This window comes from Tyto alba, unplaced genomic scaffold (assembly GCF_018691265.1).
Source record: "Tyto alba isolate M040663 unplaced genomic scaffold, T.alba_DEE_v4.0 Super-Scaffold_38, whole genome shotgun sequence".
NCBI classification, from domain to species: Eukaryota; Metazoa; Chordata; class Aves; order Strigiformes; family Tytonidae; genus Tyto; species Tyto alba.
Genome location: NW_024881313.1, coordinates 5,599,833 through 5,671,921, shown reverse-complemented (window position 1 = coordinate 5,671,921; position 72,089 = coordinate 5,599,833). Strand labels below are relative to the sequence as shown.

At 42.3% G+C, this 72,089-nt stretch overlaps 1 long non-coding RNA gene across 1 annotated transcript; it reads left to right on the top strand.

Annotated features, from left to right (window-relative positions):
* Window positions 1-41,245: 41,245 nt before the first annotated feature.
* LOC116961224 lies at window positions 41,246-44,295 on the top strand. Its single transcript, XR_004406883.2, has 2 exons — window positions 41,246-41,355; window positions 44,086-44,295. It is a non-coding gene; the product is annotated as an uncharacterized LOC116961224 (long non-coding RNA).
* The last annotated feature ends 27,794 nt before the right edge of the window (window positions 44,296-72,089 follow it).

Here is a 72,089-nt window from a genome sequence, read left to right as displayed (position 1 = left end):
GAGCTTCAGCTTGCAGAAGAATGTGTACAAAACATGCCCTGAAACTAAAAGGTGAATCTTATATGAGAAGGGCCTACAGTCTTAGACCCAATACTACAGATCAGAAACAACGAAGAAAAGCGTGGATGTGATCATATGGTATCTTCATGATACTACTGCTTTTTTCCATTATTAAGACACTATTCTTACTGCAAGTTGGTACTACTCAGAATAACAATTTACAGTGGAACACCCCTAAACATATGCTAACATTGCCAAACACAGAAGAAAGTCACTTTCTGCTCCAAGGAACTTCCATTTATTAAGAGTTTTCATATGCAGCTGCAGAAACTGGGTCTGTGTACTTATAGGCATATATATGTTTGTGTGTATGTGCATGTAGGATCAAATGCTGGTCTTTGAGGCATGTGTGAAGACTCAGTTCACTTTGTCATAAACAGCTTAACCAGGAACAGACGACTAAATTCCCTGATATTTGATCGCTAGTGTAGGAAGCCTTCAAGAGCTCCTCTGACAGAAATTGCATAAATAATTCCTGGAATTTTAAATAAAATGCATATGTAAAAGTGCAAAGGACAAGGAGTTAAAAGAAAAATGGTAATAATAGCATAACCACTGAATTATGCATTAAATAAACCTCTCAGTCACTCATTCTCAACAAGCACTACACATAGAGGGTTTTGATTGTGTAACACTTTTAATGTTGCCCTTTTGCATAGAGAACAATCTGCAAATACCCTTCCTCTGTCCAACCACTTACTTTAAACAGTTGTGCCTCTTAACACCCTCACACTGACTTCCGTGAGCCTTCTCACTCAGCCAGGCTTTAATGCTTTGTAGCCATTTTCAATGGAGTGAAAGACAACTAATGCTGCAGCCCTCTTCTTTATTGTGCTGAGGAGGACCCACACATGACCAGCGTGTGGGTTGGGAAAGCAGCTGTGGCATTGTTAGCCAGCACTCGCTTCCCACATACAGTACTATCCCGGGATGAATGAACCCACCACAGAAAATTGTCACCCACGGCATTTCTAAGGAGTTCTTTGTCTGCTTCCATTGCTTAATCCAACAGACTTCCTAGGCTAAAGTTAGAACTGTGCACATTGCTGATTTTCACCTTCGGAGTGTTCATCTTGGAAACTGTGGTGTGGGACGGCTGTTTTGTTTGAGTAGAGATCGATCTGCAGCAAAGGAAAGGGACGGGAATTTTGCAGTGAAGAACACCTGGTTTTGGTAATTCTGTAAAATGCCATTTTTCTCCAGAACTGCTGAGAACGTTAAACATTTTGCAATCTCCAGGTCTTCATAAAGGGCTGGGGACTGTGAACCCCACACTAGTATTGGCAAGCCTTCAACTATAGCGGGTCTATGCATGTGAGTAACCGCACACAAATGCAAGTAAAGGAATTCACAGATTGTCTTCTAGTGTCTTAAAAGGAACCCGAAGCTCTTTACAGATCACAATATATCTCACACCCACAGAAGGATCTCTCTACAAAAGGACTTTACACATTGAAGACTGAATGGGGAGCATCTCAGAAGAATAGAGAGCTGAATGATCCATTGTGGCACTGAGCCCGCTGCTACTGCTGAAACTAGTAATTCAAACCCCATGCTTTGCTAAATTTTCATCCAACAGAGTATACATGCTGAACTTAAAGCATAGGAGCTTTGAAGGAAAGAAGGAAAACTCCTGTGCTTAGGTTTATGGGCTTTGATACTTTGGGCTTTGGCCAGCCAGTCTGCATTAGGGGTACGTGTGGCCTCAGGAGATGATGCGAGCTGACATAACTCACTTTGGCCAAAAGGGAATTGCACTTTTCTTCCTCACCGGTCCCACTCTTGGCCATGTGATCCTATCACTTGCCATGTGCTGCTGCTGATGCTCATCAGCCCAAAACCTGCATGACAGAGGGGTGGAATGGCATGGTCGGGGGAGGAGGGCAGGCAGGTAGAAATGGATAGAAAAGGAGAAAGGCCTCTTGTCTTCCATAGGTGTGAATCTTTCACTGGACTTGGCTGTCATTTGAACTGATGCCAACATGTGACTGTCATCAAAGAGACATGGAGACAACTAAACATCAGGATTAGCACTTTCAGCATTTTTTCAACTAAATATATGAATTCTGACTAAAATTCCACATCTTTACAGAAGAAAGTCTTGTGTTTCAGCCAAGACATATGAATGTGTAAAAAAGAAGGGATATATAGAGCTATATTATGTTTGCAGGAACATAAATCCTTTTGGGCAGCACAGCCTTCCTCCCTGTGCTTTGGCCAGGAACCTCAGCTGTCTCAAAGAAGGTGGACATGGTCCTTGCTTGTTGCCTGATGCATAAAGGATCAATCTGGCACTTAAAAACATGAGATGCTATTGCCTTAACTTGTAGCTCAAGGCTGTAACAATGTCTCTGCTGCAGACCAGTGGGCTGCTGAGTGGCATCCTGTTGGCCCTTGCTATGTGTCACCTTTCTGAGCCTCAACAGACAGTAGTGAAGGGCTATACTCATTACTCCTCACTCTGACTTTGGGCCATAAGTCCAAGTGTGTTGGCCATCTAGTTCTGTTATTTATTGCTTTCTTGGTTTGCTTTCCACCATTACTCTAAGACTGTGAACATCACCACTGATATTGTAGCATAGGCTGTGGCCATTGCTTTAGGTCCTTATTTGATTGTTGCATCTTGCCCTAATCACTTGTACATATAAGTCTAAATGTGTGGCTCTTGGGATCTCTGTGCAAGCATTTCCTAAGTGTGTCTGTGCACTGCCTATCATTATTCAGCTGGACCCCATGGACTTTATCTTCAGAGAAATATCTGGGGTTCTCTGACCCATCCATCTTTGTGCTCAGTTGCTATCTGATTTCTGGGAGCTCTAATGCATTGTTCCCATGCTGTCAGGCAGAGCTTCCTTCCAGCTTCTTTTGCACTCATTAACAGTGTCTTGCCTCTTCTGACTCCCAGCTTCTCATTGCTTTGCAGTTACTCTGTGCTCAAATTCCCATTCAAAGCTGAACCAGTTTTGAGCTCTGATGAGGAATTCTGTGGCCCATTGTCTGAGTGCAGAGTCATGACAGGCACACATTTCCAAGGGCACTTCTATGTTTAACAATTGTTTAATATCTTCATAAGTGATCAGTATGATACCAAACTGAGTGGGAAGTGGACACTTCAAAAGGGAGAGCCACCTTGCAGGAAGACCTGGATAGGCTGGAAGAGTGGGCTAACAAGAACCTTATGAAGTTTGACAAGGACAAGAGTGTGGCACAGGCTGGGATCTACCCAGCTGGGGAACAGCTCTGTGGAAAGGGACCTGGGGGTCCTGGTGGACAACCAGCTCAATATGAGTGAGCAGTGTGCTGCTGTGGCAAAGCAAGCCAACAGGATACTGGGTTGCATCAACAAGGGCATCACCAGCAGAGGTAAAGAAGTCATTATCCCACTCTCCTCAGCGCTTGTCAGGTCACACCTGGAATACTGTGTGCAGTTTTGGTCCCCACTATACAAAAAAGATGTGGACAGGCTAGAGAGGGTAGAGAGAAGGGCCACAAAGGTGATCAAAGGACTGGGAAGCCTGCCATATGAGGAAAGGCTGAGAGAACAGTGTTTGTTCAGCCTTGAGAAAAGAAGGCTTAGGGGAGACCTTATCACCATGTTGCAGTGTTTAAAGGGTGCCTACAAAGAAGATGGAGACTCCCTTTTTACAAGGAGTCACAATGATAAGACAAGGGGCAATAGGTACAAGTTACTCCTGGGGAGATTCTGATGGGACACAAAAGGAAGATTTTTCACAATGAGAACAATCAGACATTGGAATAATCTCGGAAGCAGTGGATTCCCCAACACTGGACACTTTTAAGATTCAGCTGGACAGAGTGCTGGGCCATCTTGTCTAGACCATGTTTTTGCCAAGACAGGTTGGACCAAATGATCCTTGAGATCCCTTCCAACATGATTCTATGTTCTATGATTCAATGTCTTATTCTCTGTCCTTGCCTGAGTCCTTCAGACAGCATCATTCTTGCTTGGGAATTGAGTTAAAAATTGGAATGGCTAATTGCATATTCAGGATCAGGTTCATATCTCATGATGCAGTCAAGTGGCTCCTTTTATGTTCTTCTGTTCACTCTGCACACACTGGACTGTCCCAGATCTGCCCTTCTTTGGGCAGTCATGCCATACCACTGGATCTTCTTTTCACCTGTCTGCCTTTTGCCCGCATGAGAACACACTACACAGGAGAAGACACTTCTCTTTGGCATTTAGACGAGTACAGTGCGGGTGGACGCAGATGAACTAGTCCCTTGCAGATTCTTGCATGGTCAATAAAAATAAATAATTTCAAAGCACATCAGCCTTGCTCAGAGTACTTTAAAATAGAGCAAATAATGACCTACAGTTCACTGACAATATTGACGCCTTCAGTGTCTAAAATGGGAGCCCAGTGTCCGGAAGCGGAATTCAATCAGATGATCTCTCCCAAGAAACAAACTCCGAAATTGCTTAGCACTTTTAAAAAAAAAACCCTCATCTTGTGTTCTCATTCCTCAGCAGATAGGACTGACTCATCTGATGATGATGATGATTGTCCCAGTCCAAAAGTACTTAGCATTTTTCTGCCTCCAGTACCCTGTTGTGTTTGATGCCTGATTTGACTGTTTAGTACTACCTTTGAGAAGGGCTTTTAGGCAGGTTGATAGATTGAGTCTTTTAGTGAGTAGAAGATTTGCAAAGCTTCAGTAGAGACAACCAGCAATGTCATTTTCTCTCATTCTAGTCTAATGTCAAGTGCAGACTACAATGGCTTATTCACCACACTGCTTGTTGTCAGAAGGCACATTTCACTGAGAGCCAAAGGCAAACTCACAAAAACATTCCCATCAGAGAAACACAGGGAATGGGTCATTCTCAGCCCAGACATTTCCCCCTTCTATATTCACATCATCTCTACTTACAAATGCTACAGGCTGATTGCTTCAGAACAGTGATGCTGCTAGATTTCCTTCCCCAGTATCACCTAACACTGCTCCACAGAGTAGCAATGTTTTATGGTATGTTCCTGGCTTAAGCAATCTTTATGCTTTCAGATTCCCACCTGGGGCCTCTGACTAACCCCACCATGTGGCAGCTGCCTTATGGCTTTGCAGAACTCTGCTGCATGTGCAGAGCATGTGGACATTTCCACCAACCGAGGCATTTCCTGAATGAGCTGGAGTTTATCTCTGAAGGAGAATGGAGCTTCAGCAGAGATTGCCAGATGCCCAGGCGAGCTGGCCTCAGTCTCCTGTGCTGCATGTAGTCTGTGGTCAGTCTCACACCCCTCAGCAGCTGCCACAGGTTGGTATCACAAGCCCAGTTTGCCTCTTTCTCATGTTTCTCTTTCTCTGGTGATATGGTTTTCATCCATGCAACATGTCTGATGCTGGTCCTACTAGGGTCCTGCTTGTGCCCACTCCCTGCTACGGGTACAGCAAGCTCAGTTGGTCTCCTGTGACCAGACAGGACTGGGCAGGGGATTTACTTCACTGCTGTGCTCAGTGTATTAGGATGAACACACCCAACATCTCACTTCCCATAACTGTGATCTTTAAACACCCCACATGAGTTGTTGGACTCTTCCCCTCCAGAGCTCAGCCAGTTCCAGCTCACTGGAGGTGCTGGTATGACACTGCAGCTGATCCCCATCCAGCTGGCACCCAAGGGCCCTCTGAGCCGGCGGGGGCTGGATGGTGGGCAGGCCTCTCCCCTGCCTGCGGTCCCGTGAAAGTCACAGCTCCTCCTCTGCAGTGTATGTCTGTTTGTCTGTCTTGCTGCTGACTGAGTCGCTGCTTTTTTATTTCCTGAAAGATCTATGCTGGGGTACCAAATGGTCCTGCTTCTCTCACCTCACATATGACAGTCCTTAGAGGAGGCTGCTTGTCTCCATCCTGACTGTGGTGAGGCTGTACATCCACCTGGTGTCCAAATGGCGAACTGAGGGTCTGGTTCCACTCCCCAGACCCTGGGCAGGGTCTCCCTTTCTCCATGGATGCAGCTCCTAGGTCTGCCTGTCAGGGAAGGTACCTCAGCAGAACTCTCACTGTGGTTTTGCTCCTTTCCCTGGGTAGCCCTGCTGCCCTCTATTTGTAGCAAATATTTTCTCAAAGATCTGATATTTTTACTGTAGCAATACCATGTAGAAAGACAGGTCTCCTAAACAGTGGTGCCTTTAAAGAGGGTCTTTCTGATTTCAATGTTGCAAGGCAGAGTTTTGGCCCTGCTCATACCCGTTCCCTCAGCTGTCCTGCCTTCAGGTGAAAGCAGGACCTCTCCAGGTACTCTGCCTGGGGTCATGGTGAGCATCAGCTCTTCCTCACCCAGGGATCGCTTCTGGATGACTTCTTGTCCTTGCCTTTTGCTTATACCTTTTAATCACTCATCACCCTCTGCAGCACGTTTGGTGTAATCTATTTGCTCTTCCATTGTTTCCATGCTTCTGAAACATTTCTTAATCTGGAAACGCAGCACCTTCACTGGCCAGAGGACAAAACCTGCCCTTTCCCTTTATGGAGAGGAGCTCCAGCAGGACTTCTACTAGCATTCAAGACAGGTGCCCCCACGCCTGTCACTCTGGCCCATGGATCTCCCAAAACATTTCCTCCTCCCGAGCGTGTTCCAGCATCTGTGCAGGTGTGACCCATGCAGCGTATGTCCTGATGTCTGGCCTGCACCCCTGATCTATGGAGGCTGTTCTAGCTTTACCTACAGTGATAATTCTTCCCCCATTTGCAAATGTATTTACTTCTCTCATTCCCCGTAATTAAAGTGACGGCAATCCTCTTTAATTCCTGCCGTGCAAACCCATGCTCCTCTGTCAGAGTGGCAGCACTTTTCAACTTCAGCTCAAATTAAAAACTGAAGCCTCGTTGCCGCCTCTTTCAGAAACCCAGAGCCATGACAGCTACAAAGATTAATCTAATTAATTTAATAATAATAATAAACAACAATTAATAAATAATAATAAATAATATAATAATAATATTAATAATAATAATATCTCTGGCTCTCACTGTGGTAATAAATCCCCGCCGCGCAGAGGGTGCACTGGGGGTTAGAGGCCGCCGCCGCCACCGCCGGAGACAGCGAGAGGCCGCCGAGGGAGCCCCGCGGCGGAGGGAGCCCCGGTGGCGGCGGGAGCCCCGCGGCTGAGGGAGACTTGGGGCAGAGCGAGCCTTGGGGCTGCGGGAGCGGCGGAGGGAGCCCCGGTGGCGGCGGAGGGAGCCCCGGTGGCGGCGGAGGGAGCCCCGGTGGCGGCGGAGGGAGCCCCACGACCCGGCGCGGCGGCGGCCTCGCGCTGCCACCTGGCGGCGGGCTGGCGCCAGGCGGCGGCCGCGGGGAGCCAGCGCCCCCTGGTGGCGGCCCGGCGGCGGCGGCGGCGGTGCGGCCTGTCCCGACCCGGCGCGGGGGGGCGCGGCGGAGCGCGGCGCTGGCTGCGGGGACAGCGTCCTCCTGCGTTTGCGGAAAGTGCGGGACCACCGGTGATAAACTAACCGACTTCGGGCCTTGGAACGATTTTTGTGTGTTTTGGGTTGGTTTGGTTTGGTTTTGTTTTTGTTTGTTCGTTTTTTGTTGTTTTTTTTTTTGTTGTTGGTGGTGGTGGTTTTGGTTTGGTTTGGTTTGTCTTTTTGTTTTGTTTTTTTTTTTTTTTTTTTTTTTTGTTGTTGTTTTGTTGTTGTTGTTGTTTTGGTTTTTTTTGTTTGGTTGGTTGGTTGGTTGGTTTTGTTTGTTTGGGTTTTTTTTTGTTTGGTTGGTTCTTTGCATTTTGTTCTGTTAGAAATCCGCGTGGGCGCGGTGCCTCTCGCTGCCCCCCAGTCACTTTCCCGCCGTCCCGTTCCCGGCGGTACCGAGGCCCCACGGCAGCCGTGTGCCTTTGCAGCAGGCGAGGTGTGCTCGCAGCGGGCCCAGGACGAGGGAATCCTGGCACACTTTTGCGTTTTTGGAGCACCGTCTCCCGGGAGCTGGAGGGGTGCCCGGGGACCTGCTGGGTGCCACACTCCCGGGCAGGGGTGGCCACCTGCAACTGCATGCAGGTAAAGCATCTGCTTAAAAAAGCAGGTATTATCTGTAGCCTAAGTTCTGTTGGGAAACAGCTTACCTCAAACGCTGACAAGCAATGACAACCCCTATTACATATGTATTACAACACCAGCGGTAAAACTGACCAGTAAATCAGCACAGGCAAGACAGTACCACTGAGGTACAGAGTAACTGATTAGGAGTTAGGCAGAAAAAAGCCCACACCTAAGCCTGGCTCAAGCCTCAGGCCAATTTGTGTTCCAAACCTTTTATTATTTTTGCAAATATAAACTCAATAATTGCATCAGCATGGGAAGGAAGCTCAGTTTGGTTTCCCTCCCCACCAGAAAGCTCCTTGCTTGGGCTGGAATTAATAAATACATCATAAACCCAGCCTTCCCCTTTCCCCCTCTGCCCCCCAAATCCCTTGGCCTTTTGAGATAACATTGATCAAGCAAGGCTCTCGGAATGCTTTGCGAAGGTGGGCAGGTGAATTATTAACCTCCTTTGCCCGCAGACAAAGCTACGGGTCTGACAGGGACCCCCTTCAGAGGTTGGGGCAAAGCTAGAAGTAGAGGAGATGAGAAAATTCAAGACAGTGAAAGCCCTTGGGGCTCATGGCTCATCGATGAGGAGGGGAGGAGGAGGAAGCAACATGTCAAGAGAGGGGGAGGATGGGTGTGAGAGGGTAGGGTGCAATCGAATGTTTATGGGTCCCCTCCCCGTGCCGCAGGAGCCGGCTGCCTCGCATCCCCGGGTGGCACTCGTCTTCCCGAACCTCCCGCGGGGAAGCGAGGTCTCTGTTTTGCTGACAGGGAAACAGAGGATGGCAAGTGACTGTCCAGGGTCATGAAGGCAGCCCGTGGCTGGGCTAGAAATTGAGCTCTGGCCACTGGCACAAGTCAGATCAGGAAAAAGGGAAAGGCAAGGGAAACCCAAGAAGCTGTGGCTTTTAATGGTGGAAAAGCACTGGGACCCTTGGGGCCTTCTTCAAACAGCATGGGAGTGTGCCTCTTGCCAAAAATACCAGTTGAGAATACTGGCATTCTTATTTCACTGCAAAGAGATTTGTGGACAGGACTTGGTCTCTAAACCACAGCAAAAAAACATGCAGGGAAAACAAAACCAACCCCAAGTTTACCTGGCAAGAAAAATATTTACCCAAACCTCAACCACACTGCACATGGGATGTTGTGTATACAGTGGTATCATCATGATTTCATAAGTGTTTGGGCCCATTCAGCATAATTGCAGATGACCTTACCCTACAAACCTGGGGCTGACCACCTTGGGGCAGGCTGAGCGAAAGAAACAGACGTAGGGTAACAGGGAGCAGTGCTGGATGCAGTCCTCGCCTCCTTAATACCGAGCCCCACACACTGTAAGGGGCTTCTGCACATGTGGCTGAAGGCAGAAAAGCCATTTCCCAGCCCACTGTAGCAGAGACAACTGGAACTTTGGCAGCTGTCTCACACTGCTCCAGTATTTTGTCCAAAGGTTATTGCCGCCTGGACATGCATGTGTGCAGCACCAGCACACTTCAGGGAGCAAGCTTCTGCCAGCCTTGGAAGAACAGACTGGGTGTAAAGTTAGGTAAATAGATGAGAAAGGTGTATTCCTTGGGGCCTGCCGGCAAGGTGAGGAGTTCTGCTGCAAACAGCATCATAGCACAAGGTGAGCGGCTGTCGTGGTGGCAACAGAGTCCATTTCCCATTTTCTCAGCAGCCCAGGTTTTTTCTCATTTTAAATTGTTTGGGTGCTATTAGTGTGTCTCTCTGTAGAGCTGCTTACTTCATCTCAGGAGACTTTGACAATGAGACATTTGCAGCCACAGCAGAACTAGAGGGCTGTTGTTTGTTAGGACAAGAGGCCAAACGCCAGACACTCCAGAGGAAAGCAAGGAACCAGGACAGCCACCAGATGAGATGACACATCACTGGGGACACTGTGAAGGGCAGTGAAGGATGTTTCTCTTATGAACTGCAGTTTATTTTTCAAAAGTTTAGGCTATTCCAGCAGCTGCAACTGGGAGGGACCTTGCCCTTCATCACACTCGTGTCATGCCATTCTCCGATCAGTTTGGTGGTGCCTCACAAATCCTCATTTGGCTCCCCCAGCCTCCAGTTTACTGATTTGGAAAGGCTTTAGCAAGCTTGCTTCATTTTTTTTTTTTTTTTTTCTGGAAAATAAAAAGCATCTGCCCACTCATCATAGATTGGATCTTCTTGTAAGTCAGAGACCCTGCAAGCTGCTCGTACAAACATTTGCAGTGACACTAAGATGAAAGGAGCCGCATCTGGCCCATTCTACAGCCTGTTGTTTAAACAGCAGCACACTGAAGTAATGTGCTTTTAATTTGTACAGAGTGAACTCAAGAAACTATAATTAGAAAGAGAGTTTCTGGAAAAGCAACAAGGAAATATTAATACAGCGCAAAAAGTGATCCAAAGCCTTCAGCCCCACAGAGATGTGTTGTCTAAAACACTGCGTTAGCCAGTTTTTCTCTCTTAATCCAATAGGACTGCATCTCTGGAGCAATTCTTTGTGAACATTTAGCCTCCTTGACCATAAATCTTAGCCATTTGACACCCAAGTTATTAAATTATATTTGTGTTGTTATATCATAACATGATGCTTAGCCATATATCATGCCCCCAAGGATAACATGGAACTGGCAAATGGTAAAAGAAGGCTCCTCCTTCCAGACCCTCTTTAAAGCTGAGAGAATCACTATAACCTGCTGGCAACACTGGCCTGCATTTGGATTTGTGTTTGATTTCACTTAGAAGTAGACTACGTTACATATGCGTATTGTTTAGGTCATTAAAATATAGCTCCCTTTACAAGGAAAGACAAATCACCAGCACTAACACATAGTCATTTCTTATTACAATTCTTAATTGGGATTTCAGAGAGGTCATAAATGTTGTGTCATGAGTAATAAAATGGGGGGGACTGAACAGAAGTGAGAAAAATAACCACAGCATTGAATTATTTAAGGTTTAAATTCCACTGCATGGTCCTAGGAGGGTCTTCAGGAGCAATCTCTCCTCCAGCGTGGATGGAGGGATGTCTCATTCAAACACCATATGGATGCTGTCTAACAGCTCCTATCAGTCGATTGTATGCTAAGGACCAGCAGCTGTGGTTGCCTAGCAGTTTCTGCCTGCTGATTGACCCCCGGGGTGTAGAGCACATGACAGTCAGAAATCAGAAAATTCACCCCAAGTAGGCCAGTGCTATTTATGGTGAATTACAAAGTCAGTGATTTGCCTCTTGACATTGGAGATTAATCAAATCATCACATCTTGCCTCAAATCACATTATGACTTCTTCTTGGGGTTGGTCCCGGTTGCTCTCACACCTTGTGCTTCATTTGTGGCTAAGGATGTTTTGGACCTCCAGGGGCTAAAAGTCTTCATGGTTAGCACTGACTCTTCCAGATTCACTTTTGGCTGTGGTGCCAGTATGTGTGTGGCCACAGATGTTTTACAGTTGCTTCAGGCACCTCCAGAGGAGCCTTCGCAAAAAAAGCTCCTGCCAGGTGTCCTTCTGCCCCTGTGAAAGAAGGAATATGGACAATTCTTGACACTCAACAGGGGAGTACCACACCCAACAGTTCTTACATCACTTTCTCACTGCTCGGGCTTTTTGCATGCAAATTTCTTGCAAAGTAATTTCTCTAACAACTTAAAAAAATGTATTAATTTTGTAACAGTGCCTTCCCCATTACTATAATGTCTTTCTAGTTATCAGTTCTTGGGGCTTATTATGTGAAAATTAGAAATACATTATTACCAGAAAAGCCATTCTTTCAACTGCGCAGACATTTACAACCTGACATAATCTCTTAAAATCTGAATTGTTTGCAATGAAACAGACCTTCTTTTCTTCATGAAGATGTCAGAGAATTTCAATTTCAGCTAATTCTTGCAAACCTAATGAGTTCCCTTCTCTAAGGAACTGGCAGTGGTCTTTATGCTATAATAGTTCCAGGAACAATTGGAAACTACTTGGATAATAACATAAGGGTTTTTAGATCAATATCACTTTTGTAATGTGAAACTTTTGCCAGATCTGAGTATCTAAGCCATTCTCCTTTTTTTTTTTTCTTTTTATGAGGAATTCCCTGAAAAGTTCTTGTGAACTGAAAAAGCGTGATACAATTATGTACACCAAGAGGCGACAAGCAAGAAGTTAATGGACAGAATCCATAATATGATTCCTTGAAAATTTTGGTGTTGCGGCATTGTAGGGATGATTTCCAATTAGGAGGCCACTTCTTTTATGCATTTTGTATGCTTTAGTTAGTATGCTGTAAGGACTGCGTGCTCTGTGAGTCAGATTGGAGGTAAACATATCTTTTAAGTCCATTAGAGACATCTCCTTCTGTTCATATTAATCAGTTCATATATTAAGAATTATTTTCTTTGTGCAGATTGAAGCTTTCATTGATAAAACGTGCCTTTTTTTGCTGGCAAGTTAGGTTGACTGAACTGTACTACCCCCCAAAAAATAAACTTCAACTCAGATGGTAAGCGCATGCCTGATCCAAAAGTTGCACCAGTCACTGGAAGCAGTTCATGGACTACAAGGGGCTTCGTATTTGGCCCAAGAAAGGAGGGTACACAACTGCTGTCATGAAGCTTATGCTACCTGTCTCCGGATAACTACTTCTGAACTGATTTCTTGTTCTCCACATCAGCTCTTGGCTTTTTTTCTTTCCTCTGCAGAAATGCCAAGCTCCTGTTCGTTTCAGTATTTCCAGGGCTCTGGAGTCAGTTCCCGGGTGATATTGCAACGTACCTCTTGGCATTTCAACCATACGCCATACTTCTCCAGAGCAAAACTGCTCAAGGTCTACATGCATTTGAAAGCTTCGGGATTTCCTTTGAACTGCTGTGAAACTAGAGGATACTCTGGGTGGTTTTCAGACATCTCTATTCTTACGTGAAGGAAAAACATGGGTACCTCCCATAGCCACCCTTCTGAATGGAAGAAGAGTAGTTCTGAGGGAAATGTCTGTAGTTTACCGCAAAGCTGCTTGGGATTTACCAGTCCTGCACTGGACAGGCTTCTATTCTTCTACATGTTGCCCTTTTTCTTCCTTTTTTCAGTAAGGCCTTTGGGCATGATGCTGCCTTTTTACCTGGTTCTAGTAGTCCCTCATATGTGAACTTTTGAGCACTATAAAGCAGCTGCTGAGTGACCTCAAAGATAGGTGTTATTACTTGCCCCACCACTAACACGTGCATTCAGACTAACAAATTCCCACTGTTCCTGTAGTCTGGGCTCTGCAAGCACCTTGGGCCAGCACGTTGTGCCTGGCAGGGCTGTTGCTTTAATGCTACTTCATTCTGTGCTATTTTACATCCACTTTTTTGTTAATCTTCTTCCTATTTACTCCTTGCATTCTTAAAGCTGATATAAGGTTGCTATTTCCTCACATCACTTTTAAACAGGAGAGTCAAAAAATGGCAATTTCCAGTTAGGCACCTGCTCAAACATTAAGCCTCCCCACCAAATTACACTTTAAACCAAAAAGCACTAGACAGAAGTAGCAAGAATGCTACTTCTGCATGAAGTTTCCAGACCAGGGTTCATTCCAGCGCAGTGGGTATCCAAGAGGGCTCATGTCTACCTCTGTATGAAGGAGCCTTGGGGCTGTTGGGTTTGTCTCTGTACCAAGAGTCACAAACAGAGAACTGGCTCCTGCTCCACTTCCAGTACAGCATGTTCCTTGTCTGTGAGGCTGAGGGGGTGGAGAGGCCTGTCCAGTTTGCTGCACCATCTGCTAGGTTCAGCCAAATCACTTAATCTTAACCAATTTCAAAGGGAATGAGGTCAAAACATCAGAGGTGACCTTAACTCTTCATAAAATATTTGCTGTCTCAGATGTTATAAAGAAAAGGTTGTTTCAGAGGAGCGGGGATGACTTGCCAGGATTTCTCCTGATGCTGAAATGCACTGAATATCAGAAAGCTTATCACTCTGCCCTGGCAGCAGCAGCAACCCACCCTTGTGACCTCCCCTAGCTTCCTCAGCACTGCAGCTTCCATGGCACCCCATGTCTCTGTGTTGCATGCCCATCTTCTGATCTGTATCTCAACTCTTGCATCTCCAGGATGCATCTCTGTGCACCTAGACAGCTTTACTTCCCCAGGCATTTCCCTGCTGTACATCCTCTAAGCAGCTGGGAACCCCTTTAGACATCCTACGTAGACGCCTCTGAGGTGGAACCCTTTTGGGACCTATTTGGGACTATCCCTCAGGTAGTCCCTCCCTGCTCAGGCCTTCTTCAGGCTTATATTGATTAGCTGGCCCCTAAACACTGCCTGGCACAAGGTTGTCTCCAGACAGGACTCTTCCTTCTCTGTAGGTCAGACGTGCACTCTTACAAAAGATTGCTCTGTAATTTACAGGTACAGAAATACTGCTTTTTCACACATAATACACACAGAAAATCCTTGACTTTAACATTTTTTCCAGACCTTTTCAGGTTTGTCATGCAGTGAAAATGAGAATCCAGAGCACTTCAGAGGACCTTTCTCTTTCTTGTGTCCAGTCACAAGGACAAAGCACAAAGATGTTCAGAGCAGACAATAGCCTTTGAGAACCAAGTATGTTGCTAGAAACACCTTTCTTTCAAGTATACTCACCTGGATCTTGCTTTTCAGCTGTGTCTTCTCCCAGGTGTGGATTTGCCCCAGCTGGGAGCTGGGAAAGAGTGATGTTTCCATCTGCTTCATGGCCCATAACAAGCAGGACTCAGCCAGCTGGGGTTTCATTTAGATGCTGAGACAGAAGACAGCAGCCCAGTGAAGGCCTTGAAGGAGAAGGAGCACTTGATCGTACAGACCTCTGACCTCCCCTCAGAAAGGGAAGATGTGACATATCTTTATGTTTGTATTTTTTTTGGAGGGAGAACGGGGCCTGAGAACCAGGTAGATCAAACAACAGCATAAGAACAGTTGTGCAACACTTGTGCGGGAACAAGGGAACAACACGTGCTATTTTAGCATCAAACCCTGGCTTGAAACACAGCTGAGGAGGACAAATGATATCATCATAAAACCTGGGGATGCAAAAGGCTCTTTTTCATTAGCCTCTTCACCATCCTACTTAACACAGGCTGGTTCAAACTTGGATGTTGATCTGCCAGGATTTTCTGACCTTAAAACATTTTTTTTAACGGTTTGCTCCTTCTTTGCCGGGAATGATGGAGGGAGAGCAGATGCCTGAAAGTTTTTTTCCGTGGTCTAATAAAAGGCACTGCCTTTTCCTATGAGCCTTGCTTCATTCTGAAAGTGAAGAAATGTTGCTTTTTAATTAATCTATTCTTAATGCCCTTAAATCACTGTTTCATGGTGGTAAGAGGGCTTTAAAAACTTCATCAAAGAAATTATCATCTTTGATGAAGCCCTAGATATGCAAGCAGTGTTCTCTTCAGGATTGTTAGTCCTTGGTGGCCTTTCTTGAGCTTGCTTAGGGTTTTTAACAGAGAATATGAATACCATGTAGTCTGTATGAAAGGAGAGTTGAGGGTGACTTGGCATTTCTATTTAGATGAGTGCGTGGGTTCAGATACTTGGAGACAGATCAGTTGCCACCAGAGAGGGGATGTTAGATCTGGAAAGAGTGGTGTCTTACAAAAAGGAACAAAGCTTGTTATAAGTGAAGAGACATGGTGGAGTCTAACAAAAAGGTCAAAGTTCACTATGTACTAGTCTTTGGCTGCTTTTTGGCCAAAGGCTGCTGCTGAACAAGACTTTTCCAGTTTACATGATTTTTACTTTCTACTGGGACATCTCAGATCCCACAGGAGTGGAGGAGTACAAAAGTGATTTGATTTGCATCAAGCCCTATAAGCCCAAGTCAAACGAGAGTCCAGAGTGCTGCCGCCACCAAGATCCTCTGATGTTCAGTGCAACAATAGAAAAGACAGAGGACCATTCCCACAGGGGGACTGGGCTCTTTGCCTGTGGCACATCCCATCTTTCCCAGACAAGCTCTCATGAATGCCATACAGCATGAACACGAACACAAAGCCCATTGACTCCATCCCCTCTGGCACAGAGCCTTGTGCCAGGCCCCCCGCAGTTGCTCTGATTGTGCAGAGTGCAAAGAAGTGAGATCACTATGCTGAATTTTGAGGAATGGCCAGCAGATGGGAACAATCAGATAAAGCCGGTAACCACCACAGGGGAGGAAAAAAATCTAATTATATTCTCCTGAGAAACGTGGGAGCTAAGCGATACCTTTCTTTCTGGTGCTGTCCAGCCACTGCTTCAAATCTTCACCTGAAGGAATGAAGCAACTGCACAGCCCACCTGTGTGAATGAACTATTGCAGTAGTCATGTGAAGGTGGGCTGGGAGAAGTACATCCTTCTCCCATTATAAATACAAGAGTGCCTGGAGGTGATCTATCAAACAGCTACCTCGGATCTCTTCTGGAAAGCCAGTCTGTGTGCCTGAAAGGTCAGTGAAGCACAACAAGCCTGCAGAGCAGGGCTGCTGGTTTTGGTCAGGCTGGCAAAGGAGAAACAGGGAGAGGTCGGGGAGAGCAAAACTTTGTCATGGTGTTTTGGAGGACAGGAGCAAGGTCAGTGCTGTCAAGGGACCCTCAGACCTGCCTCTTTCTCTCTGGGGAAGCATGTCATAGCACAACAGTGCTGGGGCAGAGGGAGGCAGAGGGGGTTATGAGACTTCTTCATGGACCCTGGGAAGTCCATGTCCATTGGTTGTCTGAGGTTGTAAATAGACCCTGGCGTAAATTAAGATGTTGGTACCAGTGCTGTAAGCTCTTTGAGACAGGGACCATCATTCTGCCTGGTGTTTATACAGACCCTATCACTGCAATGGCCTGGCCAATAATTGGATCTCTTCTACACTACTGCACTGTTAAAAGGCCTGGTTATTATTAGTAAGATAACAATAAACACTAACAGCAACAATTTCAATCCCACTCAAGATGAAACAAGACAGTGGGATTGGTGGTTCTGATTTGTTACTATGGACTAATGTTCATCTCTAGCTACCATTTCTTTTCTCAAATGCAACTTCATTTAAAAGAGGATGACTTGGATTACTCCTCAAGCCTTTATTCTGTCTGTGCCTGATGCCTGCAGAAGTCTCTTGTACTGCAGTAGTGTTGTTACTATTTAAGCGACTTTAGTGCTTTTCCAGTCTGTAGCTGCAGACTCAGCTTTCTCGCAGAGTGCCGTGTCCCCGTGGGAAGCTGCATGGAGGGGCACAGCCACAAGCACACACAGCAAACACAGCTAGCACAAGGGGAATCATCCTCTTCTTCGTAGTGAGAGCAGCTCACCATTCGGAAAGACTTCAAAAACATGAAACATGCCCTGTCTCAGGACAAACCTAGAAAGGGACATTCTGAGGACACCTGAGGCATGAGTATCTCCTCCAAACCAAAGTGCTTAAATAGCAAGAAGAGTCTTTAGCCCCAAATCCCAAAGCAATTTATGTCACTGTTAGCTATGTACAAGGCCTTTAAAAGAAGCAGTGCAAATGTTGGAGATTGGTTCACAGGCTGATGCAGAAGTTTGTCCTCAGTAAATAGCAGTGTGCCCTACCAGAGAGGTTAGTACCATCATCATCACCATCACTTTGCAGCTCTGACAAAATGAGACAAATTACTTTAGTGATCTAGCCCAACAGAGTCATGGTGTCCAAAAGAAAATATAGGAGCAAGCAATAGCTAGGGACATAAGGAAGCAACTTGGAAAAAAGAAAAAAAAAAAAAAAAAGCTGGAATTTGAAATGGTTCCTGCCCAAATAACATGTTGCATCTGTGACACTTTGTTCTGGCACTAATTTTCTGGCAACATTCGCCACACACAGTTCCTGTTCCCTGGCAATAACTAGCCACACTACCTGTGCCTTTGCAGATGGTTCGGTAGTGTATATATCTTCCTAGAAGCAAACAATTTGTTTACTCAATGGGATGTGTTTGCCAGAGATTTTCAACTGTGAAAACTACCCCCCGCCCTAGTTGATGATCTCTCCGCTGTGTACCCGTTAGGCTCCTGTCCAGCCCAGAAGGACCATGGTGACATTCATTGCTGAGTGCTGGCCTGTGCTCTCATGATGAATCGCTAAGTTGAAGTTGGCTTGAGAGAGAAGCAGTCAGTTTGGAGGAGACCTGGGAGAGGTTAGCATCAGAAATGTTTGTATCAGCTATTTCTATGAACCAATGCAAAACTGGGGCTGGCTGGATCGGGATTTGGCAGCTGGGGATGGAGAGGAGGGTAAAGAACATGGGGCTTTCTTTTTTCCTTTTACATACATCTACGAAATAAGTGAGATAGTTACTCTGGATGGGATCTTCCTCTTGGGAGAGGGACAGGACAAAGAAAATAAGGAAGCTGTAGTTCTTAATCTGTTCTGTTTGTGTTAAAATATATATTCTCTGGAATCAGCTCGTGCGGCAGGAACAAAGTCTCTCAGGGTAACATTACAGTACGTGGAGAAGATGTGAGACAACATTGTCACTAGGCCACATACTTGGCATTCAGCATCCTCAGGGCTGTGTGTGCCAGCAAGGTGGAGGGGACTGGAAGCGGAACCCATTTTTGAGAGAGTTTTATACAAAACCCCACCAAAATAGACCGTGTCAATCCATTCCCACCATTGGCTTCATCCATTCTGGTTTCTTTTGATAAAAGGGTTGATCTGGAAAAAAACATGTCTCTGTTAAACCTGGAATAACTTTCCGTTTGGATTGGTATCTCAGTTGAAAAGTGGTTTTGGGGAAGGGGTAAAGAAAAGAAAATGTTTTGAAATAGTCAAAATATCCCACGCCTGCAACTTCTGAGCAATAAATTCATTTTCTGTTTCAAATAATATTTCTTGTTTGGAAAATGTATGGTATTGAAAAAGAGGTTTATCTTTTAAAATAATAACACTACAATTAATTATTTTGAAGTAACCAAACATGGGTCTTATTAACCCATCTTAATCAAAGAAGCATATTTTCTGTCTATAATTGTGATGCAGAATTTTTTTTCTGGTTTTGACTTTTAGTCCTGATTTGGAAAGAGCAGGGAAAAATATCAAAATCCCTGTGAATATTTTCACAAGGACTGGAGAGAACATTTTCCCACGCAGCTCTATGATCAAACCCTTGAGATGCCAACAGATTACTGATTAGGCTTTCCTGCCCTTGACTTGCGATCACCATGTTGCAGAGCACTTGGGGACAGAGTAAAAGGCACCTCTCATCATGCTGTTAATGATGTTTTTCCACACACAGAGCAAGTACGTTCCCAAGAAATGTCTTAAGTGAAAGACTCCAAAATAAAGAACAACAGTAGCGATCAACTTCTGTGGCTTATGTCTTCAGATATCACGAAATTGGCTTTAAAATTGCATGAATAAAAAAAAAATAAAATAAAATATTTAACTTGCCTTCTTATTTTCTAAATTACATGGCGATTTTCAAGCTTTTCGGTTGGCCTGTCAGCATCAGAAATTTAGCTCTTTGCACATGAAGGCTGAGTGTCTCAGGGAGGATAATTACAGGAACTCAAAGAGTCAGAGCAGATAGGGCTGCAAAGGGGTGCTTGCAGGAGGGCCTGGGGGCAAGAGGGCCTCTATAGCAGTAGCTATCATTTAGGCATTGAACAGTTCACTGAAATCTAGACCCCATAACAGGTAGCCTTCTCAAAGATGGTACCTTAAGGTATCTCCCAGAAATACCCACACCTGAAGACAGAATAATGACAAAACTTGCAACAGAGGATACCCTTTGCAAAGGCAGTGTTCCCAGCTCTTTACTTCATCCCATATTGCTCATTTTTAAAAAGTATAACAAAGAATTCTTTGGCTGGAATAGACCTGATGTTAGTGAAAAAGGGGTCACAACAGTGAATCTCAAGCCAGGTGTTCTGGGTTTTATCATGAAAGTGTGGAAGAAAGATTCACTCAGCTCTAATCAAACTGTGAAAAAAAAAGGGGGGGGAAAGAAGCAAGCCTGGGACCTCTGCACCTCTATCTTGTCTTGGTCATTTCATCTTCAGTCATAAGAGACCAGCGCTACAGGGAACCTTATGGGATCTTTTGTGATTTTAGTGGCATTCCTTATATAAACACTTGATCAGAGCATGATTCACTCCTGCAATAAAGTTGACTTATAGCAGTAACAAACAGATCTCACAGGTATTTAACCAGTACCCAAATCTTATTTCTTTTCACAAACTACTCTACTAGCCTGTGACCTTCTTCCAGGCCAGACAGTCTAAAGGATCAGATCTTCCTTCCCTTTCTGTTATAGACCAGAAGAGACGCTAATAGCCTCTTGTGTACTAGGTTGAAGGGCAGGTGACACAGAAATTATGGAACCATGGGAAAAAGTCAAGCCACCGCTTTTGCAAAGGTTTGGCAATTTGCTGAGGCGTGCTGTTACTGTTTCTGAGTCAGGGTCCTTTGTCTCTCTTCAGCCTTTATAGAAAAAAAAAAAAAAAAAAAGAGAATAAAAATGTAGCAGTTTCCATTCAAAAAAAGCTACAATTTACTGTAATGAAGCATGGTCACTCAGCTTCATTTTTAATTAACTTCCAGATCCAGGAAATCCATTCATCAGAATTCTGGAATGCTGGAAAACTCACTGAGGAACTACAAAGGGCAGGTAAAGCAAAAGCATTTAAAATAGTTGCAGATGAGCTGATAAGAGGCTCAAAGAAACAGTTAAATTTGTGTGCAGATAACTCAACCACAGTATCTGGAATGTATAAACATAGCACTTTTTTTTTTCTTCTGGCCTTAAAATTTGATCCAAGTCTGGGAGTTAAAAAGTCCCATTTTGTGTAATCAGGTTCTGGTTGAACATGATTGCTGAATTATTTTAAATTGAAGACACATGTCTGGATGTTGAGTTCTGTATATTATTCCAGGATGGTGTCCATTAGGTCTTATCCACAGGGGCTATCTTCATTCCTTATGCATCAGGATTAGCAAATGGTGAATCATGGATATGGAGACAGTGAAAAGAATGTGGTACTAGTTAAAGGGTGATTTTGTAAATTATCTTGCATGCATTAGTCAAAACTTTTCAGTCTTTCTTGCGTAGAGTCCCTACAGCTGTTTAAAAGTGTTATTTTAAAACACGCTCGTACAAGGCATTTGCATTCTTTCATTTTGAGTCTTGAATTTAGCAATGAACCAACATTTGCCTTAACCCCCTTGTCAGTCCTAAAGCATTCTCAAGAGTATGAGATGCTCATCTAATGGTTGTGTTGCCATATGCTGTCCTTCTATAATAGAACTGCCCCTGACCTCTGTGTTTTTATATTGCTGCTTCTACTGGCAGATGGACCATTACATAAATTGAAACATATTTTCATGGGTATTCCCAGTGGTAAGAGAGTACTGTCTCATTAGCTCCATGGGGAAAACAGTGTAAACCTAAAGCTGAGCAACTCACCTATCCATATGGTAGGTGAAAATAAGCGTCCTTATAGCGTATGCTATAGGCAGTGGTGTCTCCTGGATTACTGGAAGATCCAAGTTCTGAGGTTGTGTTTTTCCTTTCTGGGCTGTCCAAATACTTGTGTATCTTCCTGACAGCTTCTAAAGGACTGGACTGGGTGCTCCTTAGGTCCCTCGCAGCCATGTGCCACAGATCAATCACTGCAGGATGCTCTGCCCACATCTTTTACTTACTGCGTTTACCTATACAGAACTCCTGTAGGGAAGATCTTTCACAGCTTTCTGTCCATCAGAATTTTTAACTTAAAATGGCTCTTTGTTTGTTTTAAATCAAAACAAAATTGTCAAAACCAAGACTGTCCCTGCCATTCACATATTTCAGTTTTCCCATGTTCGTAATAACTCTAATGGGAATCTTATCCATCCGTTAATCAAAACTATTTGAGAAATCACATCACCCAACTTCTTCACAAGGGAAAACACTTTTGTCAGTGTGTGGAAGACTTGATGACAGAATCAACAGTGATTCTGATATAACATTTCACAAAAACTGAAAGACGTCCCAAAAGCCTGAAGAGGCGAAGTGGCCACAAAATTGAATACCCATACTCTTTTCAAAACGCGTTCCTCACTTTTCATTCCAGGAAAGAACAGAGCTCGTTGTGCAGATGGGCTTTCTGATTCCATCATGATGGTATCTCCATATACTGCTTCCCTCCCGCCCTCCTGTCCTGCTTAGGCAGGGCGAATCTTCTGGGCTTTAAATCTTTCTCAGCCAGGAGGAATTCTGAAAGGAGCAAAACAGCTGGGAAACACATCCATGCCTCCTGCAAAGGTATGCACCTTAAATATTACTGCGAAGCGCAGCATCATTTTCCAAAAATCTCTCACTCTCTTAAATAACACACAGCCCATTGTTCTGAGCTGAGCAAAGGTGGAGCTGGCAGCTGACGTGTCTGAGGTCATTCGATTAATGGGTGTAATGAAGTAGTCATGGCTAATATGCGTTATAAGCTTAATACGAACCTGAAAATCCCACAGAGGAGACATAATATCTTTAAAAAATGATACTGCAGTAATTATTCTAAATCCTACAGCTTACAATAGTGTTTAACTGTTTTGAGCTATTATCATGATATTATTTTAGGGATTTTCATTACAGTAGATAGTTACATTAAAATTACATTGAGGTAGATAGTTGCCAGACTTTTCTGATGCCTTACTAAGAAACACACAGCAAACACTTGTGAAAGCACTTCCCCGTGCCGCATACAAATGGGTAATTTACAATATGGCTGGAAATGACAGCTGTAATTAGATTTCTTTCTAGGAGCTCATTCTGGCAGCTAACCTTGGGCAGGAATGAGTGTGGCACTCAGTTGCGTACTGCTTAGGACAAGGATCCAGGAACAGCCTTTTTTCTGGTGTAGATATAAAAGCAGGTAAATATCATCTTATCTCTGAAAGTTAGAAAAATGGGGCCCAGAGGTGTAATGTGCCTTGACAGCACTACCAGTCTTATACAGGTAGAATTGGGGTACAAGCAGAGTCACGGGCCATGACCGGGACTGTCCAGCTCAACCGTGTCTTTGGCTCTTATCTTCCCCTATAGTATCACTTTATCACACCACTGAGGACCTCCTCAGCGCTACTAGATGTGCTTCTTAGGCAAGACTTGGGAAAGAGGCACTGTGTAGCCTTCCCCAGACCTGGGTAACACAGGACTCTGATGCATAAATTCCCTCCATCGTGCTCCCCCAGTGAATCTCTGAGTTGCTGTGGCTTTCTAAAGGCTGACTCTCCTAAGGTGGGTGGACCCCTGAGCTCTCCTCCTTGCCTGCCTGCTCTCTTGCCAGGACACCTTCCAAAAAGGCCCACGTTGCATCCTGCACCAGCCTTAATCCTTGAAGTCACAGAGCTGTGCTATACTAAAAAATCCCAAACAATCCAAGAAACAGCTATCTCAAAACAATGCCAAACATGGCTTAAACAAGGAAGAGCTTATTCTAATAGGTGAACAGGAAGGGAACAAGCTACAGTTTATTACATTATGCTCCCACATTGATAGTGTTTCATACTGATTGTTATAGACAAGTATTTACACAGGGTCCAAATGTACTGATCAACTCAGGACAAATTTGTTTAGGGGCCCAACTCTGACAAGTGACTGTCTGAAATTTAAACATGAGACAAGAAAATGAAGAGGTACATGAATAAACAGGGCGCATATTCCAGTCTCATTGACAGTACCAAACAGAAAGTCTCTTCATGTAGGGTTGGAACAAAGGGGTCTCTCTTGCAATGGGATGAGGCTATTAGAAGGGCAAGTGGTAGCATATCCATGATCCAGCCAGGACGTCATCCTTCCTGACCAAACACAATTCATCCCTGTGCTTCTTGTATATAGGTGGACAAGAGAAGGACTATCATATATATTTATATTTTCTTATATATATATATATATATATATGAATGTGTGTGTGTGAATGCCTGTGTGTATGTACATACGTGTATGTATATATACACACATACAAATATACAGTACAACTATATGATTTAACTGAGCTAGACTCTGCAGATGTTTTGTCTGGAAAACTGTCACCACAGATCCATCTGCACTGTCATGGTTAGAATGAAATATTATCTGCGCAGTAAAAATATTGAATATTGCTTCTGTAAAACAAATTTGCCCTTTGCTGTGCTGTATGGCATGCAACATTATAGAATGGAGATATGCCTCTTTCATTAAAAAAACTCAAAATGCATAAGCCCTAATAATTGGATGGGAACTGTATATTCACCTGATTTTTAGCACTGCTTTTGCAAAGGAAGTTGAAAATCCAGTCAACACCAAGCATGTGCCTTTGCCATCTTAATGTTTTCTATCTTGCATGTATGCTTCCTATACACATTCTATGAATGTTTTCTTTTCTGCTCTTATGGATTTTAACCTCAGCTAACTTCTGCCTTGCTAACAAGTGACATCATCTCATGCTATGACCAACACATACATCTTTTCATCTGGGAGTGAGGTCCAAATCTCATAAAAAGGAGCAGGAGCTGGATGATGCTGAATGCATTCAAACTGCCTGCAGTTGCTACCTAAGATGCAGGTCCTCGCTAGATTTTTTCAGTCTGGCAGCTCAGACCAGGGAGCTCACCTTGGGTGCCACAACAAACATGCGAGGCTGAGCAACTGGACCTGACAGTCTCAGTGCAGCTCAACGATGCCTCTTTTTCCTTGAAAAATTCCTTAGCTGAGATTGTCCTGACTCACTTCTCCCCACTTCCCAACCCTCCCCTGGGCACAAGAAAAGAAACAGAAAAAGCAGGATTTAAGAAAACCTCTCCCTTCTCAAACTCAGGTACACACTCTCCTTGTATTTGTCAGTGGTGTTTCTTATTCCTGATGCCATTCATCAGATGGGCAGGCAGAAGAGGACAGATTTCAGGACGGGCGGTTCTGGCCCCTCAGGACACCCAAGCCCACTGACCACTTGCAGGCAGTGTCTGGCTGACAGTGCTGGTCATGAAACACCACTAGCTGTATTTATAAATTGTTAGTGCAATTCCCATCCAAATATCTCTTTCATGTACAGTTCCCAGGCATGGGTCTGGGACCATTCCGAAAAGGCAGCTTAAATGTAGTCACCATCTTTTGAAAGCAAAAGATGTCCACTTTTCATCCTGGTTCTCAGTGTCAGCGAGCACTGCTAAGCACATCTAATCTGTCGGGATGCACTAAGCTCTGCAGTGCATTGGCCTCCATTTCCTCTGGGCCTTACCATATCCCCTCACCAACAGCCAGAAAATGTGGAAAAACAATTTCAAGAGACATCATCAACTTAGTGATAGCCCTAGTAAGTACAGTACCAGCTGGGTTTGGGACACTTTACATATCCCTGTATGGCTTGAGCTGAAAATGTACAACTGTGCCTTAGATATCAGCTTGCTGTGATAACACACAACATGGGTGATAACATACATATCTGTATGGAAGGTAGGAAAAAGTACTGCTAACAGAAAAGAAATGATTTCTAGGATTCTAGGATTCCTTTATATATATATATATATATATATATAAACTTATATACATTATCTTCCTGAACAGAACAAATAAATATCTTATATATATATATATATATAAAATATGTTTTTATATATATATATATGCGCTGTTCAGGAAGATAATGAAGTTGTTAATTATCTCAACATTATATATATACTTATATATAATTTACATGATTATGTACATTATATATGTACTTATATACATTATCTTCCCGAACAGCACAAATATATATATTTATATTTTAGTTTATATATATATAAAATATATATATTTGTGCTGTTCAGGAAGATAATGAAGTTGCTAATTATCTCAATAACATATTTAGCTTCTGAAACATTATCATCTGTGGAGATGTTATCTTCTTTTATAGACTAGCTTGTTCCCGCTCCCGCTCTTTGCTGTTCCTGCTCTTTGAGTGGGAAACAAAGGCAGGTTTTTGTACCCTCACAGGTGAGGCAGAATGACAGGAGGATAAGAAACACAGAGAGAGGAATTACAGAAGAATTCAATAAGTAAAACAGGGTATATGGTACTGAAGAAAGTTTTTAAAATTCCTTCATCATTCCATTTTTATCCGTCAATTATGTCACAGGATTTCTAAGTTAAAAAGGTTCATCTGTACCAGCAACTAATTACCATCTCTGTAAGGAATTTATACACCAGGTAGCAGAGCCATGTGAAAAGTCACATCCCAAGGTTATTCTGTTCAGCAGAAATCCTTCTCATCATCTGGCTCTGTTTCACCTAGTTCTACAGAATAAGGGCAGCGTGAATAAAACGTAGCAGAGACGTACAGCAGCTCTCACCCTGCGAAGCCTCTGGAGAATTAGCACAGCGGGACAGTGCAGAAGCGGCACGGGGCTTTTCTCTTTCAAGCATCAACACCCTTAGCTGAAGTGCATTAAAGTCAAACAGCTTTTGTTTTAGTGGGTTTTGAATCCCATCGCCACCTCCTCCTCGTGGTCCTGCAGATGACTGAAGGTAGCACATCTGCTTGTGAGTCTCTTGCCTTAAGTATAGGAATCATTTTTTGTTCTACATTTTGGGAACTGCTAACAGCAAGAACTAGCTCTGGAGAATGAACGTGGGTGTTTTATCTGAAGACTAAAATCATTTAATTAGCATTGGGGAATCCTGCAGTAATCCCGACAGGACCTTGTTTTGTGCATGCTGAAGACCCTTAAAAGACTGTGGGAACTCTGAGAATATATTGTCCATCTTCCCTCACATCCCAGAAACACAAGTACTAATTAGTAAGGTCAGGCCTATAAAGAAACATTTTGACTGTGCAGATACAAGAGGTAAACCTCATACCCCTAGCTGACTTAGCTATGCTGGCAAAAAACAGAGAAAAAAAAAAAAACACCAAACAAACATGTGGTAAACAATTAAACCAGCAAAAGGCAGCCTTTTGCCAGTGTAAATTAAGTCATCCCAAGAGGTGGTCTAAATATGCAAGCAGAAAAACTCCTTTTGCCAGTATAAGCAATATCTCCACAGGGGGGCTTTGCTGCTTTTGCTGGCAAAGCTTTTACAGTATAAACCAGGGTTGCTGATACTGCCTTGTAAGCACAACTGATAAAAAATAACGTACAATTATCATTCCTTCCGTCTGTCTTCAGTGGTCATTTCCACCCCTCAGCTGGATGCTGGCGAGCTGTGTATACCCAGGGCAGGATTCAAATCGCAATGGGGTGCAGTGGCCATGGGGAGACTGTGGTAAAAGAGCAGGAAATTCCCAAACTGAGAATAAAATGATAAACCGGTGGTCATTCCTCAAAATGCTAACCAGTCAGCCCGGTGTTGTTTAACAGGATTTGTGTAGTCAAGGCCATTCATAAAAATATTGCTGCTCTAAAGGTATCAGTGTGGTTAAAGTAATGTCATTCCATAGGTGATATAGTTACTTCTCCTTGAAAACCCTGCAAATGTCAGCTGAGGGGCAAAATTTCTTTGACTTACCTGGCTAAATAGATATAAAAACTCTGTTTATCAACTCTAAAGCTGATCTATTCACTTTACCAAACTACTGAATTGGGAAGTCTAATCCTTCATTGCTTTTCCCTTTGGCATGTAGCCATACACCTAGCTATACCTGACTAAGGCTGTTCTCCCAGCACAACTGGTCTGCGGAGCTGGCCACACACATCTAAAGCAGTAAAAGTCAGGTCTGATTCTGTAAAGCAGAATCCGCACATCTCTGCATGACCCAGACTACCTTACAAAGCTTACAAAGGAAAAATTTATATTGCTCTTTTGAGAAAACTCCCATATTTTCTCTACACAAGCTGGGACCTGTCCTATAACCCCCACCCTCTAGCTGTTGGGGAGAACTTTGCTTAGACTGTGCAAAAAGATCCAGCTGAATATAAGAAGGACAAAGTACAGATTTGAGCCCAGGTCTAGACCAACATATACTAGCGATTTCACGTGATGTCACTGCATGGAGGTGTTGTAAAAGCTGTGGCATTGACGGAGTCTAGATAGTTTAATATTTGAAGAGATGCTTCCTCCAGCCCCGGGCTGGATAGGAGTCAGGACAGCACATTCTGCTTGCCAAGGGGATCACCAAATGGCAGCACATGAGCAAATATCTAGCAGCCTGCCTTGCTCTGAGAAAAATATCAGCTGAGGCTAAGACAAGTAGTTTCTCTTGAACATACAAAAAAGATGAAGCAAACTAAAAAGCATCCCCACCCTCACTGAACTCAGCTAGGTTGGGTAGGTGAGTTGAGCCAGGACAGAAACCAGCCCAGAGTGACACTGAGGAAGAGGAGAACATCATGAGGGCACAGAAACAAAGATGCAAGCTCCTCGTATACCAGCCAAGGAAAAGGAGGTGGCAGCATCATGCACGTTTCTTTGTTGGCATAGCAAGCAGAGAGGTGAGCCGTGTCTGCATCAGGTGATAATATTCAGTTGCAACCAATATATTTACCATATTTCAGTTTCCATGCAGAAAATGATTAATTGTGATGATGCCTAGCAATTATATAGCATGTTGTCTCTTCAGAGCCTTACACATACGATAAGCAGGTGTGAGCAATTTGCCATTGTAGTGGGTGTCTGTAGCTAGAGCCATTCTTCTTTACTGTTAGAGCTGAAATGGGTTGCCTGCATACATTAAACAGCACAGTACTAATCACATCTCCCTTTTTAACTCAGCTTTGGTTGATGACCCATAAGAACCATCTGTACATTTGAGATTCAGAGTGTGGAAGCCAGGGATCATGGATGATGAGTTAGAGGTCTCAGATGTCCTCCATATTTTGTGTAGCCGAGGGGGTCCCAATGACTGCTCTGTAAATGACAGCTCTGCATCTTGTACCTTTCTGCTTTGCCCCACACTACCCAAAACATCCCGGGGAAGCCCCACAGTGCACACATGCCAGGCTGCTTGGACCTCCTGTTTGGAGAAACCAAGGAGAGCACAACCCATCGCAACCTAATAGAGCAGGCACCACAGGCTCAGCTTTTGTTCTGCTCCCTCTTCCCCCCTCCCAGATGCCTGTGTGCCCCCACAAGGGAACAGCTCTCCTTGCCACAGCACCTTGTGCCCAGCAGCATCATGGTGATAGCACAGGGGGTCCCCACTGGGGACCTCAGGCAGAACGACCCACGAAAGCTGCAGAAGGAGCACACCAACAGCCTTGTGCCACTGCCTTGCCAAAGGAGAGCGCTGAAAAGACCCACAGCTGAAAAGAATGTCGAGGGGATATACCGAACAACAATAAGTTCAAGCAGAAGATGATGTTTGGAAAAATGAGTCTCCAATGCAGCTGCAATTTTTGTATTGCCTCTGCCTGCCTGCACCTCTGCTCACTGGGTTGCAGTATGGAAGACATGGGTTCTGAGGTATGGCTACAAATTTCATTTTCATGGTAGAAAAATTTGCCTCTGGAGATTGGAAGATTGACCCACAGATGCACAGAAAATACCCACCCTGCCTCTAAAAACACTCATGGCACAAAAGAATTAAATCTAGAAGGGAAAGAAAGATGAAGCAGATCCCTATTCCTTCTAAATTTAAAATATAGGAAATAGTGTCTTAAACATGGAGTATATATGTTGAAGCTAAGGTTGGGTGTTTTAGATGTCTCTATCTTACTGTCCATTAGCTGCAGACTGTGGCCTTGAAGAATTAATGGGCAACATAAGCAGAAAATAAATATGAAAGGTATTTCAGTCCAATGTAATTAAAAGCTCTATTACCATGTAATCTCCCTTCCAAGGAAATATACAGTATTTCTGGTGTGTCAAAGCAGTCTAACGCAATGAGGCGTCTCAGGGTTTTGAACCACCCTCTGTGTTTCTCCCCTTCATTGAGTGTCATTTCTGCACGGCTTCGCTTGCTTGAATGTGTGCTATCAGGAAAAACTCCATGAGAAAACTGCCACTCTCTTATATATGTTGGCGTATGTAACACCACCATACCCACGGTATACACCTGCATTTGCCATTAGTTGCTTTCTTAATAATAAATTATTGAAGACATATTTCCTTTACTGTTTACCTAAAGAGGGAACAGCTAAGAAAAGCTGCATACACTGAATTCAAGAAGGGGATATTTCTTTCCTACTATAAACAGAACTGATTATAAAACCAGAACACAAACTGAGCTCCTTGCCCTTCAGTTTTGTATGAGGTTACATTTCTTTGCAAGACTCTAATTTCTTCAGATTTTTACTGCATTCCAACCCAGGGAGATATAAACCAAAGCAAACAAAGTACCCCCCAAAGGAGTCTCTCCCCCTTAAGCGGGACTTCTATTTTTAATTCTCTACAGCTTTTAAAACATTTGAATGGGAAGCCTCCATCAGTCTTTAGTGGAAAAGAATTCCTGCTGGTCTCTCAGGACATCCACTCCAGATAATCTCAACTGGCAGCTCGATGTAAGACCGATATCTCTTCTCAGAGGGGTTCCTTGCAGTCGCATTTCAGCACATTCTGCCTTTGCAAAGAAATTCTTTAAACAGTCATATTTTCCTCCCTCAAAGATGAATTAGGAAAAAGAAAAAAAAAAAAAAAAAAAAAAAGGAGAAAAAATATGTATGTTGACCTTCTTGCTTGTTGGCAGTGAATCTTTCACACTTTCCTGGTGCCTTTCCCAAAGCTGGCTCTCAACGAAACACTGCACTGACTTTGCTCTGGCCGACAGCAGGAATGCAATCAGGCACCGCTGTGACGAGGTCTGCCTCTGTCTTCCCCATCACATCTCCAGGAACCCTTGCTCGCCGTGACCCCAAAAGCCTGGACCCCTCTCAGACCGGTGATGGGACTGCGTGGGAAGCAGGAGAGCTCTTACACCCATCACAAATACGAGACAGAAGAAAATTGCAAAAAAAAAAATTAAAAAGGATTGTATATTTCCAACAGCAGAGGAACAGGGTGGGAAAAATTTTAAAATACGTGCATTGTGCCTGAAGTATTTACAGGAAGGCTCCTTTAAAAACCTTAAACTCAAGAAATTTATCTGTCCTTCCAAGAATTTCAAGGCAGGAACTACCTCCCAATGCTCCCCAATGAAGGAACCAATTGCTTGAGAAGAGAGAAAACGTGACTGAAATGTGATAGCGAAAAACAAAGAAATCTCTAATAAATTAGAAATTCTTTCTTGAACCTTTAGGGCGCAGTCTGCTTGGAGTCTGGTTTAATCTGTTGCCGTAAATAAATCTATTGAAGGAATTTTCCATAAGCTTTATCAGACAGCAAAATTCTGCAAGTCACATCACTACACACTGTGTGATGCCTCTGGCAGATTCAACCTGGTTAATATTTATGCTGCAATCACCAGTGACTTCTTGAAACCTTAAAGGCAATATCTCCACAAAAAAAAAAAAAAAAAAAAAAATAGCCCCAGAGCTCCTGCAGATGGGCTATCATCATAAATTCACCCAAAAGTGGAAACTCAAATAACAGATGTGTGTTTATAAACACAGAAAATAAAGTAAATTACTAGATATGCTTTCCAAATGCTTAGAGCTTCAAGGCAGACAAAAGTCCATATTCACACTTGCCCACACCATGAGAGCTTTCCTGCTTACCTGGGAATTTGGATTGCCTTTGTTATTATCAAGGGGCAAATTCTTGACTGGTAAGAATAAATCATAATATGCCTTTGCTCTATGGAATGATCTCCAAGTGATTAACACCACCTTTTACCTCCCCGTAACAACAGTTGTTTCCTATTCCCAGATGAAGAGTGCATGGAGGCATGTGGGAAGATTGTGTAGGATGTGGGAGCTGCTGACAAAAACGTAACCTTTTAGAGGCCACCTATCTATGTTGAAATATGGTCAGTGCCAAAAGGCCGATAAGGGGTTAAGAGATCTCCCCCACCTTATCTCTTGCACACTCTTATCTGTCCAACAGTCCATAATAAATCAGAGAAACTCTTCTTCCATTTGGCTCACTCTAAATTCATTGCTTCCACATGATTTGGGAACATTTTCCTGACCTTTCATGACTTCTCAGATATTGCACAGAGCAAGAGGTTGGAAGAAGTGCACCAGGGAAATTCAGCAGGTATAAAATATACCTGCAACTGGGTGAAGTCATCAGTGACGCATCACTCTTGGGATCTCTCCTGGGCTTCGCTCTCTGCTGCCCTTTCTGCCTTTGGAAGGATGTGCCTGAGATAGCAGTGCGTGGGGAAGGCCCAGACTGGATCCACTGCAGAAGGGGTGGCATGAGAAAACATGAGGTCAAACACCACAGAGCCCAGACACTGCTTTGTGCACTCCCAAGGCCCTCCTGACATTTGCATGTGATTATCAAGAAAAGACAGCTGGCACATTAGTTAGCTTCGGTAGCAAATGTCCCAGATGTTTGTCCTCTGCATTACAATTGACCCTTGATGTTGAGAGGCAAGAGGTTTTCTGAAAAAAGGCAAAATTATCACTCCCATTTCCCAGTGTTTTCATTATATTTAAACACATTCATTCCATCTTTCTGATCCATCTTTCTCTCCTATTCTCCTCGCCAGGTCCATCACCTGAGTCTGAGCCACCACCCCAGTTGAAGCCACTACTCAATATCCTGGTCTTGATCCCCTTCTTAGGGAGCTTACAAAAGCCGTACCATGTATCTGCCTGCAGCAGTAAGGGATTAGAAACACCTAACCAAAATATCTCTCCAGGTCTTTTATATTTATAAAGATTCAGCTTCTCCTCCACGCATCCAGGAAAGACTCAGGGTTGATCACCTTCTTTTGGGTTCCATCCCCACCCACCAACCTGTCCTGCACCTCTTCTCTGTGCGCTTCAATATGCCATGTACCAGCAGTTGCTCAAAAGGCATCTGTCACACAGAGCAACCCTTGTTCCCTGTGAATTGAAGCACCACATTGGATCATTTTGGTTGGTCCCAGCAACTGCCCCAAATGGCAACTTACAAGACTAAGACCTTGTCAGGTTTTCAGTGCTTAATAGAGGTCTCTTCTGCCGAGGTGGGGCTGTGGTACCCAGCAGTGTAAACCCAGTCCAGGAGATGGGGTTCTCTGACGATGGTTACCTAAATGTAGTCCTACTGCTGCTTCTTGTTCATGTCATTGCCTGCACAAGACTCTTTCTATTTAGTATTCATAATTTAAAATACATTTTTTGTTGTTGTTCTGTCTTCATTCAATTTCATGAAAAAAGTAGAAGGTACACATACACTAACAACTGCCATGCTGTAATAACATATTTGCTCACCCAAATGGTGATACAATTCCAAGGGTTTGGGTTAGTGGGCTTCCACTGCACACACAATGTGCATGTGTTTGCCTTTGTGGTATAATAATGGTTAAAAACAATACAGGCATATGTGTTAACAAAAATAGTAAGACAAGTTATTTGGTGGTGTAACTGCATTGGCTTCACTCAAGTTACCCCTGCATTGAATATAGTCCCTTATCTCTGTTTCATATAAATTTAAAAAAAAAAAAAAAAACAACTTTATGGTTTTCAAGGCAGATGTCTTTCACCTCAATAAATATGACATGAGAGAGTATAACCTAGAAGGAAGAGGTATCTGCCACTAGCCAAATGATTTCTGGAAAAAAAAAAAAAAAAAAAAAAAAACACAAAAAGGAAAAGAAAACCAATCCTATACCTACATATGGTATTTAATATATACCTCTAATGGAATGAGCTTCATAATTTATTCTGGGGTTTACCTTTTCATGAACTCTGTCTTGTTCCTGCTCATGAAAGATTTTCTGGTGCTTCGGATATATTAAAAGCACATCATCTCTGTCTCCCTCCTCTCGTTTCTGTGTATTCACATATTGATATATTTTGCTGGTGCACATGGCACAGTAATAGCAGTAATACTCTTTGCTTCTACTCTGTTTTTTGTCTCAGGATCTTGTGCCAAGAGTTATAAAGTGAAGAGCCTGAAGTTAGGTTTTTATATTCACGCTGAGGCCCTTAAATTACAGCCCGAGTTTCGGAGGTGCTGACTTCAAACGGAATTGGCGGTTTGCAATACTGCTGCTCGGGGTCCTTAGCACCAGGGTACAGGTTTAGCGCACACATGTCTAACTGTGGTCCATGAAGGACTCGTGGTTGTGGCTGCTTCTGCATCACCACACCAGTTCACCCTCGGATGTACGAGTTTTGGCCACATCAAAGGGGGTCACGTCACCGGTGCCGTGAGGGGCAGCAGTCACTGGAACGGGGCGGGCAGGTGGAAAAGCCTAACACCTGATTTGGTTAGACAAATGTTTCATCGAGCACTCTGGAAGTGTCACACATTGTGGATTTTCAGGGCCTTCCAAATATTTGTCATGTTCAGGCACATTTTTACCAGCCAAACTTCCGTTGTGCAGAGCAACCTATGCCAATGAAAGACACCTTTACCTGGCCGACTTGAAATGTGTTACTCTCACCCCTGCTATGGCACACAGCCTTTTTGCTCACATAAATCCTACAGCTCGCCTTGACATCCCATCGATAAAGTCCGGGTGAGCAAAGACTCCCCGCAGCCGCAGCAGTGTTGCCCTGCAACCCCAGCAGGGATGCCCTGCGGAGGGGTGGCAGGACCCGCGTGGGAAGGGGGGGGCACGCTCCTTGCGCCAGGAAAGGATGGGTGTCTGCAACCTGCTGGGGTTTATTTTTGTTTTCTTAACTGAAACAGCTCTGTTGGTATAAAACATGTGCTAAACCAGGCCCAAATCTTCTAAGAAAATCCCAGCTCACGTAGCCCCTATTTTATTCAGCCATCCATCTCATGTTACAGTTAATGGGAATAACATGTGATTTTCAAAAGACAAACTTTTACCCAACTTTTCCTGTGTATACATTTCCCTCAAATTTCTAGATTTTTACTATATTCTTTTGCTTTATTATTGTTAAATGATTTCTATCATTTAATGGCAATTTGTCCTGTTTACTCAACGCACTCAGCAAAAGAAAATGGAAAATTGTATACACCGAAAGAGAACCCTGGTTCTTATCTCATTGCACAAATATTGTTTTTTTAGGAAAGTGTGGTTCTGATAGAGTCAATTATTCTGCCAACATTCTCTCCCAATTTTTCTGTTTCCCTTTTCATCTCAGTTTTTCCCTGCTCTATGATTTGCATATTTTATTGAGAAAACAAACATACTTTGTAGTCCAAAGACTGGATAGGACGAGTTCATATGAGAAAACTTCAGAGCGTGTGTAGTTTATTTTTTGTGTAATTGATTTTGTAGTAGATAGAAGCCATGGTATAAACTAACAGGATAATGTTTTTGATCAATTTCCAATGTTTAATTACAAGTCTGCTATAACTAATTTCCTTCGTGTGCTCGCAGCTGCTATGCTTTTGTCATTGGCTTATTTTTCTTTGAAAATCTGAAAGGCATCGACTTTTTCAGTGAAAGTCGTCTGCCCTGATTGACTCCTGCAGACACCTCATTACCACAGTCATTCTGCAAAGTTGTATAGCTGTTTCGAACCTTGCATTCAAATAATTTAGGGGTTTTTTTTCTTTTTAATTAAGAAAAAAAAAAAAAAAAAAAAGCTGTTTTGAAACACGATGGAATATCTGGCTCATTAGAGCATCAGACCAGTCGGCTCTGCAATATAAAAAGCCTTGTGGGAAGAGCAGCAGAATTTACTGGATTGGCTACACCATTTGTTTGTAAAAGCTACATGTTTTGAAAGAAAGCACTAGGTGATGATCGGATATTTGGTTTGTTGTTTTTTTTTTTTTTCCACAAAGATAAATGAGATGTCCCCTTCAACGGTGTACTTTAATAGGGAAATCTACCTAGTGAAATCACATTAAAAATATATTTATCCTTCTTTTTTTTTTTTTTTAGGGAATAGCTTTGTAGCTTATTAGAAACTATGATAATATATTGAAAGGCATAAAGGGTGGTGGTATCACACCAACCTCCTGAGGAATGGCTGGGTTAGAAGCAGAAGCTGGGGGCAAATCTGATGATCTTAACTATCCCCAAAACTGAAGGATCTGCAACTATCTGTGAGAGACAGAGATGAAATCTATGTCTAATCAGTGTCTTTGGTCCCCTCTCCTGTGGCAGAGCAATGCAAAACTCAACCTGCTCGCGCTGTGGGTTATGGATGAAGGGTCAGACTGAGTAAACTCTGGACCACAGCAGGACTGGACTGAATATGACCCATAGATGTTTTCCCCAGATTTGTTCTTAATATCATCCTGCTTTTTGTCTTAGCATATGGTGACCCATCCCTTATTTATTCAAAAAAAAAAAAAAAGCCTAATTTGGGCTTATTCTCCTCTGGATCTGGATGTTCAGCTCTCATTAATGTCAGCTGCTCCTTAGTAAATCTTCAGGCACTTGAAATAATACAGTCAAATGAGGAGAATTAAGGCTGCTTGATGGGCTTAAGAGCCACCAGTCCGTATTTTAGAAGAGGCAGCTAAGCCAGGGATGGGAGAGTAACATATATCTCCAGCTCCTGATGTTAATGAAGACAACATTTTATATCAATGATTACATGCAAATGCAAATGTATGTAGATTGTTTACTTAGACAAGAGATTTCATACATCCATCTCTGCATTCCTCCTCCTCCCCCTATCTTTTCACCCAGGAAGAGATACTATTGTTATTCTAGTCCTCTTTCTCTTGATTTTATTATCTAACAGAGCTATAAAAATGACAAGAAAATGGATTTTTCAGACAGCAGTCTCCTGTTCCTGGTGTAATTTCACACTGAGCTACAGATACTGACAACATCAGATGGTTTATACGTTTTTCCTTTAATTGTATACCGCAGCCCTGTTTCCAGTGAGGTGCTTACCACTACATAATTAAGAAAGTGTTTAAAGTGCCTGGCTGCTGTTAGGTGCTGGGTGCGGAAAGGGCTGCGAGGGTGAGGCGGGCGCTGCTGGGGATGCTGTGCTGGGGTGAACCTGGCCCTTCCCGGAGCCGGGGAAGCAGCCTGGGTGCGGATGGGGGGACCGTGCAGTGCTCAGAGGGGCACCGGAGGTAAAAAAAAAAAAAAAAAATGTGGAGGGGAGGCAGAGATCAGCCCCCGTCACAAAGCCACCAGACAGTGTGCCTCCGTGGGAGGTTCACATGCCAGAGAGACCCAGCATAGGGTTTTTATGGAGGTCTTGAAGATTTGGGCTGAGGTTGGGGGTTTTGGCAAGGACCTTGCTCCGATTCTCGCACAGCCCCTCACGCTAAGCCTGATCCACTTGAAATGCAGGTAAAAGCTGAGAGCCAAGTGCGCTACCTCCTGACCACAGGCATGGTTTAAGACTCAGAGGGAAACAATAAATTGCCCTTGTTGTCTCAGCACTCAAACTATTTCGGTGTTTTTTTAATAGGATAAAAACATTTCTCATTCTACAAAACAAAAAAGAAACCTTCATTACATAACTCTCTCCCTCCAAAATGCAGCAACAAAGCAAGCACCCAGCCATATTGCACATTCATAATTTGGCCTTTTCTGTGGAAGGTTGTGACTAATATTTCTGTGTTACACGGGGGGATTTGAATACCTCATACCCCATGGTTTTCTCTCCCCGGGGCAGCTCTGCAAATCCCAGCATAAATCATAATAGCTAACGGCAGATGTCAGTGAGCAAATTTGCCTGGTGATCCACTGATGTGCTGCCACAAGAATTATCAGAGCTGGATTGGGGAAGGAGGCAGCCGGGGACTCTTTTTGGGGTGACATAGTGCGGCCAGGTGCTGCTGGAGGCAGTGTTTGTCAGGGTGAGGGCACAGCAAAAAGGGGCAAAAGGAGGAGAAGAAAGGTCTGGCTTGAAGAATAACTGAGAAGCACCTCTCCTCCGGGAAAAATGTTTCTTAAATAATAAATATTTTGATTGATTTGGAGTAATATTTAACAGATGTGGACAGAATATTCTCCCCTAAAATAAGATACACTTAATTGAAACAATATTCCTCATATCACTATCTGCAAATTCAAAAAGCTTATTTTAGCTTAGGGATAAAATAAGCTTAAGCAATAGGAAGGATAGCTATCTCCCCGATTTTTTTTCAACAACTACCTCTCATCTCTCAGAATTGTTTGTTTTACTAAGAAAACTGCAGTCCGAAGCCGATTTACAGGAAGCTCAAAGCCGTGGGTTGCAGTCACTTTTGCAAGGGCTATTTATTTTTTTTAGCAGCTGACAATAAAAAAAAAGTGCCAGTCTGCTCCATATGCAAAGCAAAGGATTAACCAGGAGAGGAACACTAATAAATTTCTTTCCTTCAGGAAAGAGCCAGCAAAGCTGTGGCTTCAATTTGATTTAGCCGAACACCATTGCCCATTGCTTCAAAATACCCTGCACCCCCACCGGCTGGTATCACAAGGAGCATCGTTTTCAAGGAAAATCACATGCAGAATCATATCTACAACTGGCATGCATAATTACTCCATGTTTTCTCCAGAAGGGATTATCCTGTGGCAATAATTATGTCAAAAACATGCCCCAAAGAATAATATTTCAGACAACTGCAGCCATCAAACAAATACGCTGTATAATTATGTTATTTTTTCCCCTCTGAAAGCTCTCACTCATATTTGTATCTTGCCTGCCTAAGACCTCCTCCAAGGGAAGCACCAGATTGTTTCTGACGATAGCACATACATCAAAGTGGGGATGGCAAAGCCAGCCTGGCCAGGCTCTCACAGCAGCCCCCGGCAGGTCTGGCTCAGATGTGGAGCTATGCTCGGACTTTGCCCCGAGCAAAAGATGCCACCTCCAATATACAGAACTGTCATGAATTTGTTTTTTGTCATAAATGAAGCATGGGTCTGTGCTTTAATTTTCCTCACTGCCCTCTGTCAGGTAATAACCATAAATATTGTCCTGAATCATTAAGTCACAACCTGAAATGTGATCCTGCCCAGTTCCCAATCAGACAGCCATCTGGAAGATGAAAGAAGTCTATTTTCATTTTAGAATGATCCAGACTCTAATTTGTAGTAACAGTCTTAACAGGCTGTTTCGGAGACATTAACCAGAGACTGGTCGTGGTTGCTTAAGGAGGGGGCATTGTATATGCTGCCTAAAGCATGCATCGCAGGCAAAATACCCCGTCACCGCTTTGAGCTCGCAGCATCTGTGGCTTTTTATTCCAGCGCCATGTTTCTAAATGGGCACAGGTTATGCGTCCAGGGTGACTGGAAATATACAGTGTCGTAAAAAATGCCAACACGTTTGTGAGAGACAGAAAATAGTGTTTCCACAAAACTAACAGTGGTACCACAGGTCGTATAAATGCCTCCTATCTTAGGGTTAATTCCATGCTGAAAGCAAATATTTTTTCTATATATATAAATGTATTTATACATACATATATCTTATGATTTTCTGGCTACTGAAAAAAGTGTTTCCACCATCAAAGTGCTCTTTTATTGCAACGGTGAAATACTTTTTACTCTTCAAAATCAAAGTAAAAAACTGACCAAGTGATTATTCTGTTGAGCAAAAGCACTGTCAGTCAAGAGCTTCTCATTACGTATCTGAAGCCACTGTCCCCTCCTGACCGGCAGTACCTTCAGTTAGTGAAGGACATCAAAGACCAGCTGGCCTGCAATCACGCAGAAGGAGCCCAGCAGATGAAATAGGAAGCACGTGCATTGGCTCTCCCTGCCAACATGCAGGAATGCTGCATTTCTCCTCTCCCCCAGCGGCTGCAGCCCCGGGTGTCCCTGAGCAAGCCCCTCAAGGTCTTGTTTTTCCCACTTGTGAAATTAGGATAATGCAGTGGTCTGGAAGCACAGTGGGTCCACTAGTATGTGTATGTTTGTCTGTGACTTGTGTTGCTAGGCTTAAAATTAAAACCAAATTAAATTATTTCAGTACAAAATTTTAAAAAGCTACAGCCTTAATTCTGAAGGACAGGTAACTTTATCATAACTCTCTCCATTCACTTCCAAAGAGGAATTCAGAGATGTTTCCCTCATTCTTAAACAGTGATGAAAGCACAGTATTCAGTGCGTCCTTGTTCTCATTCCCTTGCTCTCGCAAACCTGCCAATTAAAGACGGATGCAGGGGCACAGAAACGCATCTAACAGCAGACACCTCTCAAGCAGAAGTTCAGAGGGGTGATTATTTGGCTGAGTCTCCTATTTTCCTTGATGTTTTATCATCCTGGGTTATGTTTCCTTTAAAGCTTACAGAAAGCATTTGCTCTAACAGATGTGTGTATGTGAATGAGCTTAGCCCAGAGATTTGGAAATGACCACAGGGGGGTCTCTTACAGGTGGAGATAACTGAATTAGCATCCTTCTGAATAAGCCCTTCTATTTTCCTAAAATGCTTTGAGTTAGAAACGGTGCAGAGAGAAGATAAGGAGCAAAATAGATGCTGTTTGCCTGCATCTCTGCACTGCAGATGTACACTAAAGCAGGACTATATTTTAGCAGGTAGGACTGAAGTGTGTCTTGCACAGGGAGGAGAAAAGAGAAGGAAAGATAAGGATTTAACCTTCTGAATGTTGTTGCTGAGGAAGGCATACCTTGACATGTGTCCTGCATCCTGGAAGCCAGCTTCAGCCCCCGTGAGAACCCCGGTCCCTGACTTGGGTTACTCTTTGGACCCTTTGTGCCCTCTGGGACAACATTTCCCCTGTGCACACCACCGTACGCATGGGTGTCCTACACGTTTCCTATCAGACTGCTGAGTTATTGGTGTTTTCACCTAAGGTTCACAATGAGGGGAAGTAAATGCACTCTGGGTGCAATTGCCCCGTGCTTCACCACATGAGGCTTGCTGCAGCTATTATTTGCCTCCCAGCAAGGCACTAGCCTGGGTCAGTAGACTCTGGTGCTCAGAGCTGCATGTGGCAAATGGAAATCTCCATTCTGGACCTGATACATGAATAGACAAAACAGTCGCATAGCAGGAGAAAGGAAATTCCCTACAAAGTCCTCACTCTCCTGATCAGAAACTGCTGGAATAGTGAAATCCTGGATGTCCTGGCACCAGAAGAGTTGTCCGTCCTGACCTCCACAGGGCTCACATTCAACCATGGAGGTGAAGAGGTCTGTGGAAAATCCAGACTTGGACCTCTATTTCTGTGACCAAGAGACTATTTTTCCTTCCCCATTGCAAAGTAAACATGTCGGAGTAGCAGCCACCAAAAAACAGCAGGAGCACAAAGCACTGAAAGCTTTGCCAGTATTGTCTTTCCAAAAATATGCAAAAGAAGCTTTTTTTTCATTCTTTTTTAAATGTGAAAGCATACACGCTATAATATTACAGTGCAATGGACCGAAAATAAAATCACAAGCATGATCTGGCGTATCATACCATGCCTAGTGGAAAATGTCCACCACAGCCCTTTGAAATTGTTTGGTAAGTTTTTATTTTGCTTTTTTAAAAGTCACATAATTTGGACAAAGCACAGTTGTGATAATAGGGAGCGTGCTGGGTCTTTCTACATTCCACGGCTGTAATAATGAAGCCATTAAATTACTAGGTCAGAGGCCCCAATTCGCAAAGAAATAATACCAGTTTATTATTTCTAATCTTATTAAGTTAGAAAATTGTCTCGAGATGTAACGTCAACCTGTAATGGCTGAAGTATTGATTATATTAACCCAATGCTCATGGATAATTCAAAGAGCCTGATTTCATCTAATTTCTGTAATTTTTATAACAGTCCGGCCCAATTTCTTTATGGCAAACTAATCTAGAATTATTTCTATAAATAATGAAAATGTATTATAGGATTTGCTACGAGTAAGCCAATAAAACATTTTGTGTGATGGCTAGCAGAGTGGGGTTTTAATCCCTTTCTTCTTTATCTTTCCTGAATCATGAATCTTCTTTTCTTCTTTTTTTCTCCTTTTTTAATCTTCCATTGTCTCTTTTGGAAATATATATCCACATATTTCAGAAATATCCATAGACTTGCTTTGTTCACCTTTTAACTGAAATTGATGGGTCCTTTGAAGATTTTACCTAGATAAATATAACAAACAATATTATTCCAGCTCTGCCAATTGTGAATTTTCCCCAGTTTTGTACAATAGCTGCACTAGCAAGGGAGGTATTGTAAAATTCCAGAAACTCCAATGTCTTTGGTTCGTGGAGCAAATTTTTGAATTATTTTAATTTGCTCTGAAGTTTTTAAGAAATATATAGTAGTGTATGTGTGTTCACAAGTGATGCACATACACTTATACTTGCAAGCACACCTGGATCTGGTCCAAGGTCCATTAAGCTCAATGGGAATCTTTCCATTACTTCATTGAGCTTCGGATCAAGCCCTAGGGGGGCTGGTTGATTATAAATATACATTTTCTAAGGCTTGTTTCTGATCTTCCCCACTGACCTCCCTCTGCACCACTTCCCCATTTTCCATCCAGAAACCCCAGCTTGACAAAAGCTATGTTTGAGGATTTTTCTGTGCGTCCTTTTCTGCCTCCATCCCTGCGGCTTTCCTATCAAAGCACTACATGCATTAAGAAAATTAATGTGACTTAAGTTACTGAACCAACCTGAAGGCTAGTTCACTCAAAAATATTTCCTATAAGGATATTTATTAGCTCAGAAGACATGTGTGGGCAGAGCATGTTATTTAGTGACCTGTAATGCCCAAATAATGATCACAATAAATCAGTACTCATTACTATGTAAGGGAGGTCTGGATCGAGTGACTCAATAGGTAATGAGGTATAATTTAGTGCCATGGTATTATTTTACAGAGTATTTGGGGCAGGGGGCAGGGGGAGGGAAACAGGGGCAGAAGGGGGTCTAATTACTTCAGATTTCTCATGTGGTGATGAGCCTCTAACTTTGGCTGGTTGCTTCAGTGGGGTGTTAGAGGTCAGGCCTTTAATTGCTATTGGCTGCATTTGGCTACATTAAGTGAATAAATATTTAAGGTCTGGACCTCTAACACTGGGTTAAATGGAGCAAGACCGGGGCTAAAATCAATATAATGGGATATAAGGAGGGGGGAAAAAGAGCATTGAGGTAGAAGATAAAGAAATGAAGTCCATCCTCATGAATGGGTGAGGGGGTGGATTTGAGGAATGGGGGCAACAGTGCCATGACTTGCAGGCAGCAAAATCCAGGACCTCAGAGGGACCGGCATAGCTAATAGCACCCAGGCTAAAAGGCCCCAATACCTTGTTTTTCAGCCTCTACTTTGTGCTGAGACCCCAGACACATTACTGCTTCTCTCCTTCCGCCCACCACTGTGGGTGGCACTATTCCCTCTGGCACTGGCGGGCATCCCTCAGTCATCCACAGGGAAGAAAAGATGTGCTGCGGGCAACACAAAAGGGAGGGAACCCCGAGATCTCCCTTTTCATCCTCACCAGCTGTTGAGGTAGCCTGGGGGCAGCAGAACCCAGAGACAGGCTACTTTATAATGCACATGTGCATCCCAGGAGCAAGCTGTTCCTCACATAAGTATATCTTCCGCAATGTGTTTGCTCCCTGCTTCCAATTTCTTAAGCCATGTCTGGAGGTTAGCTGCGTGTCAACTACTCAAATTAGTAGTGGGCATGAGGTGCTGAGCTTGCCATTGCCAGGGTCCCTAGGTGAAGTTCTTCAGAGCTGAAATGCCTTAAAAATTAGTTACTCCATCTTCTGAAATGGCCTTGAGTGATTTCTGTTCTGGGAATTCACAGTCTGGAAGCAAAGCTGAACACTCCCAAGTTGTGAGTCTTTGAATTTCAGGGATACATGGGGCTTCCAGCAGAACATGGGTATCCAGACCCCAGAAGCCAGGTGCTGGGCTTAGCCTGTCTCCTCAGTGTAACAGTTCAGGAAAAGAATGGTATATTCTTTAGCATGAATGGAGCCAAATTGTCATCTACAGAAATGCATACTCCTTCTGGTGGAAAGGAGACTGTGCCAGCTCATCTCCAAGCTTCTGATTATATCTGTTATGTCTGGATGTTAGGAACTGATGAGGCTCATGGGAGACGTCAGTACAATTCCTGACTGGAAGATTCAAGTGGAAACTGAAACTTTTTCTACACTCTAATACCCAAAAGAGCAAAGAAAAATGTTCAAAAATGATTCTACATTCCAGCTTTTCCTCATTTTTCCCCATCTTTCTCTCTCCAGACAGACAGAGTGAGAAGTGGAGAATCGCTCAGTAACTTCAGTCCCATTCTTCTTCAAGACCAAGCCTCATTAGATGACTTTGAACAGATGCAACAGAAAATCTGTATTTCAGAAGTGTGAAAAATAAAAAGACGGAAAAGAAGCAAGAGACAAATGCGAGTCCTGAAAGTAACATGATGTGTGAAAAAAAATAAAGAGAGTAAACAGCAAGAGCTATGTAGCATCAATCAGTGTGTGCAGAACAATATCGTGTTCCTGAATATTTCAGAGCAGGAATGAGCCATTTCTCTGCAGTGGATGTCATTTTAGATGGGAGGGAGATCAGAGACTAGGCTGTCTGTCCATGAGCTCTCCTACCGCCTGCTGTGGCTACTGTGCAGGTTAACACTGTGTGCTGCACAAGGCAGGCTCCAACCAACGTGCTCTTCAAACCTTGCCCAAGGAACATCATTACAGATATTTTTAAATCTCTAAAGGAGGACTTGCTACTTAGCAACTGTCCTCTGATTTCCCAGGAAAATGAAATCTGTGCAATGATGCACAATGCTAGAACATCTGTGTGTCACTCCTCTCACTCTGAATTTAGCAACTGATTTTAACTAAATTCAACAGAGCAGTAGGGGACTCAAAGATGTGAAATTCTGCAAATTTCATTAAATAACCAGCCATGTAGAGGAGACAGATTCCAGTGGTTCCTATGCTGTCAGAAAGGCTACCAAGTGAGCTTGACCACACAAACTCATAGGTACTAGACACTAGTGAATCCACAAGGAGAGCACCGTTATGAGTTCCTCAACCATAGCTAAAGAAAAGCGTCATAGCTTACTAGACAGCAGAGACTCCAAACACAAACTACAGAGCCACTAGAAACCAGATTTCACGGATCTTATATTTTAGAGTTTTAGTGCTTAATTTTCACATGTATAATCCGCAGGGACTCTACAAAGCAAATTTAGAAATCCTGGAGCGATTGAGGCACTGAGCAGACTTCAGGACTGCAGATAATATACAGAGGATTTTTATTCTAGCTCCCTTTCCATTCCCTTCATTGGCCTTCAGGTCCTCCCTCGGCTCTTTTGCAGGTTATCTGAGTACTGATAACTCTCAAAGGTTGCAGGTTATAGGGAGGCCATGTGTATGATAACACGGTATTATTTTTGGCTTGCTCATGGTTTTGTTTCTGAACGAAAAGGGGCTCCTTTGTTCTAGATGTGGGTACAAGCTGAAGTGAAATACCCAAAGGTCTGGGTGACTCTTTGACGTGTCCAGTCACCACCGATTTCTTACTGTCTGGAGGCCTTTGACACAGCAATCCATTATTTCTTGGTTTAATTCTTTATGCACGGCTTTTCATATTGATTACCTAACATCATTAGTTTTGGTCATTCCATACAAGAGACAATGGAAAGATCAATTTTAACCATATGAGCTAAAGGAACTTGCTCTTAAAGCATCCAGGGACTGGAATCATTTATCTTCTGCTCTCTGAATCATAAATCTTTTACAAGTGCAGCATTAGATTCATTGTTTGCTACAGCCGCATGTGATGTAGTCGGGGATCATTGTAAAAGTGTCCTACATTGCAGTGTGAGGCTGTACCCATAAAGCATATTAATGTACAGTATTGTCATGGAAATTGTCATGAGCTACTGCAGAGAGCATGGTTTTCACAAGAGCTGTGCAAATCATCAATTGTTTTTAATTTGGTGGCTGAACTGGAAAGAGAGAATTTGTTTCTTTTAGACCTAGAATGGAAAATATTTCCTTCCTCAACTAATCAAAAAATGTTTTGCATCCAAGAAACAATTTTTTTCAGGCTTTTTATAGTAAAAGCAAAGGGAATTTGGAAAGGAGGAACTAGCTTCACAAAGGGATTTTAGTGACATTTGTAGAATTGGGCACAAAACGGGAGGTAGTCCATTTACATGCAATAACTATGCAAATAACTGTGAATAAGGCTCTCACACAAAATATAGGAATGTACTGTTCAGGCCCATGTCTGCATGTTTAGAATCTAAGAAAGAAGGGTAAATGCTGAGCTACAGGCTCCTTCTTAATCACATCCTTAAAAGCTGTATTGCTTTTTGAGACAATATATACAAATATAAGAGGAAAGTTTTGAGCCATGGCCTCCCACATCCTAAGTCCCTACCACTGGGGACAGAGGGAGGAAGTGGAAAGACAAGATACATCTGAACTTCTGCTCAGAGCCTGTACTAAAGCTTTCCAAGCAAATTTTAAAACAAACCATTTATCATTCTTGTGTAACAAACTAGCAGTGTCCAAACTCTAAGAGATTATGCGGCAAGAGAAGAGTGGGACAAGCCATCATCAGAAAGTTCAGGCCTCGATGACCTCAGTTAATGGACCTCTTCCATGGCATTGGTACTGTGGTTAGGGCTTGTCACTGGGAGGGGACATGATCAAAACCAATGGGCCAATCTAATAAAGGGATATTTCTGTACTGGCTACTGACCAAGATCAATAGAGCTGCACAGATAGAAAAGGAAAGATATTTTTATTGGTTTTGACCTAAGAAATAGTCACAGGGACATCTATGTACATGCGTAACAGTTTTGACCTCTCTCAAGCATCTGATCCAGTTTTCCAGTCTCAAGAGATGTGAGTCGGGTTGCTTCAGATTAGAGTACAAATTTGAGCTTTTGGATAGTTTGTCAAACAAATGGATGAGCTGGAACTTTACGGATATTTAAATTTCAGGTTTTGTTTACAATAAAATTGGTAAAGGAATGTAAAAAGTACTATTTTTTTTTTAATCTCATTGTGAAGGAGTTGTTAATATATTTATTTTTTTTTATTACATTTTCAAACAGGAGTTTGACTTCTTCCCCAAGAGTTTCAAACAAAACTTTTTATCCTTCCTCAAATGTTAACTGTTCTGTTTGGAGCCTTGTGGGAATTTACTGTCATGGATCTCCAGACTGTAAAGTGATGAGGAATATAACTGAAGAATAACAGGACTCATCTCCTTCAAAGGTCTCCAAAGTCATAGTGTGTCTACTTCATTACAGAGAAGTAATGTCATGTTGATAGTTCCACCACTCTCACAAAAGACCTGAGAGTAATTTAGAGGTTTTAGATATTCTGTCCAGTATTCAGCTGATGGTGTTCAATGGAGCTTCAAATTCCCTTCAGGAGACCTATGCTGAGTCACAAAAATTGAAGACTTATGAGGCAATGAGAACACAGCGTGGGTAAAGTTGTGATAAAATTAACAGGAAAGCCTCAAAGCTTTTTCCCTTATCTTGGACTATGATACTTAAGAATGTAACTTCAGACTCGCCCCTGGCTGAATGTATTTTCATTTATTTCTTTCAACTCTCCCAAGACAGTGACAGATAAATAGATAAGTGCAATGCTGAGGAAAAAGACAACCAAAATGAAGGGCTGAGATCACACAAGCAAGCCTCCTGCTAAAGTCAGTGAGTAGTATGGAAAAGCCACACATGCAGTAGTTGCATGGGGCAAACTAACGGTGGAGCTAGAAGAGAGTGTATAATGTGGCATTACATGATCAGATATATCACCAGTGTGTCTGTGAGCAGACAGAAGGACCCTCTACAACAACAGTTTGCAGCAAAGGGTTTTGCCTGGGAAATTCTGCTCTTTGCTCTGAGGAAGCTCAGCCTTTGCAGAGTTGACAGCAGTGGTAGGCAATACCTTATTCATCCCCAGTAGCAATGTGATTACAAGATGGAGGTTTGGTGTAAAGAAGCAAGTACATGAAGGGCAGACCCTATGCAACCAACACCTGGAGCAGATAATAAACTATCTGGCTCTGAGGGAGAACATTTCATTCCAGCATGGCTCAAGATGATGTATGAAACCACCAAAGATTACAGTCAGTGATGTCTTGGGAGTGATTTGATGTTTATGGTTAACCCCAGCATTGCTTTTGTTTATAGACACTATTTCTAGAGTAATCTTATCTTGTATGGCTTTTATGGAAACAAAAATTATCAGGCTACAGCTTTTATAGTACAGAGAGTGACATGGCTTTGATTTATACTTCATTACAAACCAGTCCTAGAAACATTGCTCAGGTGCATAGTTCTTAGATTTCTGGTGAAATTCACAAAGGAAATTAGACATTTCTAGAGCTTGTGCATATGACCGGGTGGTCCGTGTCCGACTCACCTAGCACCTCTGATGCTTGTGCACCCTTAGGCATGAGAACCATCTGCTTGGCAAACTCCCTCCAAGAACAGGTTGGTTCCTCTGTGTTGTTACTGCCTAAATCCTACACAGCAGGGTGCTGACCTTACAGCCTCTCCTTAAAAATGGAAATAGTGATACTTCTTTTCATTCTTGAGTACCTCACTTAGTGTCACAATGGGCCATGAAAGTACAATGGGTGAGACACATTAACCACAGCCATACCATCAAAATGGAATGACGGAGAGCACAAAATGAAGTATATTCTGCACAGTGCCATGGTGTTTGATACCCTCTCCAGATCCCAGGGTTTCTTCCAGGTACAGGCCTACCTACATACCTCACCACAGTGGAGTCCTGAGAAGTCCAATATACCTGTAAGGAGTTATTAGTTTTAGAACCTGTTGTGTAGATGGGAAGCTTCCGAGGTGAGCTTTGAGCCTCACGGAGTCCAAAGGATTTTCAGGGAAGTCCATTCCCAAATTAGCCCATCTATCTAAATGTCAACACTTTTGAAGAAGCATCATCCAGAAAACCCATGTGAAATCATAATACTGAGCTGCAGTCAGGCCTACAGCAACAGTAAAGTCCGTAAGGGAAAAAAATAATACTTTTACCTTTCAGGGAAAACCATTAATTTCCGTGCATCTGTTCAAAGCAAGGGGGGAAGGTGGGGAGGGGGGAGGGAGAAGAAAGAAAATCTGTATTTTACAAAGAAATTTTGCCAACTTCTTAGCAGAAACAGCTTTCTAGAACAAAATGGCAGTTTCTCTGCTGTGAAAAAATCCCTTTGGTTTTCCCAAGAATTTTAAATTAAAAAGTTGAAATTATTGTTCAGATTTTTTTAAAATGAAAACCTATTAAAATTATATTTTCCATCTGCTTTACTGGAGGTGAGAATTTGTAGCTACACATATCTCTTCTGTGGCTACTCAAAGAGTCAGATGGAGATATTTGGCTGCCTTGCTTTACCATAGATGTTGCCCCCATCTCCAGGGTGGTTCTGGCAGCTGCCAGTGCAAGGGCAACAACCATTTGTTAGCACTGTTTGCTGTTGGGTGGTACCACAGCATCAGCTCTCGCCGTGCAGCACCACTACTAACCTTCCCCTGTACTTGAGAGAGGATATCACCGCACTGCTGCACATCGCCCACCAGCCTGGCCAGCCAGTTTGCAGATGCAGAACCTGCTCCAGGCATGCCACAGTCACTTGTTGGGGGCCACCTCCGAGGGGGCCCATCTGGGAAATCCAGACCTCCCAAATATTGACCAGAACCAGCCTAACACCTTGTTAATTGTACGTGTTATTTGCATCGCAGCAATATGAGATGATCATGGAAGAAGTAGCTCCCAACACCAAAGCACAGGCATGGGGATGAGGTGCTCCAGGCACCAGGAGCTCTTTCTGCCTGGAGCAGTAGGTGGGATCTCGTACCAGCAACCCCGTCATCGTTGCTGGATGCTACTGGCCCTGCAGGGAGAACAGCTTTGTGGAGAGGTTGCTGGAAACTTCTAGTGCTGACTGTACCTGAAGCATCACTGGAAAACAAAAGTGAAGCACTAGAGCTGAACATTATGCTGTACCATGTTGCATAGCTGTTAAACCCCTTCACTACAGCCTGGAGGCTCAGAAATTGTTACTAATCCTCTTTACTGTTTCATATATTTAGAAAGCTACCCTGTCTTCATGGTACCTGGAATTTGCTGTGGCTGCTAGGATTTGATGTCTCTGGAGTAACCATGGGGCTGAGGAAGTGCAGGGTCTGGATGCTCGCAGGGGCCCAGACACACTCCAATAAACTGATGGGAAACAACCCGCTGTCCTGGTTTCATCTGGGATAGAGTTAATTTTCTTCCTAGTAGCTGGCACGGTGCTGTGGTTTGGATTTAGTGTGAGAATAATGTTGATAACACACTGGTGTTTTAGTTGTTGCTAAGTAGCATTTATCCTAGGTTAAGGATTTTTCAGTTTCCCAATTACTCCCCTGGGAGCGGGCGCACGGTAGAATGTCAGTACTGCATCTCTGAACAGCAGGATGTTATCTGAAAAGAACTGCTTGAATTCTTCCAAAAACTAATACTACCTAGTGTGAAGTTTCCATCAGTCCTGATTTATGGTCCATGGACTCACCTCCACGAGGTGGACAAGATGGGCATATATTTAGGTCCAGCTGATCCCCAGGTTCCTTTTTGGGTGTTGGTGGATAGTTGAGGGAGAGGAAGGTGGGAGACATTCACTTTCAGAGTTGATTGAGTATTCATAAAGTTGGGATCAAGGAGAAAAACAGTCTTCTAGCAAAGAATCCTAGAATTAACTGAAGAAAGTTTCAGGTCCGATTATGAAAAGCACAGGAGGTGACCATTTCTGGTTGCTGTTAGCATGCAGCAAATTGAGGTATTGTAGTTTTATCTGTTACCAGAAAAGCCCTCTACTTTTTTTTTTAAAAAAAAAAAAAAAAAACAACAAACCAACCAAAAAAAAAAAAAACATAGGAGCCCCACCGTCTCAGTTTTAACAAGGACCAGCTGAAAAATGAAGGCAAGCAGCACACAGACCATCTTATGTCTGCCAATTCATTTCCTGGCCCTGAAAGAAAAAAAAAAAAAAAAAGAAAAAAAAAGAGAAAAAAATTCTCTTGTTTCCTCTCATGCAGGCCAAACATGGCAAAGCACCAGGGGAATTCTGAATGGAATCAATTGCACTTGTTACTAACTGAGTTTTCTTTTATTCTTATATTACCAAGGCCTGGATATTCAGCTGCAAGCAATTATAATGAAGAGTTACTGAGTAATGGTTTCCAGATTGCTCCATGATGGGGCATTAATTGAAAGGGACAATTTAAGAGCTTAGGCCATGTAAATGCATTTCTTATTCTGTCAGATCGAGAAATTTCTGTGTACAAGAGGCTGAAATGCTCAGAACTGATAAAGACTTAATAGTAGCCACTTAAGTGAACATTTGGAAAAGGGATTTTACATTTAAGGGATCAAGAATAATTGAAGTAAAGTAGAGGGTCAGGGTTTTATTAGGAGTCAGAATGTGAATGTTATCAGCAGCCTGGTAATTCTTGGAGTTACTCCGAATTTGCACAGGAGAAGATGACAAGAGGGTTTGGCTCCTTATCACACTGTCTGATCTCACTTTAGTCCTTGACTCTCCTGAATGAAAGGCCCTATTCAGTCCCAAAGAATCAAAGGCAAAATTCCCTATAAAGTTAGCAGGATGAGTTCAGAAGGATAACATTGCATTGCTGGATATCTGCCCTTTGCTAAATGTCAGTTAAGAGAAAATACTTCCATACTGGGGAGCTGATTCCTAATATAACAATCAGCTTCAAGTATAACAGTGGATAAATGAGATTTTTAATTCTACTGTATCTGAGCAAACACAAATGAAAAATATCCCTTGGAATACACTACTAAAATCTGGGATTATTTGTTGCAGTGAAGGGATGCAGCCCTGGAATTTGCAAGCTGTCCAAGCAATACTCTTTTCAGTATGATATAACTGATGTTTCACAGGTTTTATATAAATATTTCTCTGCACTTAACTATCAAATCAAACATTTATTTTTTTTCCTCAATCAATATTTTATTGCCTCAGTAATTGCTACAGATTATACAAATGAAAAATAAATTTTACGCTAGGTTAGTGAGACTTCCTTGTTTTTTTGTGAATTAGTATTAAACAAAAAATGACTACTAATCAAGAGAAATGTTTCCTTTCCTAAAACATTGAGTCACTTATAGGAATAATTCTGGGAAGAAGGAGGGGGAAGGGAGTTTATGTCTCAGGCTTCTGCCATTATCTAGCTTGAACAGATGGAAGCTCAGCCACTTGTGATTAAATCACTGGAATGAAGACGGACATCACTGAAATGGTGGTCAGTCATTTGCTCAATCCTATGTGAAGAGCAGCCCCCATGAAGCAAGCCACAGCCTGCTGGAGAGCTATTACTAAGATGCCTGGGGTTTAAAATATAAACACCTTCAGAGTGGGTGGTCAGCTCGGGTCAGGCTTCGGGTTGATTCACAGGCACTAAATTAATCTGTAAAAAGGGATGTTGCTAGACTGCAGTCTGGGGAGGAGGGACGTGTGGTGTGTGCCAGTTATTGGACTCTTACAAATGAGCAGGCCAGGCAAGAGTCTGTGTTTCACCATCTGACACAAAAGCAAACCGAAAATGAGAGCAGAAGTGAAATACTGGTCCTTCTCAACCGCATGACGAAATCCCCCAGGCTTCCCTGTAGCATCTCCTCCCTGAACCCTCTTCCCCTCTGCTGTCCCGTGCCGCCGCTCACCTTCCCCTCCCAGTTGCAGGGAGACACCTGGCTCAGGGTGGGCAGGGAAATCCCACCAACCTGGGGGCACCTGCAGAGATGGGGGGCCAGACACATGAGACCCTGGGGGGACAGCACCATCCCTCCCCCCTGCAGTCCTGGGACCTCCCTTGTGCAGCTGATGGTTCCCAGCTGGTTGCTCTGCCCAGACGAGCCTCAAGATGAAATTCAAAATTGGATTGAGATGGCATCCTATCCGCCTTTGGGCCTGGCATGGTACGGAATTAGGAGGATCCTCCAGAAGAAAAGCCTTGCGAGTGAAGCAAAGTGAGGCATCTAACATGCCCTAAATCACGCAGAGAACTGGTAGAGGGCAGGGCTGACTGTAGGTACAGCCAAAACAGGAGATACCCAATGAAATGGCCTTGGTTCCCCTGCCTGTGCCAGGTGCTGGAAGAGCAGAGAAGGACTGGGAGGGATGTCTAAGTGGTTACTGCCAGGAGCACAGGAGAAGGGGGCCATTCATCTGCCAGGAATAGAAATTATCCCCCCCACATCCCTCCTGATCGCTCAGCTGTCCTACCTTGGGACGTCCATCCCAGCTCCACTGCTTCCCTGCCTTCTCCCAGCTCCTCATCCTCACTATAGCAAAACCCACAGTTGCCTGCACTGCCGGGAAGCCCTGAGCAAGCACTGTGGGAGATACACACAGAAGCCCTGTGAAAGGGCAGTGAGGTAGATAAAAAAACCCCAGTGCACCCTGTCTCCCAGAGCGTCCAGGTCTCTGCACCAGCATGTGCACAGGGGAGGCACCCTGGGGACAGGCAGCTGCATGTTTGGCCTTTTTGGCTCCTCTGCCTCTACCCCTGGCACTGGCAGCCCCTGGCATGGCGGAGGTGCAGAGACCCAGGCTGAGAAACCCCAGGAGCTGGGGGAAAAATGTCTGGGAAACACAGGACGGAGCCAGGGTGGCCTTACTTGGTGTCAGAAGAAAAAGGATTCAGTAGAGAAGAAAAGGTGTGCAGTGCTACTTCACAGAAGCCACAGGAAAGCAGGCTACTGCAGAATAGGAAATTTAGGAAAAGCTTTCCCCATTCCCTGCAAAAACATGCACTTCTGTTCAGAAGAAGGGCTTCTCTTTAAATCAGTGCCATTGCTTTCTTCACTGACTAATAAACTTACACCTGGAATTGCTCCAGTCTACAACTAGTCAGAAATTCATACAGCAAACCCACACATACAGAAAATAAACAGAAATTCTGTGTTATTATTGTTGTTATTGTTATTATTGTTGTTATTTTTATTATTGTTGTTATTTTTATTAATGTATTATTATTATTATTGTTATTATTATTATTATTATTATTATTATTATTATTATTATTATAAGCAGAGAAAAACATCATTTGGGAATAAAAAATAGTGTGTGGGAGACTACAGGTCTGGGCAGGGGGTGGCTGTTCTTGTTTATCAGTTTAGGCTTCCCCCCAAGTCCAGCTCTGCTTTGAAATGTAACACGTCATTAAGGAATTTGTAGTTACAAAGTACAGACACTTGCTCCTGACAGTAAGCATGGCCACTTCTGTTAACAGAGCGAAACCATAACCACTCCTTCCACCTTGCCCCTACTCCAAAACAGCAAAAATCCTGATTAACAGCCAGGATAAATATGGCAGCCAACCAAAACACTATCCAACGTGAAGTTTGGTCAAGCTATAAAACTGCCAGCAAAAAACCCAGAAGCAAAGCTTGTCGCTGAATTTTAAGTTTAGAATAATAGTCTAACCCAAAGAAATATGAATCTGATAACCACTAAGGAAGGAGTCTGGGATTTTCATTAGTCACTTGCATGGAGGGGGTGGTGTTGCTGGTGGGAGGTGGGATGCATAATAGCACGGTGGTGACATGTAAAAAGGGGCAGAACGGTTCAAATCCTGAGAAGGAAAAGGGAGGGGGGAAGTGTATTTGTTTTTAAAGGCAATTTTACATTAAGTCACACAAGCGGTTGAAAGACTCACTGTTCTTACAAGTTCTAGGCTGGACTGCTCTGATACAGCATAAAAGTTCTTCTGTTTGTATAAGGGGAACGGGTGTGTGCTCAGGGCCCACAGAAATTAATGGACTGTACACGGTCATTTTTCCCTCAACTCCCCAAAATTCTATTTTTTTTTTTTGTAAAGGAAAAGCCTGTGACCCTGTCATATAATGGAAAGTCAAATGCCTCAAGGTAAATCAAATAATTAGAAGGATATTTCCTTTGCTTTAAAAATTTCACTCACAAAAAAAAAAAAAAAATAAAATCGAAAACCCTCAAGTCTCAAAAAAACGTGGAGGTGGTTTACTTGTTTTTTCTGGCTGAAAGGATCGTTTCATAGTTGGCCCTTATGCGTCTTGACTTTGTGACACCCAGGTTTTAGTCATGCTTAGCCTTTCTGAAAAATAATAGTAGTAATAACAGCAGTGGCAGATTTAACCACAAGCAGACGGGACGTTGCCTCATGGCCCCTTCTCTGTAATGAGTATAAGTTATTTTGGTTACTATTTTCTGCTCTGCGAAGGGCTTGAAAGCACTTATACATAACTCCTGGCACCAGTCCCACACCTTAAATGGTATTTCTAATGTAGCCAAATACGAATTGCTCACCTAGGCAGGATTAAACCATTCATTGTCTACCTGCTGCACATATGTGTATAAATATGTAAATAGGAGTGCAGATGTTGATTTTCTGTGCATCTGTGTGTATTTCATACAGTCCTAATGCACTAATGATAGAGAGTGTGATTGTTATCTGTGATTTTTGCAGTGAACCAGAGAAGTCCTCTCTTCTTCACGTTACACAGCATCGCGCCAGACTGTTTATGCACAATTTCCTAAAGCCCTAAAACTCAGCTCTGGTGTTTAAAAGCCAAAGCAAAAGCTACTTTTAGTGGAACGAAGCTGACAAAATCTTTTTATTAAGGCTCTTTAGCCATATTTTGAGGGCCTATTTAAAAACAAAATCCATTCACACCTAATTAGTGAGATTTTTACTTGAGAAAAAGAAGGGGGAAAGAGTAATATGATATATAAAGGAAAAAAATCAAATCAGGGTTTTTTTGTGTGTATGATTTATATTTTATGTAGTTTTCCTCATAAAACTAGACTTCATTGGATGCTCAGGAAGAGCAAATGAAGAACTAACAGATTACGTATGTTAGATAACATGCTGCATGCAGTTGTGTTGATACATGTTTGTTCAGCTCAAAGGAACCATTAGCTGCCTCTCATCTCAGAGATCATCAAAGGAAGTTATAAACAGGTCTCCTGATTTCTGAAGATGCCGTTATTTGGTGTCTGGGTGCTAGATAACAGTACCTGTAGAGCCTGCGTTTGCTTCAGAGTGTTCGTTCTGTAAGTGTAGGGGAAAATTGAACAAGAGGCTATTAGTTCTGAGCAATCAAAGCCACATAAACTAATATATTTGGATTTGTTGGGTACAATCTGAAGATTCATAGGTCTCTGTGTAACCCCTCTTGGTGTTCACTCATGCTAAATTTTCATAGAAAATTTATGAAAACCTTTTCTATAGCACTTTCAAAGCCACCCTATAGAGTTTAACGAAGTTCCAATATATACTGTTCCACATCAGTTTATGGATCCTACTCATCCTCTACTCAGTGCCAGAGTATTTTTCCATAAAGGGGTAGATAGCAGTTTCTGTGTCAAGACAGTCTCCTAAGTGGACATGGACATTTCACAGCTTTACAGATGCAACAGGAATTTAAGCTGTAGAAGATGCTACTGCAGTGTTTCTGGCAAAATCTGACTGTAGCAACTTCAGTCACCACAACCAACATTCCAGGAAAAATGAGAAATGGAGGAAAAAGTGGAATATGTCCCAGGAAGATGGTTTATCTCCAGGATGTCATCTGGCACTTTACTTCTCCCCTCACCTAACACAGTGTGCAGAAAAGACAAATGAAATCTTGGGAGCCATGTCATGACGTTATACTACCTTGTCTTCCTATCGAACTCTGCTTTCAAGCCCACAGTTACTTTGCAGGAATTGTGTTTTTCCTAGAACATCTGGATCCCACTGAAGTCTTTCAAAGTGGAGCTGTGATAAATACGCTATTGACACTGGCAGCTACAGAGATGTGAGTGTGTTTCTGTCAGAGGGCTGCTGGAGATGATCAACATGATAAATTGTTTCTCATTATCCCAAGCCAGAAAGAAATAAGACTTCAGATAAATGTTCTGTTCATTCATATCAATGGGGAAAAAGCACCAGCATGAAAGGACTACCAATATCAAGGACCAATAAAAGTAAAATAACAAATGCTGTAAAAAATGTGTATGTCTGTCCAGTCATGCTTTGGCAGTGAGGTTACTAAGGCATCAGAGGCAGTCAGTGGGCATGGTTGAGGTTGAGGCACCATACATCAGGTGCCTGTGGCCAAGCTACACGTCTTCCTTAGCAGCTATGGAACATCTTCAAGATGCAGATATTCATCATCATTCTTCAAGATTTAGGTGTGAGTAAATCCAAAGATTTGCAGGAACCTTAGGGTATGTTTCTGACCACATGAGCAGGTTTTCCCACAGTATCATCTGTTCAGCTAGGCTGTTTGGTCTAGGTGAATTTAGCCCTTATTGTTTCAGGGACAAAAGTTAAGAGTGGTATTTTTATCTTTAAAGCAGTTTGGAAAAAATCTTCACTAGTATATATACAGGCAGCCGGGGCACTAAATGTATTAACAGTGAGTGAACAACTTTCTTGGAAAACATCTGTGGATGACAGTCATTTCACACACACACCCCCCCGAAAACCTGACACTGGTATGACTACTTATCAAATATAACCCAAAGCAGCTGCAAATCAGATAGACTAAGCTGAACATGACCTTCTGCTGCACCTACTGAAAACCATATCGCTTGACAATTGCCTGACTGAAGGTAATTTTATAGGGGCAGCTTCCGGCCCATGTACACTCACAAACCAGCTACCCTAGGGCCAACCCTTGCAAAAGGTGCAGCATGTGAAATTCCCACCAAAATCTCTATGGCACTAGGGTTTACAAAGATTGTTAGCACAGTCGTCTCTTCACCGTGATAAGACAGGACTTTGCATGCATCCACACCTTTGCTCTCTCTGATTCCTACGCAGGGTACGCAGCCGTGACAAGACCCTGAAGCTGTGAGTAAGGACACAGGGCTCTGCCTGGGGCTCCTGTAGGTAGTTCATAGACTGGGTCTCATTTACCAGCTCCCTACACGCACCAGGGTCTGCATGTGGAGAGGTCACACTGGAAAGTGACAGCAGAAGATGCCTCTCACTTCCCCGTCCCTCACGGGGAGATTAGTGTCTCAGGTGTTGGGAATGATTGTCTTGGTCATGCCACAGATCCCTGACTTGCACTTGGCCTTGGAGCTTCTGTGCTTTATGGAACAGAAAAACAGAAGCCTACAATATCCCATATTCCCCTTTAAATCACAAAATATTTACCCTTAAACCACATAATCTGCCAAAAGCATTAGTAGGATCATTCAGAGACAGCTAGAAAGGCCAGAATTTACTATTGAGTGCTGGATTCTGATCCTGGACCTGGCAGACAGTCCCTGCTCTCCTCACAGCACCCAGAGACCCACTACGGGCTGCATTAAATAGTGCCGTAACAGCAAGGTCCACTCCCACATTTCTGCCCGGCTGCAGTAACAAAGACTGCATCTATCCAGGTGCAATACTGTCCTTCCATAACACACATCTCTGCTTCTCAGCTGAGTCAAGCACAGTGTGTTCAGAGAGCAGAGAGGTGGGTGCAGAATTTAAACACCTCAGCTAGTGATGCCCTTGATAGACTACATAGAGCTTCCTAAGATGCCTTTATAATAATTAGCCATGGTTCAAGCTTCTTATTCCTTGTTTTGTTCCTCCTCAGAAGCATCCCTGAATCAATGGCCAGAAGATGCTCAACTGCCATTGATCCTTACTGTTAGATGCAAGAAAATACATACAGACATTTAATATACATACGTCTGTAAATCCACTTGCCCTTGTCAGGAGTATTGATGTTTCACTTGTTGACCAAAACCAATAGTGCTTCCTTTCTCTCTTGCCTCCATTTTCTATTTTCTTTAAAAAAGCACATATTGTATCTCATATACACACCTGTATATGTTGACGATGCTTCTTTGTTTGCAGAAATATTCCTGCACTATGCTATTTCTTGGTAATGCATACTTGCAGTATAGTCTTTACATAGCCCTCTAGACCTCACCAATCTCTCAGCTGAAGCAACTTCATCCCACAAACTGTGACAGAGTTGGGACAGGCCTCAGTGTTACATGCATGTATTTCAGAGGCTCCTGCAAGTACAGTGGTGGATTTAAATTTTTGCCCTGCAAAAGCTCAGCTTTCATGAAGTTTTGCATTGTAAATCTTCCACCAAAGAATCCAAATTCAATCATGTGTTTTAGAAGGTGATGACACAGATTGAGTAATATACCTTTCTAATGTGAAAATAGTGCAATAAAATAAAAATAATTTTAAAAACTTGTTATTGTACTCTATTCCTCCCATGGAGAAAAATACATCAGAGATTTCCTTGCCCTGTTCTTTACCAAGACAGTCAGTCAGTATCATGGAGTAGAGATTTATCAATCTCCCTCTGTCAAATATTTTCTCTGGGTTTTTTTAATAAAATAAAGCTTTTTCAGCAGCTGAGCTTGTGAAGACCTAGAGAAAGTTTATGAGAGGTAAAAAGTGTGTGCAAGGATGTTAACAAAATAACTCCATACAAAAACTCAGATGTCCACCACTGGACTTGGATGTTTACTGATGCACAGACATGCACGAGACCCTAGTGGGGCACCCAGAGACCAGAATCAACAAAGATCTACAGCTCTTAGAGTGCTTTGGATCACCCAGTCACTTTCTGTTAGGCAAAAAGAATGGTTGCTATTATAAATAAATAAGAATGACCAGCCTGGCTTCTTCTAATAGTATAATATCTATAACATCCAATGTGCAATCTGGACATGCCCATACTTCATCTTCCTTTAGAAGATGCCTGTACAGACAAACTTTAGAAATATTTTCTGAAAAAAAACATAAAGTGCATTGAAAACTTCTTCCAAATGCAGGCATTTTTATGCTATACCTATCTGTTAAGATCAGTGATGACCCTTCCAAACAGGTTTCCCTTACAGAAATTTCATTTCGGAAAAGATTAAGACCATACCAAAACTCTCCAGGCTCTTCCACATCTCTACAAGAGAATTGCAGCCCACAAGGTCAGTCTGGCCCTCCAGCTGTTTACAAGGATTATGTCATCCAACTAGGGAAGGGAAAAGATACCATGCGACTAAAATCCACCCATTCTACTGCAAATGGAACTACCCAGATGACTACTCACAGAGATCAGTTTGTGAACAAACCATAACCCTGCTTGCACAACACGTTTGCCAAGGACCTGCAGAGAATGGATCACCAAGTGCAAACTGAAGTCTATTTTGTCAGCATTTGTGAAGCAAGACCTAAATATAGCAGATAAATGTTCTTCACAAAAGACACCATGCTGTGATTACAGATCACCTCACTTCAAGCATTAAACCAAGAGAACACCAGGGACTGTTTTGCTCATGCTTCATCCAATCTGTTCAACTGACACAGAATTTGCAAAATATGGTTTGCAGTCTTGACATGCCAACAAAGCACTTTTAATTTTGGCTCCAGTCCAAGCCCAGTGCTAGTTATCTGATACTTTGCGTGGAGTCATCATATTTTCTTCCTCACACACACTTTTCATTCCTGCATAAGGTTTAACTAACCTCTTCATTAAATTAGGAGAGCTTTCTCTTTTAAACCTTCAAGTCTGCAGGTTGTTTGACAAGTGCTCTACACTTGACAGCACCTATGTAAGTTTGACAGCTTCAGCTTACAAAGATACAACACTAAACCTCTGAATTCACTTGGTTTGTTCCATTCATTTCAAGATCATTTAATCAAGGTTGGCAAAAACATCTGAGAAATAAATTTACCAGGAGACACATAGAAGACAAGCAATTCACATTCTGCAGCTTATTTACTAGTTATCACTGAACAGTAGCCAGCTACCTTCTACCTAATCCCGCATAATGTTGTTTTTTCTCCCTCCCATCAAAAATCTAGCAGTCTGATCTTAATGCAAAGTGATGGATTAATGTTACACATGCTGTTCTTAAACCTCAGTCACCCTCTGCTATGACAGCAGGATTAGAAGGGAAAGTATGGACTGAAGGCACCCAGCAGATTCAATGATTTAATTGTCTGAGCTTCTGGTGTGCAGGCTTAACTTTGGCTTAAATAATGTCTTTTTCCCATCAAAAGAAGTCTGCTTGAAATTAATTCCTTTTACCGAAGCCCCAAGTAGAACACTTTCAGTATTGAAGATACTCTGTGCATGACAGAGGTGTTTATTTGCCTTAATGCTCCCCAAACATTAATCTGAAACTGTTTGATATGGCCACTTTCTGCATCTTGTTTTGGAGATGTCTTGATCAATTAGTGCAATGTCATAGTTACATGTAGTTATTGTATCTCCAGCTGCAAGCTGTTAATAATAAACTTACCCACAGGACAAACCTGCCATATGGTTGATGGTCAAGCAAGGCTAAAATATGCATTAGGAAAAAAATGCAACTGTCAACATGAAGCTGGATATGGCTTATTGGATTTGATGCGGGCATCTGACAGCAATGTTTCTTTTAGCAACATTCTGTATTGCAGGTCAGGAATCTGCCTACTGTGGAATATTTGTCATAGGAAAACGAGAAGAGAAAAAAAAACAAGGAAACATTTGTGAAATGGAGAATACAAGTTAGGGTAGTGGTGGCTGATTTTTTTTCGAAGTAGGATCGAGTGTTGATCTGAGGGTTTTTTGTAAGAATTATTTGCTAAAGAAAGCCTTGTTCAAATTTTTTTTCACAATCAAGGGAGATCAGCTGCATATGACAAGGAAACAAAACATTCATTTTCCTTCCAAATATAAAGAAATTGGACTGTCACATAAAACATGAGCTATAAAGGAAAATATCCAAAGTCTATCTGGTGATAGTTATATTCCCAGATTATAATTTTTTTGTACTAGGAAAAAAGATCAGCGTTTGGGCATTTTTTGTAATTCTTGACATCTATTCTATCCCCTCAATGAATGGCACTGGCATATTTTCTTGCCTCATTGATAACACCAGTGCAGCAAATACTTCCTTTAGCTTTATAAAAGCAGAAGGTACCACATCTGGGTTTGCCATTAAATAAGACAAGTCAAAGAATGACATGAAGGTAAAAGCAAGCCCTCCTATTCAGTGGAGGCCTTCAAGTCCTTCCCCCTTGCCTTATCAAAGGTCACCTCCCAGTAACTTCATTTATGATTCGGAGGGTGTGCAAACAGTTTTGATCCATACTACTGTAACTTTTACCAGTGGGAGCAGAAACCAAACCAACTGCTATTCTAAGAGCAATCATGCAATGAAGACCTTCCTAAAAGTGCCAGAGTCCTGCTTACACGCAGTAAGACTTGATTTGATTAGTTGGTAATTAGAAGCACACTGTTAATTATGCAATTTCAAAGGGATACCTGGGACTCACAATTCCTGGGAGAATTATATAATGCATGGGAAAGTATTATTTTTTTATTAGACTTTTCTATCAAGGCCTTGTTCTTGCAAACACTTCTGCATGTGCTCAACTTTAACACGTGTGACTGGTCTCTCTGACTTTCATGAAACATTCCCAAACTCATGAGCAGAAGCCCTCTGCATACATCTTTGAAAGGACTGGGCCTGAGATACCGAAAATCACTTCCTGATTCCCAACTGTTTCTCCAGATTTTCCAAATATATTTCTCACAGATATAATTTCTCCATGTTATGGTAAACAGAAAAAATAAGGGCAAGCTCTCCTGGTAGTTTGGAGACATTGGGATTTTACTTGGCATATCACTAGTTTAACAGGAGTGCGTTGATGCAAACCTCAGAACTTCAGCAGTTGGTCTAAAACTGGTGATGTTAAAACAGTTTGCTTCTAACCATGCCATCATTTTGCATTAGCATGATATTTTTCTCTCTCCCTGCTCAATGCAGGCTGATATTCAAGCCAGCCCAGGTATTCAGCCTACTGTTTTCTGGAGTGGGGTGTGTTCAAAAATGTTTTCTGTTTTTTTATCACAAATTTACTGTGAGGAGCTTGGTATTCCATAAAAAAAAACATAAACCGTTGGATTTTTTCTGGGCTTAAATATATCTTTTTGTGGAAATAAAGAATGTAGATTAATTCAGGCTCTTTCTTTTCACAGTTTTAAAAATGTAGAGGAAAAGTCAAGACTGTGGACTTAAACTGATTTTGAGCCCATATGCCACCAGCTATTTTTGTGGGTTATTCCTGAAGGACCTATATATTAGAATGTTTTTTCTTCCAGCTAGCTAAATTTGTACTGTGGCATAAACAGCAAAGAAAGCTCCCAATTAATAAGACAAGTGAAGCAATCAACAAGAAAAACCTCAGAGTCAGAGTTCAAAAAGAAGAAATGAAATGTTCACTAAATGGGGAAAAATAAGTCTTTTTGATGTGGTGCAAGGTAAAAAGTCAAGAGCAAAGGAGAAAGAAAAATTAGGGAAATAGTGACAATTGAGGCTAGAGTATGAAGAGATAAAGTATTGTATGAGTTGAACATACCTGAAACCAGTGGAGTTCTAAGAACAGGGAATTAGCCCTAATTTATGTTATACAATTTTTTTCTTGCTATTTTCAACAGAAGAAACATGCTTACTTTGATCACAGAAAGTTAATTAAATGCACCAATTCTTGATAGCATATTTATGAACCATCACTTACATTAACAACAACTTCATGTATATACACAGTAACTCACTTGTAAATCACCATGTGCTTATTGTTGCTCCATATTTTTTCATGATTTCATACTACCTGTTTTGCCTGAAGGGAGAATGTGTTTGTAACACATCTGAATCTTCATGATAGCCCTAATTTAGGTGTTACACATATATATTTTCTGTGGCTTTCTGGGCCACCCATCTATTAAATGTCCTGCCACTTGGCTGTTTTACATGATGTCAGCTTGTGATCTGGCTTTTTTTACTCTGTTACCAAATTCTGACGTCTTAAAACATTAAATAAAATGTTTCTTTCAGGGTTAATTATTTTGGAGTGTGACAGAAACCAGCACCCATAAAGTTTGTTGACATAAAAAGAGTAGATGTGAAAATAAAAATGTATGCATGTCTACACTGAGCTCCTGAGCTAATGCATTGAGTTTCAGATCTTGACAGAAACTTGGCCTCCATCAGTCTTGACTCTGTTTAAGTGACAAGATGGCTGGCAGCACTCACCGGTGCTTGCAGGATGTACTAATATTTACAAGCAAAAGAAGGTCTCTGGCTTTGTTGAAATAACACCACTTTCTTAATTTGACTGCTGCTCCATAGCAGACCTTAAGAAACAGCTACCAAGGGAGGAGGTAAAGGACTAAGCTTTCATCAAATGCTAATGTTTACCTTAAACTGAAAAAGTCACAATTATATTAAACAGATTTCTGAGGGCAAAGTATAAATAATGATATCATTCTTCTGGAATATCATGCTCGGGATGACAATGTAAACACTAAGGAGTTCCAAAAGGAAAAAAAAATATATATATATATAAAAAACAAGATTTCTTCACATAAACAATCAAAAAAATGCTTGCAAGTTGCCTGTCCGGTACTGAGGTGTACAATGCCTGTGTTGTATGTGTATAGGGGGAGAGGTGGAAATGTATCCGGCATTTCCTTTCAACTAGTTGTTAAGGCAGGGGCAATGGCAAAGTTTACATTAGTTTTCAATTTTGAATCCAAAGTCACCTGAAGATTCAGAACAACTTAACCTCACACTTCCATTTCTGCCTAATCTCTTAAATCAGCAGGTAAAATATATAGGATTAATGTAATTGTTTTACATTGATAACGTTTCCATTCATCTGAAAGGATAACAGTATTCCTTGGTGGAATGCTGTGGGATATAGCCTGGTATACTACTGTCTGTGTTTCTATATGCATCTGTACTGAATAGGCTAGTAATACATACAATAAATGTAAATTATACATTGCTGTATATAAAAGTTATTACATATCTAAAGAATATGCATGACCTCCATCAATATAGTGATTCACAACTTGCAAAACAGTTGCTCTCTTCACAGCCCTGTGCAGTAAGAAAATGAAAAGAAGGGAAACAAAGACTGTGGAGAATCTATGTGGATTTGCCCAAGATCATACAGTAAACAACATGTACAGGTACATTTAGACTATAAGCAAATACATACACTACCCCCAAGAATATCTGGGTGAAAAACAGGTCTGAAGACATTAAAATGACATTGCCTCTGATTTTAATGGGCCAGCTTAATTTTGTACACCACCCCTCTACCCCCCACACACAGGACCATTGAAGTCACTAGAATTCCCTCCACTGAAACCAGCATGAATTTGGCTTTTTATGTCCAAAGGGCAATTTTACACTGAGAGCATTTGATTTTGAAACACATTAAGATGGAAAAAATGTGTGAAAGGGTACTTTTGCATTGATACATACCAACAGAAAATAGGACTGGGATAATAAACCAACAAAAACCCTACTCACAGTGCCTACAAGACTCCAGCACACTGTGTAATTCGAAAGGTGTACTGTTAAATAAAATAATTAAATAAGCCTTCAGCTGCCATTTATAGCAAAATAGCTAAAAAGACCTTTTGCTTTTCTGTGTGGGGAAATCAGACAGAGGAAGAGGCACAGCCCAGGCATGGGAAGTGCATGGTGCTGTACTGTAGGGCACTGTCCCAAACATCCCCGATGAGGATCCCAGGAGCAATGCAACATAAATGGGAACCTTGTCTTCCACATTGCCACTCACAGCCAGGCAGCTAGGCTCTTCTTAGCTATGTATAGCCAAAAATTTTCATCTTTTATCCCAGTGTTCAGGTTTTGATGCTTTCTCTGCTGGGAAAAAAGTCATCTTAAAATGCAAAGGATGTGATCACAAGTGTTAAGGTGTTCAGACAAACATGGTGAAATACACAGCCTGAGAAATTAAATAACTAAGCTATCACTGCTGCTGGGGGTGAGATTCGTAAATTATTCGTCTCACTGGGTGTTGCCAACTATGAGTTATTGAAGTTTCATCCTCCAGGTGGAGGTAATTTTAGATTCTAACTCTTCAATGCCATATAATACATGACTATAACCTTTAGCATGTATACTTAGCGCTGTTTATTTCCTTGTTCGCTTTATTAGTTTTATATGAACATTTTAAAAGACTAGTTGTGGGTAGGCAGAGGACAGAGTGCTGGCCCTTGCAACACCTAAACAGGTGAATACAACACAGATGATGCACACAGGGACAAAGAGATGACCATAGCAAAAATATCACCTTGTATATTGGCTGAGCTGGATCATCAGGACCGCTGGAAAACATAATTTTCAAGCAGGCATGCCTGAATTTAGATGTTTAAGTCTCTCAACTTTGAAGCTGTGAATCAAGACAATGAGAAGGGTATGACCTTTGCAGAAGTTTGTGGTGCATCCAGTTTTAAGACCTTGATGACCACTTCAGACGACCTCTTGAATGCATCATCACTAACGCATCTCCCTAGCACAAAACATCATTTTTATTTTTGAAATTGCTCTAAGTTCTTCCCTTTTCCCCTGAATGGAAATGGCAGTCCTGAGTGAGGCAGAGACAGAAACTTCCAGTGAATATTAAAGACTTCGTGACACTGACAGCACTGTAAAAGTAACAACATATATGAGTTTTCTTTATGTTTTCCTGCTGGTATTTTCAAGCAGATTTCTATCTTGCATCTTATTTGGGGTCACCATAGTGACCTTTTGCTGCTTTCCAGGAGATTCTTGGCAGAGGCTATTATGGCATGAATTTAAATGGGGCTTTAACACCTGGTCTTTCAGCAGCCTTTTCTCTGTACTTCTAGTTCTTTCCATCATAGGATTACAGCAGCTGTGGCTGTGAAAAAGACTCACTTTTTCCCTTCTGCTTTTTGTAATGTAATTTCAAGCCAACTCCTTTGACATTGTGAGGTATCTAAAGTTCCTGTGGATTTAAATGTAGAAATACATTCTCAGTATTTTTTAACATTTCAGAATTAATTTTGGCAACTTGGAAGTTTGCAGATAGGGAATTAATATTCAGTGTGCTACTAGCCTGACCCAACCTTGGAACTAAAAAGTATCTTCATATTGGTATGGCTTTAAGAGAATAATCAGGAAACTAAAATCTAATTCAAATGGTCCCACACAGTCCATGGTTTTGAAGTTTGGCTGCCTCTGTGAAATAAAGAGGAAGGAATTATGTGATTATAAGCCATAGCCAGTAAATTGTGTGACTGGCATCAGCACTCTGGCAACACTGCCTTTCAGATGCAGGACATTTCAGTAAGAGAATAACGCCTCGGTCGAAGTCTAGGACTTTGTATGATGTTGCTCTGCATAAAATGTGGCTCTTCCTTATGAAATGCCTTTTCACTAGCTACAGTTATAACAGTGCCATCTCAGATAAGTCCCATTCTTATTAATTATTCAAAAGCTGACATGGTTCCTTGAGGGCTACCCTGAGGGCACAGCTATTTCCATAGTCTGGGTTGTTTCGCTGTATGTTAGGGCATAAAGCTACAGCACCTTTCAGCCCAAGGCACCTCGTATATGCCATGAGTGCTGTTGTGTCTATGTAGGAATGACACTGCAGTGACTGCAGGACAGTGTGAGGAGTTGTCAATGCCTGTTCCCAGGTCAGGCCATAAAGTGCCCCCCATGAAACCTGGGATCTCTAGCAAGCGTGCAGTGGAGACTGTGAGTGCTAGTCTTAAAAAATTGGTTTTAAGGAGGCTTTTAAAACTTTCTTAAGTCCATATTGTAACAAAGAGATGCTTTTATATACACTCCTTCTAAACAGACAGTTACTTCAAAAGAGAAAAAACTAGGACTACCCTTCTGCTTTTTATCCTCAGCAAAGACCAAATATTACCTTTTCTTTTCATCCTCAAACATTTGACTTGTGCTCAGGAAGGAAAAACAATTTTAAAATCCCTTGAGGAAAAAGACAAAGAGCATAGATGTCAATTTTATTGCTGTTAAACCTTTTATGACCGAAATTGAAATATTTGACTGTTCATAGAGGTCCATGTTTGATGATCTTTATTGGATAGATAGATCTCTGTTTATAGAAACATTGTTGTAATGTTTCAAACATTGAATCACAAAAATTATTCATTTTTGAGTGATCAAAATACATCATTCTGCATTCTAATAAAATTATAAATATCTGCTGTAATATAGATTATAGTAGTAATAAATGCTTCTTGTAGGATCTGATGATCCAGACTTGTTTTCATACATGTCCTGGAGTTAAGGTTAATGCACCAAATTGCTGCAAATCACCAGTGTGCAATACCACCTGATACAATATGATAATCCTGCAGCAGCAGCACAGGGCAGCAGAGGGATTGCTCCTTTAAGATATGAATGTGGGCTGTAGTTCACAAGATACTTCTCTACATACAAGTCTAGCTTCCAACCAATGTGTCATTGGAAAAAAAAAAATATAGGTATGATTGCAGCAAAAAAATAACCCCATTTTTCCCCAAAACAATTGACAGTAAAACCAAAGCTGTATCTCCTCATATTTATCTTCCTAAAGAAATTGAAAATCTTTCACTGGAGACTTTTTCTTCCCCATCTGTAAAATTCCCCTTCCTGCAACTCCCACCCCAAGCTTGACACTGTATGACTGCTGTATCATATCTATTCAGTAGTATCCACGTTGTACAGGCTTAGGAACATGGTCCATATTTGACAGTAGAATTTGTTTTACTCTCATTTTATTGGTGTACCTTGACAGAAGTCTTGGATTTTCATCTGATTACAGAGAGACACTTATCTTTAAGCTTGTGCAGATGTAAAGACAGATTTCTTTCTCCAAAGAGGTCATCAACAAAAATGGCAATTCAAATAATATGCTTTGCTAAATTACCCTTATGTTTTCAGCCCACTGTTAACATTCTTGGTTTTATCTACTTGATGCCCGTCTCCACGGTGTCAGAGCTATCCATGGGATGACACATTGCATATTCCAGTAAGAAAGTCCTGTGCTTTCTTGTTGCCCCTCATCTGGGACATAAGATTGGCTAGCTGAAAAAAAGAGTGACATTTTGCAACAACCCTTCTTAAAAGTGGCCAAGTTTGTGCTTTCGCATGTTTTGCAGGGAATCAATTTGGAAAGTTTGGAGCCACCACTGGGAAAATTTTTCCCCTGGCAATCAGACTCTGCAGACCTAAAGATGTCAAGTACAATGAGCACAGGCAGCTGAGTGGGTTCTCCTTTGTTTGGTTGTATGGACTCCCATCTGCCTTGTCTTAAAGCTGACAGGAGGGTTTCTGTGCCTTGTCATATGCCAGATTCATTACAGCATTGAGACTTTCCGGAAAAGATAGTCTTCAGCAGAGAGAACATTAATTTCAGTGTGACAGGGAAGGTAACAAGACTCCAGAATGAACTTTGTGTTTTTAAGACAAAAGAAGAAATAAAAAATTTTGAGTTTCCTTTTAGAAAGTAAATACATTAGGAAGCATCAGCTTTAGCATTGTTAAATCAGGAGGGTATCGTCAGTTCCCTAACAGTCAGGATGCCTGTCCTAAAGGTTCACTGTTTGCTCAAGATGTCCAATGTTGCTTTGAGAAGAGTCAGAGCGGATGTAAAAAGGGATCACTTCTCCAAATTGTAAGTCTTGTTCTGCTTTAAAGCTGAAAAAATATATAAAAAAAAAAAAAAAAAAAAAAAAAAAAAGACAAAGAGATTATAAAGACCTTGACAAGGCATCCCTGATAATAATAATATCTTCCTCAGAGAGGCATGATAAAGGGATTTCTTAAATTTCCTTAGCAGAACTCTTTGCTTTACCACAGACCACTAGAGTTGTCTGCAAAATTACCATTAAAAAAAAAAATTATAAAGGTTTGGAGAAGATGGCATTCTTTTTTCCTTTATTCCAACTGATTTCTTGCAAGCAGAAGAGTTTATTAATAGATAGGTCATTTGCAAGTACAGCTTCTTAGATCTTTGGAGAAGGAAAACATCAACAGAATGAATGGAAAGTCAGATTTTGCCTAGTTTCTTTACAGATTTTCCCCTCAAAACCAGAAGTGGAGAGGATTCCCAGTAGGTAATTAGGAAGAAGGTTTATATTAGAAGGAGTCCTGACCTGCCCCTCCTCTCCCTCACTACAGATCCACCTTTGGGGCACACTTTGCAGGGCAGGATTTTCTGGCTGCATCAAATGCCTCTTCAGAGCTGTAATTTAGTGTGAAAAAAAATACTAATTTGGAAAGTTGTCAGCTATCTTCAAGAACTTGCTTACCACAGAATTCTTTGATCAGACTTCACAGTCCTTATCTCATTATAGGTTAATTACTGCTAACAAACACTAACAAAATGAGAAAATAAATACTTACTGGCATTTTTGTGTCGCCACCTGGCACTTGATATTACCATCTCACCAGCAACTGCTTTGTCACTATACCAGAAAGCAAGAAAGGAGAGCTTCCAGTGTCCTAGCACAAGAGTAAATGGCCACTGCGCTGGTTACGATATGCTGTTCCAGATAGGAGACTCATTAATTTAATAGCAGGCATGTGGAAGAAACATAGGGAACATAGATATTAATTATTGCTAAACTTATTAGTACAGACTGAAGTGAAAACAACTGTAGTCATTCAAATTCATCAGTAACCAATTTAGGCCAGGAATAGGATATTATATGAAAGAGTCTTTTTCAATGGCATTAAAGTTATGCCAATAAATGTGAAGCTGTGGCCACAGTAATGAAAGAAAGGCAAAATCACCAGCCAGCAACACTGCCTGTGAATGGCTGGCAGAGATCATTGACTGACCAGCACACGTCTTGTTCTAGAATTGGATACTATCCGTGCCCCTGCTCATATGTTTCCTAAACCATAACATTCTGTTATTAAAGGCAAGGAAGATGATAAACTGGATACAGGTCAAATTGTGCTTGTTAAGACTCTTGATTGCGATACTTCCACTTTTGTTCTGTGTGCTTGACTGTGAGATGCCAGAGAAGTGTCTGATATCATAGGTGAAGACGATAAGCTGCTTCTGGCCTTATTAAATGCTTTTTTCATCTCCTCTAATTTATAGTGTCTGAAACAGATATTTTGTCAGTAGTCCGGTTCAGCTGAACCACGGATGAATGCGAATGCTGCTCCTTCAGCTGTTTGTTCAGTACTCTGCTATTTCTCCATCTTCCAGCTTCCCTTTCAGCTTCTCTTCAACTTGCTCTGGATGCATAATGGGAGGACAGTCTGTCTCTTCAGTTGTGAGCATTCTGGGGACCAGATGAAGGCTTCATGGGTCTTCATCCAGCACTGACCACTAGAAAAGACCGTGCTGGTTAGATGCACTGGGTTTTATACCACTGAAAACAAACAAACAAGAAATACCTTTACAAATGCCCCTAAGTAAACATCCTAGAGTACTGACAGTCATCAGGACCCTCATCCTTTCCATCCGTATCTTAGCTCTCTCTGTCTGTGTCTTCACTGCCAGTTCAAGACAGAGGAAATCCAAGAGCTTGGACCTCGGGAAACCAAGTCTGCCCCAGGTCTTCTCAGCAGGCCTTGTGGGAGGCTTGGCTCCCCAAACTTGTGTACTGGCTTTCCCTAGAGGCAGTAAAATACACTATTCCCTTTGCTCACCACAGAATATAATGGGCAGGTGGGAATGGAAACGCCAGCATCAGGAAACCTACCAAGTCAAAACTTGCCCATCAGCTGTCAGCAGGCCAGAAGGAGTGAGAGCATTTGAGAGACTGAGAGCCTCAATGGTTTCTATCCTAGCACAGCCTCCAGACTGGATTTTGCTTTGCCTTCACAACCAGAATATTTATTTCAGGGAACGGGAAAAAGATTGAGGCCACACACTAAAATTTATTTTTTTTCCAAGAAGCAGAAAATTGTTGTTTTCCTTTTGGTGATTTAACCTGCATGGTACATGCCACAGAATCATAGAGGGATGAATCAAAAAGCAACATCTTCCCTAACAATTTGGGAAAGCTGAAATTCACATTGCCCCACTGCACTCCTTCTCTTCCCATCATCCAGTGGCTGAACTGGAGCCAGTTACCTACACTCCATGTTTCTACCAGGCCCATCTCTAGAGAGACCCTTTGCAGTACCAGAGCAGCATCTGTTGAGACAGATATGTGCTTGGAGGTTGAGAGGTGCCCACAGAAAAAGATAACAACTTCCCACAGCATTTCCCTTTCACAAAGGGCAAAAAGGGGCCAATCTGAATTTGGCAAGTAATAACTTTTAAAGCTAAATAAAACCTGCAGAGTTCCACTGCCTGAAAGCCATGGGAACTGCAGCATTATGAGCCACCTAGTAAATATACGAGCTGTCAGAGTCAATGAACAGTAAGATATGAGTGAACTCTGTGCAGGCTGAT